The sequence below is a fragment of the Eptatretus burgeri genome, chromosome 2, assembly GCF_056783735.1.
Source record: "Eptatretus burgeri isolate ZD-2024b chromosome 2, Ebu_testis_v1, whole genome shotgun sequence".
Taxonomy (NCBI): Eukaryota; Metazoa; Chordata; class Myxini; order Myxiniformes; family Myxinidae; genus Eptatretus; species Eptatretus burgeri.
In genome coordinates this window covers 65168415-65240503 of record NC_140962.1, presented here as the reverse complement: position 1 = coordinate 65240503, position 72089 = coordinate 65168415, and the positions used below count along the sequence as shown (strand labels likewise).

At 44.1% G+C, this 72089-nt stretch overlaps 1 protein-coding gene across 4 annotated transcripts; it reads left to right on the top strand.

Annotated features, from left to right (window-relative positions):
- The first annotated feature begins 44710 nt into the window (after positions 1 to 44710).
- Positions 44711 to 59025, top strand: SIVA1 (SIVA1 apoptosis inducing factor). 4 transcript variants are annotated; one of them, XR_015055073.1, is made up of 4 exons: positions 44711 to 45068; positions 47066 to 47278; positions 58311 to 58528; positions 58664 to 59025. XR_015055073.1 is itself a non-coding variant. In XM_085869584.1 (4 exons), the coding sequence occupies exons 2-4, from the start codon at positions 47017 to 47019 to the stop codon at positions 58713 to 58715; spliced, it is 462 nt and encodes a 153-aa protein (XP_085725710.1). In that variant the 5' UTR covers positions 44711 to 45068; positions 46447 to 47016; the 3' UTR covers positions 58716 to 59025. The 4 variants fall into 4 exon arrangements, 3 of the variants coding, with proteins under 3 accessions (XP_085725710.1, XP_085725709.1, XP_085725711.1); XM_085869584.1 differs by having other exon boundaries at positions 46447 to 47278; positions 58381 to 58528; XM_085869583.1 differs by having other exon boundaries at positions 44714 to 45068; positions 58381 to 58528.
- Positions 59026 to 72089: the final 13064 nt, after the last annotated feature.

Here is a 72089-nt window from a genome sequence, read left to right as displayed (position 1 = left end):
AAATCGAATTAATTCGTCATTGTCATATATCCAACATCTCCACCAAGATTTGTCATAATCCGTCCATAACGTTTTGAGATATCCTGCTGTACAGTACATCATTTTGGTCCAGCTTCTAAAAGGTAAAGAATCACTTTAAAAATTCTCATATCCAGATCCAGATCTTCACCAAAATCTAACCTATCCATCCATGTCACATATCCAACGTCTCCACCTAATTTCGTCTGAATCAATCCGTCCATAACTTTATGAGATACCCTGCTCACAAACAAACAGACAGACGGGGGTGAAAACACAACCACCGTCCTCTTTAGGTGGTGGAGCTAATTATAATGGCCATTCAAATATCAAACATTATATCATTCTTCCAGAAAATGTTTTTTTTTTTTGTATACCTTGGTCGAGGCTCGTATGAGAGCTAACACACAACTCACAGCAAGGAGGCATGAGACAAGAGGGGTGGGAGTGGAAGGGACAAAACAGTGGGGAACAGACACATTAGGTGAACTGTGGAAGTGAGAGGGATGGGGATGGGACGTGGAACATGGCGAAGAGAAGATGGACATTACAGGGACTTTCAGGAAGGAAAGCAGGGGAATTGAAGGAAGTGGGCTTGGGTGGATTATCGGGGGTAGAAAAGATCGAGGATTTGGATGGGGGAAGATAAGAGGTGGTGGTGAACAGCTGTTTTGAAAGCCTGGAGGGAAGAATGGGAAAGAATAGAGTGAGGAAGTTTATTCCAAAGGCGGGAAAAAAGAGGAATGAAAGAGTGAAGGTGAGCAGTGATTCGTGATTTTGGTAGTTTTACCAGAAGGGGGTTGTTGGCGGACCTTGAGCGCCCTGTGGAAATGTGGTGGGGACAAATCGCAGAGAGAGCAGGGGGGCAAGGCTGGAGAGGAGTCGGTAGAAGACAGAAAGACCACCGACCAACCTGCAGTGATTGAGTGAGAGGCCCAAAGACTCAGCTTCATTGCGGGAGATGCCGATGATCTTAAATGCCCTGGTTTCGACAGCATGAAGCCGAGAAAGGTGGGAGGCAGGAGCACCAGCCCAGAGGGGAGAGCAGTCCTCCATCAGGCTACGGACAAAAGCTTTGTAAGTGGTCAGGAGCTCAAGAGGGCCGAGGAAGGACTTAGCACGACGGAGGATTCCCAGTCGGCGACTGGCTTTTGAGGCGAGGTTGGAAATGTGACTTTCCCAGGAAAGGTCATGGCAGATAGTGAGACCTAGAAGCTTGAAAGAAAAGACTTCTTCCAGAGGATTGTTGAGAAAGTGGATGGGGGGTTTTGTAAACGGTCCTTTCGAAGAGACATAGTGAGAGTGTGAGATTTGTCTGGATTGAAAGACATGTTCCACGTGTTGGACCAGTTTGTGATTTTATCCAGATCTGCAGTGAGCGAAGAAGCTGCTGCTTGCCGGTCTGAGGGATGACAGATGGTACGGCAGAGGGTGGAGTCGTCGGCAAAGAGAAATAGAGGATTTTCCAGAGAGTCCGAGAGATCATTGATGAAAACCAGAAAAAGAACAGGGCCCAGAATGCTACCTTGAGGAACTCCAGCCTGCACAGGAAGAGGGGATGAAAGAACTCCATTTAGGGCCACACGTTGACTGCGACAGGAGAGGAAGTCTGCGAGCCATGAGTGGAGATGGCCTTGGATACCATAGGAAGAGAGTTTGGTGAGTAGGGCAGGGTGCCAGACTGTGTCAAAATCACGTGATATGTCCAGGGATACGGCTCGGATTTCCTGTCTGGCATTGAGGACCTCCATCCATTGATGGGAGAGCAGAAGCAGCATATGCAGGGTAGAGTGACCTGGTCTGAAACCAAATTGATGATTGGAAATCAAGCCATTGGAGAAGAGGAAGGATTTCATGTCTGAAGCGATGATGGATTCCATCACCTTGCTGATGATTGGGAGAAGGCTGATTGGTCTGTAGTTACAGGGATCTGTTTTTGCACCTTTTTTATGCAGGGCAGTGATGTTAGCAGATTTCCAAGCAGATGGCAGATGACCTTGGGCAAATGAGAGGGTGAATAGAACAGAGAGAGGGTGAGCAAGAGCAGAAGAGCAGGCTTTGAGGACACGTGGGCTGATGCCGTCTGGACCGGTTGCAGAATCTGACTCGAGGTTTGAAAGCAAGCTCTCCACCTTGTCAGGAGAAAAGGATACAGAGTCCAGGGACAGTTGGGTGCGACTGGGTAAAGTGGGTAGAGATAGTGATGGGTTTAGGACACAAGATTTAGCTGCAAACACCGAGTTTAGACATTCAGCTTTATCACGTGTGGAATCAGCAGTGCGGCCATTTGAGGTAAGGGAGGGGATGGAGGGGAACATACACCAGAAACAGATTTGATTAAACGCCACCAGGATTTTGAGGAGGGAGAGAGGTTTGAGAGTTCAGACTTGAGATGAGAAAGATGTTGTTTTCTGGCTCTCCTGAGGGTAGATACACACTTGTTCCGAGCTTTGTGGAAAGAACTGAGATTGCCCTCAGTTGGGTTTGCTTTCCATGAGGCAAAGGCAAGTTGTTTCAGGACAACTGCCTCACCACAAGCTTCAGTAAACCAAGGGTGGGAGGAAGGGTAAGACAACTGAACACGAGAGGGGATAAATCTGTGCATGAGGGAGAGCAAGTTTCTTTGAAAGAATTGCCAGGATGAGTTGATGTTTGAGAGAGTAGTGATAGGAGACCAGTCTGTAAGTTGATGGCTGCTCGGAGACCCTGCCAGTCGGCTTGAGTGAAATGCCAGACTCGACGGCGGTGAGGTGGTTCTCTGATAACAGCCAGAGAGATGTCCACTTTGACAAGGACGTGGTCAGAAGAACCAATTGGAGCGAAGGAAGAGCAGCAGATATGTAATCCTTTGTGTCTGCACACTAACTTTATGTATTGTATTTTAACTTCTATGTTTTAATCCTATTCCTATAAAGTTGATCTATCTTAACTTCTTGATTGACAGACAGACGCTCCTGCTTTATAATATCGACACACACACACACACACACACACACACACACACACACACACACACACACACACACACACACACACACACACACACACACACACACACACACACACACACACACACACACACACACACACACACACACACACACACACACACACACACACACTTCTTAATTTAAAGGTTTTGATAATAAATGAAGCTGTTGAACAATATCTGACTGTTGTAGAAAAAAAAAAAATGTGAAATGTAAATCCTTAAAGAAGCAGTACAGTCCTCCCGAAATGTATAGTGAAGTATGGTCCGCCTTTTTACACCCCCCCCCCCCCGATGAGTATTCGTATAAAAAATGTGAAATGTTCATTTATATTTTTAACCAGCAGGTTCCTATGGAGGAAAATAGGAGAGTTGGAGGGCTGGTATGGTGGGAGAATTGCCGGGGTGGGTGTTGGAGAGTTTGAGGGCTGGGAGGGGAGGGGTTGGGGAGTTTGAGGGCCCGGGGAGCCAGGAGAGCCAGTGGGCCGAGGGCTGGAGGGGCACGAGAACCCCCGGGGTGGGGGGTAGCAGGAAAATCGCAGGTGAGAGATGGGGGCAGTCCTGGGGGAGGTAGGGAGGGTGGTGTGGTTGGACCGGATCAACATCCGTTAAACTCCACAATCCCGAGTGGTTAGTAAACAGGGCTAAAACTCCAGCCACAGCGCCTTTTCCACCCAAACACAAACACCCTGGTAGTTTCCAGTCAAAATTAATTGCTCATACAATTGCTCAATACGTAAAGGAAACTCTTGAAAATAATATAACAACAAATGAACATACACTGCCTTCAAAAGTATTCACACCCCTCAACTTTTGTCACATTTTGTTGTGTTACAGCCTCAATTTAAAATGGATTAAATTAAAAAAAAAATTTGTTGGTGACCTACACAAAATACCCCATCATGACAATGTGAAAACATGTTTTTAGAATTTTTTACAAATTAATTGAAAATGAAAAGCTGAAATGTCTTGCATCAATAACTATTCAACACCTTTGCTATGACACTCCAAATTGAGCTCAGGTGCATCCAATTTCCTTTGATCATCCTTGAGATGTCTCCACAACTTGATTGGAATCTACCTGTGACCAATTAAATTGATTGGACATTATTTAGAAAGAAATACACCTTTCTATATAAGGTCCCATAGTTGACAGGATATGTCAGAGCAGAAACTCCACAATGAACTCCAAGAAACAGTCCGTAAAACTCCGAGACATAATTATGAGGAGGCATGGATCTGGGGAAGGGTATAAAACAATTTCTAGAGTGTTGAAAGTTCCCAAGAGCACAGTGAGCTCCATCATTAGGAAATGGAAAGAACATGGAACTACCCAGACTCTTCCTCAAGCTGGCCGTCGGACCAAACTGAGCAACTGGGCTCAGCAAACTGAGCAACAAAGAAGACCAAACTGAGCAAATCAGGACCTTGGTCAGGGAGGTTGACAAGAACCCAATGACCACTCTGACCAAGAACCCAATGACCACTCTGACAGAACTACAGAGTTCCTTGGCTGAGATGAGAGAACCTGTCAGAAGGACAACAATCCCTGCAACACTTCACAAATCGAGGCTTTAAGGGAGAGTGGCCAGATGGAAACCACTCCTGAGAAAAAGACACATGACAGCATGCCTGGAGTTTGCAAAATGGCATGTGAAGAGACTCAGAGCATGAGGGAAAATATTCTGTGGTCTGATGAGGCGAAAATTGAACTCTTTGGCCTGAATGCAAAGTGCTATGTCTGGTGGAAACCGAGCACAGCTCATCACCCATCGAACACCATCCCTATTGTGAAACAGGTGGTGGCAGCATCATGCTATGGGGATGCTTTTCAGTGGCAGGGACTAGGAGACTTGTAAGGATAGAGGGATCAATGAATAGAGCTAAATACAGACAAATCCTTGAGTAGAACCTGCTTCAGAATGTAAAAGACCTTAGACTGCAGCGAAGATTTACTTTCCAAGAGGATAATGACCCAAAAACGTACAGCCAAAGCAACACTGGAAAGGATTCAGAATAAGAACGTGAAAGTTCTTGAGTGGTCCAGCCAAAGCCCAGTCTTGAATCCCATTGAGAATCTGTTGAAAGACTTGAAGATTGCTGCTCACTGATGCTCTCTGTTCAACTTGACAGAGCATGAGCAAATCTGCAAGGAAGAATGGGAGAAAATCCCCAAATCCAGATGTGCAAAGCTGGTACAGATATACACAAGAAGAGTCGAACCTGTAATCGCTGCCAAAGGCACTTCCACAAAGTATCGATTCAGGGGGTTGAAAAGTTATTGACACAAGACATTTTAGCTTTTCATTTTTAATTAATTTGGAAAAATTTCGAAAAACATTTTTTCACTTTGTCAATCGTGAGTATTTTGTGCAGATCTGTGACAAGAAAATTGAATTTAATCCATTTTGAATTGAGGCTGTAACACAACATAATGTGACGAAAGTCGATGGGTGTGAATACTTTCTGAAGGCGCTGTAACTCACCAGAACTTTCGATAAGTCCAGCCATTCTTACTGTAATTCCCCTAACATAATTTATGCATCATAACCTCGAGTCGTTTGCGCTATGAACACATACAAACTTTCATAACTGTGTTGTGCAGTTTCACTTGTGCAAGACTGTACGCGTATTCGCCAAAGCCACTCGTTAAAAGGTTCCCTCATATTTACTTTCTGGAAGTTAAGTTTGGGGAAATTATGTATCAAAATAACGAATTATGATGCATAAATTATATGAAGGGAATTACAATAACAACCGGCCGTTCTGGAGAAGAAGATGTTTGAAGGTTTTAGGGTAAATTCAATATGGCCACCAAACCATGTGACCTATCAATTAGAAAATATCAAAAGGCACTAGTTCACCACTTACTTGATATGTGTACCAAATTTCGTAAATATATCTTGCGGGGATGTGTAGTTAAGCTCTGGAAACGAAATGTGACGGACGGACGGAACCCATTTCTATATCCCCCGCCAACTTCGTTGGTTGGCGGGGGATAAATAACTAAATTTACTGGAAGCTAGGATTCGGGTTCGGCAAGACGTAATGCGTGATGTAATATGCGAGTTTAAACAAATGAGAGCCAAAGATGTCACGGCCACGCCCACAAACTGGCACAATATAATTTACAATTTAATTTGGAAATATCATCATTGTCAATGGTCATAAAAAAGAACCAAGTAGCCCATGTTCAACAAGAGATGTAATTTGGTCTCTGTGTCAAGTTTGGTGGCAATTGGTCCAGGAGTTTTGGCGTGATTGGTGTTACACATAGACAGACAGACAGAAAATGGCATTTGTTGATGAGAAGATTAGATGCTATATATCAACACTATATTTCTTTCCAAGTTTTGCTCTCATGTGCTTTTACAGCATTAAAACAACATTTCAGCAGCTCTTTTATCCTTCATACATTTTGATGGTGGAAGGGATTGCAATAACTGAGCAGATACGTATACCTGACTCGAAGCTGTCCTCCTGGTACATCGGAGACCGGATATTGAAACAACAGGTGCGTGTCAGTCCAATAAGACTTTAAACATTGTTTTCTAGCAGATATTAAAGATTTGAGGTCAATATCTTGTGGTGGTGCCCAAGGCACTCTTATTGTGCCAAAGCACCGCACAACCTATTGTACGCAGTATTGCGCCACATATTGTCAGGTAAGGCCAGATCAGATCGGTGACTTCCTACAGGTACCAAGTAAACCTGTGCTAACCTGTTTAATGGTTGGGTTGTCGGTGACTAAACCGTCTCCCCCACAAGGTTTCCTGGTGACGAGGCTGTATGTATATGGACACCCAGCAGGATTAAAAACAAAACCTGTCAAAAGGTGGAGGAGCTCCTTGTGAGCCAACGCCCACCCATATCTGGTGCCCAACTGGGTCTGCAGACATCCTCCTGCAGTTGAGTTACCTTTTTCTAGGACATTGGTGGTAGGATTTGCACTTCGGCCACCGTAAAACACTTAATTCTGCAAAACATTAAGAAAACGAAAATAAAATTGAAAAGCCACTCAGTGGGAGTACCTCCTGTGAAGCAGCCCTTTGCAGGGCAGCTCACCAGATGCCAGGATTAGGGCAAAGCCTTCGGGATCCCAATCCTTTGAAGATAGGAGGAAAAGAATGGGGTAACCATCCTGGTTGTGATGGTGTGTGTCAGGGTGGTGCTGAGGTGTTGTCCACCAAATGGTAGTCTCCTCAGGTTAGCCTGAGGCGGTCTCTTTGAGTGGGTGCCTGGAATCTTATCCCTAAGAGAGGATGATCACCTGGCTCTGCTATCATCTGAGCTCCAGTGTTTGAGCATCAGTATAGCAGCATTCTCTGAGATCTGGAGATCGGATAGTGGTGAGTTCACGGTGGGTGGTTACACCTATGACTTTTCTGGTCACTCTGATGGTTATCATGCCGAAGGAGTTGCTGTAGCAGTGTCCAATAAGCTGACTCCCATGATAATTGAGGTAACACCGGTCAACGAGCGTATTATGACACTGAGGATTTGTTACTCCTTGGGTGTCATTTTCCTGGTTTCTGTATATGATACGACTGAGGCGAGTGATCTCATTGCGAAGAAGGGATTGTATGCCACGCTCGAGTCTCTGGTTGATCAGTGCCCCAGGCAAGATACTCTTCTAGTCTTGGGGGATTTCAATATATCAACTGGTACTGACAGGGATAGCTATGAAATGTGTATTGTTCCCCATGGGTTTGGAACTGTGAACCAGAATCACACTAAGTTACTTGACTTTGCAAGAAGTCATGGACTTAGGGTGGCTGGTTCATGGTTTCAGCAGCCAAAGGCTCATCGCTGGACTTGGTATTCCAAAGTTGGTGGTGTGGCAAAGGACATTGACCATGTGCTCATTGATTGTCACTGGAGGATGATTCAGAGCTGCAGGGTCTACCAGAGTGCTCAATTCCTCAATACCTACCATAAGCTTGTTGTATCAACTCTGAAATTTCAGCTTAAATTCAGGAGAATGGTACCATCCTCGCCTTGGATGGATGGTGGTAAGCTCAAGGATGAGAGAGTAGCTGAGGAGTTTGCAACAGGCTGAGTGGGGATTTAGGGGGGGCTGGGTGCTTTGAGAGATCCTGAAGTGTTGTGGAGTGCCTTCAAGACTAGCAGCTTCCATCCTTGATGTTGCCTGTGGATGTGGTGGAACCCACGAAAATGTTAAGAAGAACTTTCTCTTTCAAGGGACACTGGATACCATTGACCAGAGTTGCAAGGCCAGGCTTAATGGCATAGCTGAGCTGTTCAGGGAATTGAGGCATAAAACTGTACGTGCACTGAGGTTGGATAAGGAGGCTTATGTGTAAGGCATCTGTGAGGGGGTAGAGTATCACCTGTGGTCAAGTGATTATTTTCATGCTTACAGAGGAATTTATGCATTGCATTCCTCCAAGCCCACCCCTCAGTATACTGCAGTTAGATTGGAGAGTGGTGGGCTATTGACAGAGCTTTGAGCAGGTGAACCAGGCTGACCCACCAGTTGTCAAGTTGGATGTCAGGGGGTGTTACTATCCCTACTGCTGACCCTCTAATGAACTGTGAACCACCTTTGTTTGTGGAAGCACAGGCTGCGGTGAACCAGTTGAAAGGGGGTAAAGCTCTTCGGATCTGCGACATTCATGCTGGACTTCTCAAGGCCGGTGGAAATGCTGTACTCATGACATTGCTTGCAGTTCTGTGTTCTGTTTGGAACACAGGCATTGTCTCAAATGATGGGAAGAGGGGCCTTGTTGTCCCTCTCTGGAAAGGGAAGGGTGATCGCCAGGACTGCTGCAACTACCGAGGGGTGACGCCGGTCTCAGTGCCGGGCAAGGTCTTTGCTCGGATAATTCTTGATAGGGTTCACCACCATCTGGTTGAGCACCAGCACCCAGAGCAGTCAGCCTTTACACAAAAGAGGTCAACAGTTGACCATATCCTTGCTCTTCGGGTGCTCACCAAACGCAGATGAGAGTTTTGGCAGGGGCTGTTTGCAGCCTATGTTGATCTCCACAAAGCATTTGATTCACTGAATTGGGATGCCCTCTGGAGGATTATTGGTCTTTGTGGGGTGACACAAAGACCTGATCAATCTGATTTCTGAACTATACTCTGGTACTGAGAGTGCTGAAAGCTGTGCTGGTTCCATCCCTGAATTATTTCCAGTTGTTACTGCAGTTCATCAGGGGTGTGTACTGGCTCCCACACTTTTCAGCACTTGTATGGACTGGATTCTCGGGAGGATGTGCTGGTTCCATCTCAAGCTGCGGTGCATCAAGCTTAAGTGTATCTTTTTGGAATGTAAAGATCTCTGACCTTTATTTTGCAGATGATACAGTCATCTTTGTGGAGATTCTGGATATCCTTATGGGGGCACTTGAGGCATTAACTGAGGAGTCGGGGGCCGCTGGGTTTATGGGCTTCCTGGCTCAAAATGCAGATCCAGGCTTTCAATGACATTTTGGATGCTGCCATCTTCTCTGTACCTCTTTCTGGTGAGGATGTTGAGGTCACAGCGAGATTAACTTACCTTTGCAGTGAGAGTCACATCTCCACTTGTTTTTAGCCAGAAGTCATTAGACGTCTGGGTCGGGCCTGGGGAGTCGTGGATTTACTGGATCATGGGGTGTGGCTCTGTTGGTATCGATGCAGGAGGATGAAAGTCCATGTCTTTAAGTCCTTGTTGCTTCCAGTCTTGCTCTACAGATATGAGACTTGGACTCTAACCAAGGATATGAGAAAGAGACCGAACTCCATCTGTACCAGATATCTTCGGAGAATCCTAGGTATGGCTGGTCATACTTTTTGTCCAACAAGCGTTTGCTGGGAGAGACTCAGCTGATATTTGTTACCTGGACATTCTGTTAACATCAGGTGCAGCTGTCGGGACATGTGGCTCATTTTCTTGACGCTGATCCTGCTCACGAGATTCTTTCAGCGAGGGAGCCTCGTGATTGGAGGAGGCCAATGGGCTGACTACATGCCTTGTAGTTGCAGCAGGTTGATCGGCATCTCAAGGAGATGGGGATGGGCCATGTATCTCCCTGGGGGGATGGCCAGACGGAGGTCCCTGAAGTACTGACGGAAAGTGGACACAACGACGTACTGCACCGGCCGCATGCTCCCACACCTGACCTGACCTGAAGGTTATGCCGTTGTCCCTCCATGGACTTAACCAGTCTGGCTGGCCTTATGAAAAAGCCACACATGCTGTTGATGTGTTTGGCATGTGATTGAAATGCAGTTTCACTGCAGTGTATCAAAACTCATGTTCACAGCAATTGCTTGCAATCTAAGACCATCATCAGTCTTATCCTTCCCTCACATCCATGCCTGATACTACATTACGAGCATGGTCCTGTTGGCAGATGGGCGAGGAGCAAAAGCATGTACTATTGTGACTGCCATAAGCCAGCCAGTAGCTTTCTGCGACAACATTTGTCCCCTTAGTCAGATCTAGAATATGAAGAGCAAGGAGGAACTTGTACTCAGAATAAAAATTAAATGAATTCAGGCTCCAAAAGATGGTCCACACGGTCAAATACATTGCACACACACCAGCGAGATCCTGATACTGCTCCTGAGAACAAGGATTGCTCATCTATAAGTGTGTTTCTGTCTGTCACTTCATGCCCCAGCTCGACTGATCCAACTCTCAGAACCCTTGTCCAAAAGTTATGAATCTAGATTGATGACTTTCCATACTTCCCCAAATTGTGATTTGAAGGTAATAAGCAAGAGTGTGTAACCGACAACTCTATGTTCCCTGCCAAAAAAATGATTTTGTTAATTCCAAATCATTACGACAATATTATCCCCATTCAACCTCAAAATCCCAAACCTTTCACCTTTTGGACTACCCATACTTCTTAATATTATGAAAGCAGAGGAATGAGTTGATACAATTATTTTGCTTTTAAAATGTATTTAAGATATGAAGTAGCTACAACATATTCTGAGAAGTTTGCCTGTTGTAAGATTTTTTTTCGAATCTACCAGTCCCTTTGCTTGCTTTTCTCAGACTCCTTTGTTTGATTAATCTGATTTCTAATCCACTACTTCTTTAATGGCCCCAATTATTCCCCCACATACTTGTGGGTTCACCACCATAATGTTTTGTCCCAAGTCATTCACAAATCAGTTGGCCAAGCCCAACGTTGGATTGATGGTGGCAGGAATATGTAATTTGTTCAAGGTGCCACCAATAACTGACCTAATCTTCTTGAAAAGCATGAGCGAATTATCGGTGGATGTTAGATGGTCGACGTCACAGTGCACGTGAGAAAGATGGTCATTAAATGGTGGACCATTAAATGCAATGAGTTAAAGGTGGGATGTTTAACCTCCACCATATAATGCTAGCAGATGGGACACCAATAATGAACACAGGAGACCTTTCGGAAGCATTTTTACACAAAATGTTCTCAATGTACAAACAATTTCGTGCTTGAAGTCTGCCATCCATTTGCCTGTTGATTTTCACCAGCTGGGCCATCTGCCTGTGGAAGGATATAAAAAGCCCTAAACAGTGCAATTTCCAGACCAAGCCACTGTGGAGCTGTCCGGACTAATTCATCTTCCACAATTATCATCGCCCATAATAACAATAACCATCGATACCTGTTAGGGCCAGGTACTACGCTCCTGGGAAATTGAAAATTGCAACACAAGATCACAATATTTTCAACATTTTGACATCAAAAGCAACATTTCTTGATTGCTTTGCCAGATTGGAAATGTCTCCAAAATTACTGCGAAATTGTCTACTTATAAACGGTCATTGCCCTTTTTCTTTTTTTTTTTGTAAAATCTCGTTCACTTCAGTGCACACTATCATTGAAAAGGCCTGACACATTTTAAACCTCTTGGACTGTTCAACTTTCCAATGTGGAATGCTTCTGTCCCTGTCACGATGCCAAAATGATAATAAAATACTATGTCTAATCGTGTGTCTCTTTAAAGACCGACAAAAAACATTAAATTATATTCGTCACCAACAAAATTGATTACATAATGGGAATTCCAATTGAAAATCCCTTTTTTTTTAGCGATAACTCACCATACAAGCTTAAAAGGGACATAAAGGTTGATGCAATCCACTAATAAGTATCTGTGACAAGCCAGATCAGGTCAATGACGAACTTTGGAGACCCCCATTAACCAGACGTTCAATCAAATTTTTTTTACAAGAACAGTCACGTTTGGCAGACTTGTGCTCTGTTAATGGAATGTCACAGACCACTTGTGTGCTCTGTTAATTGATTTTGCAGCTAAAAATCACATTTTTAAAAATATATGCGGCTGATAAAAAATATTGTCATCCAATAAAAGGCTATTAGGTCTTCCTAAGAAGATGACTTAAATTTTATGATGCAAAAGCAGTAAAATATGAGGCGTAATATTTTTAAAGACTATTTCAAGTTTCTAATTCTGTACGTGTTTTCAATGTCCTTTTTAAATGACCACATACGTCACTCAGATGAAGTTGGCACCGAGGCAAGCACGCATTTATTTTATGAATCTTTGTTACCGGGATTTACAGCAGAGAATACCCGCTGTTTTCTGGCCGAGGAGGTAATGCTGAATAGTGTGTTCTCAAGACTACTAAACAGGTCTGTGGCTTCACAAACTTCATGGAATTTCTGATCTGCTGATGGAAAGAGAAAACAAACACAAGTCAGCAGCAATAAAACAAGGTTTTTCTCTCTCAATATTGGATGAAAGATAGCCTGCAGTCCATCACCAATATCAAAACAGAGGACAAGTCATGAATCACACCAGCTGATTTATACACTGATTGTTATTAAGGGCTTGAGAGCAGTCTAAAAAAGCAAACTTGGCTGCCCTTTGGATTTCATCGTGGTCGATTGCAGCCATTTTTGCCCTTTTTTTCCATTGCACGATTCCGTTTTACCCGATCGCATAATTTAAAAAACACGCTGTGGATATTGAATTTTCAATTAGTGTGTGTGTGTGTGTGTGTGTGTGTGTGTGTGTGTGTGTGTGTGTGTGTGTGTGTGTGTGTGTGTGTGTGTGTGTGTGTGTATATATGGAAATAAAACTTAAGAGATAGAGTCTTCACAAACTACTCCAAAGTGATAAAGCTTAAAAATTCAGATGAAATGTGAATAAGTTATCTTAACAGAGAAAATCAGATGATTCTAAGTTGCATAAGTATTCAAACCCTTTGCCTAATTAATCCTAAATCACTTCAGGAGAAAATTATTTGTTTGAAAGGTTACGAAATAAGTGCAATTCTAATAGGTTTCACGTGTATGAAATTAGTAGTTTAACTTAAAAGTTAATCTCCTCCACTTATCTAAGGAGTTCAAGGTGAAACTCACGTGGTCAAAAGAACAAGGCAAAAAAATGAAGACCGAGGAGCTTTCCAAAGAAGTCACACATAAAGTGGTGAAGAAGCACCGTTCTGGAGATGGTTATAAGAAGATTTCAAAGTCACTCATTATCCCTTTAGTCTTGCAGCGTAGTCTGATATTTCAGATCAATTGTTCAAATTTGCATAAAAGCACCAAAATTGGTACACATGTAGAATAATGTATTCTGAACAATTCTAGATATGGAGCCACCCGTGATTGTGCCTTGGTCAGCTTCGGCAACCATTTTCCAAAATAGCCACCATTCTACTTTAGCGAACTTGGCTATATGCTCTTATTTTCTTATTGTATTGGTGGTAGATATAAGGAAAGTGTAAAATTCAGTAAATTGACCATGAAAAGGCGTATTCAAATATTATAAGCCAGTATTTTCGGTAAAAAAAAGCCATTATTTGATTTGTAAATTGCTGCTCTCCTGAAACTTTTCGCTGAAACGTACCCATTATTGCCTGGAGAACAAGAGTCAAATGATATTCATCACATTCAATGGGTTTGGAATCAACAAAAATTGCAGTATATATTACATACTTTACTCTATTTTGAAAAGGGAACTGATAATCGTGATAATGACAAACTCAGAAAATGTAGTCAAATTATTGCACACTTCACTTGAAGCAGCTACAGTTTACTGTCTACTACCATTCTACCAGGACACATGGTACAAGCATACATCAGTCTAGTACAATATGAGTTTCTGAGCTCAAGTGTACTGGCTCTGGATCAAGAAGTCAACACTTTTACAAGCAATGCGACTTTGCATTTGCACATTCTAAGCTAGGCCGATATCTCAGTCTGTGTCTACTGCGTCTGTCTACTGGCATTCTCCTTCACAAGCACACAGTCCAGTGCATTGCAGATTAGCCTTCTTGCATTTGCAGTGGTTTCTACAGCCTTTTTTGCAGCCGCACGACACCAGCTCGAAGCAGCTTTTTGAAGCCTCAGGGAGTGTGGTCCAGAGCATTTCGTAGGACCCATCCTCTGTTTGCCGCTAGCCTCAGCTTGTTGGTGATGGAAGCACGGGTTGAGGGACCAAGACCAGCCCCCAGACATAGCCACCCTGGAAGACTGATCTCTTCACATGCTGTTCCAAAGCATCGTAGGTAGGTGGGATGCGCTGGACGGAGTTCCTCTTGGCGAAGAGTTTCTTTCTGGCCTCGTTGACGTCCGTATAGGGACTGGTGCATCATAGAGGAGCACCACAAACCTTTCAATGCAGTGCATTGTGTCATCCTGGATGTTGACTGGCGTGGTGGTCAGGATCACAAGAGAATCTATCATTTCTAGAAACGAGTTCCATGTGGCCCAGGCAGATTTCTTCCCATGCCCAACGAATGCTGATACCGTGTCACATCCGGTCATGGCATGGAAGACAGGGAGGGCACGTGCCTTCTGTGGACCGAGGGAGGCAGCTATTTCATGGGCAGGGATGTAGCGGTAGTTCTTGCCCGTCCCAAAGGCAATCCATAGTTCATCCACGCATGGTAGTGCCTGGGCTACCATCACTGCCAAGACGACGACGTCGGTGTCTACGGTTCGAACTTGAATCCGATGGTGGTCATGTTCTGCAGGATGGGCCACATGTAGCATGATGCGAGTGTCCGCTTCTTCTTGACCGCATGGAGCCAGAGAGCTTTCATCTTCCTGCCTTGGAAGGCAGTACAATGGAAATAGAATGGCCCAAGCTGACCAAGGCAAAATCTCGAGTGGCTCCATATCCAGATTACATTAGTCAACATATGTACCAATTTTGGTGCTTTTATGAAAAGTCGAACAATTGGTTTGCTATGCTGCAGTACTACTTTGAGTATGGTGGAATCGATCATGAAGAAGTGGAAGAAGTATCACACCACCTGGAATCCACTCAGATCAGGTCAGCCAACCAAACTCAGCAGCTGGGCAAACAGGAATAATCGTTTGGGAAGTCACTGTAAATCCAACAATGATTTTGAAAGATCTATATGGTTCAATGCCCGAGATGGGGGTCAGTCTTCATGAATCAAACTTTCCCCTCAAAAAGCTGGCCTCTAGGGACAGATGGCAAGAAAGAAGCGATTGCTGAAAAAGATGCCTGAAAGCTGTATAGAGTTCGCAAGAAAGCATCTTAACAATACTGCAGCCATGTGGAGAAGAATTTTGTGGTCAAACGAGACAAAAAATTGAACTTTTCAGTCGAAAAGCAAAATGTTATCTTTGGCGTAAACCCAACACAGCACATCACCAAAAGAACACCATCCCTACTGTGAAGTATAGTGGTAGCAGAATCATGTTATGAGGATGTTTCTCATCAGCAGGACTGGATCACTTGTCAGGAGGAGGAGATTAGGACCATACTCGGTGCAGAGCGTCGGTGCTGCTTTAGCAGTCTCCGTGGCTCGTGGGCACAATTCTGGATGGGTCGCCACTCCGACACAGTTTCTGTGTCAGGATAGAAGGGAAAATGTCGGGTGCTGCCTTAGCAGTCCCCTTGCCTGATGGGCACAATCCTGGACAGGTTACCACTCCGACACAGGATACCAGCAATCTGGCACTCAATTTGCCAACCTCAGAAGAATGACAGGCAGAGTCTACCCCACCTGGTATTAATTCAACAGATGAGTAGGATTTGAACTCAGGATCAAAGGATCGTAAGCCCACCACCCTAACTATTAAGCCAACACCAGGCATATAGAAGGGAAAATGGATGGAGCAAAATACAGAAAAATCCGATTGGAAAACCTGCTGCCCTCTGCAACAAAGCTGAACTTGGGATGGAAGATCACCTTTCAGCATGACAACGACCAGAAGCACACAGCCAAAGCTCCACTGGAGTGGTGAAGGAACAAAAAGATAAATGTCCTGGAGTGGCCCAGTCAGAGCCCCGACCTAAATCCAATCAAAAATCTGTGGCATGACTTGAAGAATGCAGTCGATCAATGCTCCACATGCAACCTGACTGAGCTTGAATAATTTTTTGCAGAAGAATGGGAAAATATTGCCAAATGAAGGTGTACAAAGTTGGTAGAGACCTCTCCCAACAGACTCACAGCTGTAATTGCTGCCAAAGGTGCTTCCACCAAGTATTAACTTAGTGGGATGGACACTTATCCAACCAGGATATTCCAGTTTTGTATTTTTAATTAATTTTCTGAAATTTGTAGAATTTGTTTTTGACTTGGAAGTTGTGGGTTATGATGTGTAAATAAAGTTGGAAAAAGTCTGATTTAACGCAATTTAATTCAAGGCTATGAGGCAACAAAGGGTGAAAATTTTGAAAGGTGTGTGTGTGTGTGTGTGTGTGTGTGTGTGTGTGTGTGTGTGTGTGTGTGTGTGTGTGTGTGTGTGTGTGTGTGTGTGTGTCCTTCATAACTCCACAAACCATGAAACCAAGCAGCCTGAAATTTTGCATGCATACTAAAGGAACTCCAAGGAAGTGCTTGAGTGAAAATTAGATGTTTGGGTTAATTAAAAAACCCCTTTTGAAAATAATTAACGGCCTTATTTAATTATATCCTTTATCAGGTGATCCACGACATCCTTGCTCTCTCGGGTCTTAAGGCGTAACCTGGATTACCTCACGGAGGTCTGAAGCCGCTATGTTTTTTGACGTACTCATCCATGCCTTGACTTGGAAAAGGTCGCGACGATTGCTTACCGATAAAGTTGTGTTTTTTTTCACTTTCTTCCCTCATATTATCGAATGCCGAGTCATCATACATTGCTACAAATCACTGTGTACATTGCAATGCTTATGAACGCCCGAAGATGCTAGCGCTCGTGGCGTTATTTCATTTTCGTACATGCGATAACCTCGAGAAACTCTTCAACTTAGAAGAATTACAAAATTTAAGCACGAGATTTGAACTTAGTAGCAGTTCTTACACGAAAAAGAAGTATTTATTTGTCCAATCTGGACATTGCTTCGGCATTGCCGGGTGCATAGTTTTATCGAAGGCAATTGGTGATCGCTTGCCAAGCCAGGTGTTCCAGTGGAGAGCTTGCTTCAGTGCTGAAGCCAATTACTGAGCATCGACAGTGGTACAGTTCATCTCTCTATCGGGATGTAAAGTCGACAGTTACTACAAGGTAGAGGTACATATACAGTGCACATAGACGTGGTACATATGGGTAGATTTGGATTTGTAGGGACTCTCTGCGGGTGTGTGGACATGCCATACCCGTTACGGCCGCCATTTTGGCAAAGTTTCATCCCGTATCTTATGGAGGTTTTATCAAGTTTTCACTTGTCCTCACAACTGTTTGTAAAGCATTTGGTTATCAAATTTGCTTTACAAAAATTAAATGGTTTCTCTTTGTGAGTGTCAAAGCAAAAAAAAAAAATTGATGACATCCAATTTCCGAGCCATTTTCCGCATTGACGTCTATTCCAAATTACCGAGCCAATTTTTTTTCCACCCATCACATGCAGCTATTTATAAAGATTAATGATTGTGCACCTCTCCCTGAAATGGCGATGTAAATGCAATGTTGTTTTTCGGTGAAAGGTACTCAAGGTTTTGGGGTTGTATACAGTACGCACTGCAGTCGGTTCCACAGTTCCAAGACATCCACCGGCAACATCAAGGAAGGTGGTCTTGAAAGCACTCTACAACTCTTCAGGATCCCCCAAAGCACCCAAATCCCCACTCAGCCTGTTCACAAACTCCACAGCTATCCTCTCATCCTGGAGCTTGCCAACATCCAGCCTTGGCTGGGATGGTACCATTCTCCTGGATTTAAGCTGCAACTTCAGAGTTGATACCACAAGCCTGTGGTCGGTATTGAGGAGCAGAGGACTCCGGTAGACCCTGCAGTTCTGGATTATCCTCCAGCGACCATCAATGAGCACATGGTCAATCTCCTTTGCCACACCACTAGTTTTGGAATACCAAGTCCAGTGATGAGCCTGTGGGTGCTGAAACCATGAAACAGCCACCCTCCGTCAATGGCGTCTTGCAATGTCAAGAAACTTAGTGCTATTCTGATTCACAGTTACAGACCCATGGCAACCAACACATGTCTCACAATGATACCTATCAGTTCAATTTGGTGCATTGAAATCCACCAAGACCAGAAGAATATCTCGCCTGGAGCACTGAACAACCACATACTCAAGCGTGGCATAGAATGCGTCCTTCACGGTGAGATCATTCGCCTCAGTTGGAGCATAAACAGAGACCAGGGAAATGACACCTAAGGAGTGACGAATCCTTAATCTCATAATACACTCATTGACTGGTGTGACCTCAATTATCATTGGAGTCAGCTTATTGGATACAGCTACAGCAACTCCTTGGGTATGGTAACCACCAAAGTGACCAGACCAAATAGTAGGTTGAACCACCTGCCAGGATCTCGCTGCAATCTGGTCTCCGAACCTCAGAGAGTGCTGCAATACCAATGTTCAAACACTTGAGCTCATATGATAACAGAGACAGGCGATCATCATCTTAGGGATAGGCCATTCCAGGCACCCACCCAAAGGGACCACCTCAGGTTAACCCAAGGAGATCGCCGTCTGGTGGATGACATCTCAGCACCACCCCGACACACACTACCACAATCTGACCCTGGAAGGATACCCCGTGGTTTCCTCCTATCAAGGATTGGGGGTCCCGAAGGCTTTGCCCCAATGTCATCGTCCAGTGAGCTGCCCTGCGAAGGGCAGCAGCACAGGAGGTACTCACACAGAGTGAGTTTTCAGTTTTCTTTGCGTTTGTGGGTTTTGCGGAATGTAGTGTTTTACGGTGGCCGTTGTGCAAATCCGACCACCAACCACCTTAAAAAAGTAATCTAAGTGCAGGAGGACGTCCACAGACACAGTTGCGACTAGATATGGATGGCAGTTTGCTCACAAGGAGCTCCTCTGCCCTAGGAGAGGTTTTGTTTTTAATCCTGCTTGGTGTCCATATCATGCACCCTCCTCACCAAGAAACTTGGTGGGCAAGACAGTTTAGTCACCGACAGACCGACCATGAAGCAGGTTAGTACAGGTTTATGTGGTACCTGTAACAAGTCACAGATCTAATCTGACTTGTAATGACAATCGACTTTTTATACAAAACACAAGTTCTCTCCTTTTATATGCAGAGAGAGAGAGAGAGAGAGATAGAAAATAACATATTAATTAGATTTGTAAAATCCTCAATTTTCATCCCATTGAATTAAAATTTGAAGAGGATTTGCAAAGCTGCTCATTGAATTCACCCACCAATGATTTGTGTGGTCAATTTTTTTTTTCCTCGGGATTTCACAAGTATCATGCTCCAGGTGATGTCTTTCTTGTTTAATTATTCACATGCAGCCTGTAGTTGCTTGGCTCCATCATTTTATGTGATCACAGCTGTGCCACTCATGTGATGTTCCCTGTTACCTTTAAGCTGGTACTCATTTTGCTGACCTCAGAAGGATGACAGGCTGAGTCAACCCACCTGTTGTTAATTGAATGGTTATGACAGGGGGCTTTAACTCAAGACTCTAAGATCTTAAGCCATAAAAGTACCAACATGGAATGAAGCACTCTTTGTAGAAATGGATCGTGATAATTTTCACGTCCACAATCAAATTCTATCAGAAAGCACAAAAGAGGTATCTGACAAGGAACATGCCTTGGCTCCGGCTTTCAGCTGCAGAGGCAAAAACATGTTGCTGAGATCAAAGTCTTTCATAGAGTTTTGACGCCCTCTGGCGGATCAATTCAAACAGCAATAAAAAACAATAATCTGAAATTTCACCATTGTAGGTCTGACATGATGGTATAGAGGTAACGCTCACCAATATTGGAGATATTGAATCTGTGTGTCATTGCTGTCTTGACAGTTTAATGGATATTTTGCTCACAGACACGATGTTACACAACATTAAGCAGGGATAGACATCAAGTAGGGTGTCCTATTTGCTGGCATTATTTGGTGGACGTTATGGATCCCACTTTGTCTTTCACGGAAAGTATGCAACTTGTCACTACAAATTCATGGCCAAATTTGCTCCAATAGAACGAAATGCCTGAGCAAAAGATTTGGTCGAATGACGTCCCTCGGCCAAAATAAGGTGGGAATAATTGGACACATCACAGTAAAATAAAAAGAAGAGGACAAAGAAGAAGAATAAAAGGAACAATAAAGTATCATTGTGTGATTAATGGAATATCCTGTTTATTATGAAAATAATGCACCGGGTGGTTTTCCCTTCTGTCTTCTCAACCAAAGAGTTGGACAGATGTATGGAAATTGGCCAGGTCATCAGGCACGTAATTACTGACTCCTTTCGAAAAGCAGTTTGAAAGACATTTGGACATGCACTAACGATTGTTATAAAGTGGGACAACTTGGCTTAATGCCTTTTTCATAAGGATAATCAAAGCAAAAAATCCAGAATCACTGCTGGTGAAACACCAAAAATCCAGAAGTCACTGGATTGGCCGAGACTGACCAATCTCCTGGACCCCACGATGACTAGACATAACCCCCCTTGATTTTTTTTTCCTGTGGGGGTTTGTCAAATATGTTGTCCACAACAACAAGGTGGCAAACCTGCAGGATCTTCGTTCTCGGATCACAGCTGCATGTGCACTAATTGACCCAAACATGGCAAGAACTCATGTACCGCCTTGATGTCCTGCGTGCAACATACGGAACTCACATTGATGGTGTGCACAAAACTTTATGATATCTGTAGAACATAAACCAACGGGTATCGTTGTGTCATTTGTGTTCGAAATATATTAACAACAAAAGTTGTCCAGGTCGTTTTGTAAAACCCTGTACTTCAATTATCTCCTTGGATAGATTACAATAACGTTGGTAAAACCGATGGTGATGTCTCTGCATAAACTTAAACACTGGATCTACAAAACAGATAATCTATTTTTGCAGCCGCCAGATTCATCCCAGTTGCCCTGGTTCGAATGCGGTGAGTTGCGTGAAAGCAACTACAATGGTCAACCATTTGGGTAACTCCCTCCCCCATGTCAGGTCAGGTCAGGGTGATGTCAGGTCAGGTCAGGGTGATGTCAGGTTAGGCTAGATCTGTGACCTGCTACAGGTACCACATAAACCTGTACTAACCTGCTTCATGGTCGGTCTGTCGGTGATTAAACTGTCTTGCCCACCAGGTTTTCTGGTGAGGAGGGTGTTTGGATATGGACACCCAGCAGGATTAAAAACAAAACCTGTCAAAGGGCGGAGGAGCTCCTTGTGATCCAACGGCCATCCATGTCTAGTGCCCAACTGTGTCTGCGGACGTCCTCCTGCAGTTGGGTTACTTTTTTATTAGGAGGTTGGTGGCAGGATTTGCACTCCGGCCACCGTAAAACCCTTCATTCCGCAAAACACAAAAACGCCAAAAAATCTTAAAACCCACTCCGTGGGAGTACCTCCTGTGCAGCTTCCCTTCGCAGGGCAGCTCACCGGATGACGGGATTGGGGCAAAGCCTTCGGGACCCCCAATCTTTGATGATAGGAGGGAAACCACGGGGTAACATCCCTGGGTCAGATTGTGGGAGAGTGTGTCGGAGTGGTGCTGAGGTGTCATCCACCAGACGGCGGTCTCCTTGGGTTAACCTGAGGCGGTCCCTTCGGGTGAGTGCCTGGAATGTCCTATCCCTAAGAGAGGATGATTACCTGTCTCTGTTATCATCTGAGCTCAAGCTTTTGGACATCGGGATTTCAGCTCTCTCTGAGGTTCGGAGACCGGATTGCAGCGAGATAATGGTGGGTGGTTACACCTACTATTGGTCTGGTCGCTCTGATGGTTACCATACCCAAGGAGTTGCTGTAGCTGTGTCCAATAAGCTGACCCCAATGATAATTGAGGTAACACCGGTCAACGAGCGTATTATGGGATTAAAGATTCGTCACTTCTGAGGTGGTGTACGTCAATACTTCTGTACGTCACTTCTGAGGTGTCATTTCCCTGGTCTCTGTTTATGCTCCGACTGAGGCGAGTGATCTCACCATGAAGGATGCATTCTACGCCACGCTCGAGTCTGTGGTTGATCAGTGCCCCAGACGAGATACACTTCTAGTCTTGGGGGATTTCAATGCATCGACTGGAACTGATAGGGATGGTTATGAGGTGTGTGTTGGTCCCCATGGGTCAGGAACTATGAAACAGAATAGCACTAAGTTCCTTGACTTTGCAAGAAGTCATGGACTTAGGGTGGCTGGTTCATGGTTTCAGCGCCCACAAGCTCATCGCTGGACTTTGTATTCCAACGCTGGCGGTGTGGTAAAGGAGATTGACCATGTCCTCATTGACGGTCGTTGGAGGATGATCTAGAACTGCAGGGTCTACAGGAGTGCTCAGTTCCTCAATACTGACCACAGGCTTGTTGTAGCAACTCTAAAGCTGCACCTTAAATCCTGGAGAATGGTACCATCCCAGCCTAGGCTGGATGTTGGCAAGCTCAGGGATGAGAGAGTAGCTGAGGAGTTTGCGAACAGGCTGAGTCGACACTTGGGGGGTCTGGGTGCTTTGGGGGGTCCTGAAGAGTTGTGGAGTGCCTTCAAGACCACTGTCCTTGATGTTGCCGGTGGATGTCTTGGAACTCACCACAGGGCAAAGAAGAATTTTGTCTCTCAAGGGACACTGGATACCATTGACCAGAGTCGCAGGGCCAGGCTGAATGGCAGAGCTGAGCTGTTCAGGGAGCTAAGGCGTAAAACTGTACGTGCGCTGAGGGTGGACAAGGAGGCCGATGTGCGAGGAATCTGTGAGGGCGTAGAGCATCACCTGTGGACAGGTGATTCTTGTCCCGCTTACAGGGGAATTCGCATATTGCGTTCATCCAAGCCCATCCCTCGGAGCACTGCAGTTAGAGCAGAGAGTGGTAAGCTCATGACAGAGGAGTCTGAAGTGAAGGCCCGTTGGGCTGGTTACTTTGAGCGGTTGTACCAGGATGATCCCCCAGCTGTCGAGTTGGACGTCAAGGGTGTAACAATCCCTGTTGCTGACCCTGGAATCAACTGTGATCCACCTTCGCTTGTGGAAACACGGTCTGAGGTGAAGCGGTTGAAACGGCGCAAAGCTCCAGGGATCTGTGGCATCCATGCTGAACTTCTCAAGGCTGGTGGAAATGCTGCACTCGTGTCGTTGCATGCAGTTTTGTGCTCTGCGTGGAACACAGGCATCATCCCAACTGACTGGAAGAGGGGCCTTGTTGTCCCTCTCTGGAAAGGGAAGGGTGATCGCCAAGACTGCAACAACTACCGAGAGGTGACGCTGCTCTCAGTGCTCGGCAAGGTCTTTGCTCGGATAATTATTGATAGGGTTCGCCACCATCTGCTTGAGCACCAGCGTCCAGAGCAGTCAGGCTTTACACCAGAGGTCAACGATTGACCATATCCTTGCTCTTCATGTCCTCACCGAACGCAGATGAGAGTTTTGGCAGGGGCTGCTTGCAGCCTATGTTGATCTCTGTAAAGCGTTCGATTCAGTGAATCGGGATGTCCTCTGGAGGATTCTTGGTCTTCGTGGGTTGCCACCAAAACTGATCGATCTGATGTCTGAACTCTACTCTGATACTGAGAGTGCTGTGAAGTGTGGTGGTACCATCTCTGACTTATTTCCAATTGTTACTGGAGTTCGTCAGGGGTGTATACTTGCCCCCACACTTTTCAGCACTTGTATGGACTGGATTTTAGGGAGGATGTCGGAGAGATCAAGCTGCGGTGCATCGTTTGGGAATGTCAAGATCTTGGACCTTGATTTTTCAGATGATGCAGTCATCTTTGCGGAGACTTTAGATATCCTTTTGGGGGCCCTCGACGTGCTGAATGAGGAGTCGGAGCCGCGGGATTACGGGTTTCTTGGGTCAAAACTAAGATCTAGGCTTTCGGTGACATCTTGGATGCTGCTGTCCTGTCTGTGCCTGTTTGTGGGGAGGATGTTGAGGTTGTGGAGAGATTCACTTACCTTGGCAGTGATATTCATGTCTCTGCTGGCCGTGAGTCAGAGGTCAATAGATGTCTGGGTCGGGCCTGGGGAGTCATGGATTCACTGGATCATGGGGTGTGGCACTGCCGGTACCTGTGCGGGAGGACGAAAGTCCGAGTCTTCAGGTCCTTGGTACTTCCACTCTTGCTCTATGGATGCGAGACTTGGACTCTGACCAAGGATCTGAGACGGAGACTTAATTCCTTTGGTACCAGGTCGCTTCGGAGAATCCTTGGCTATCGCGGGTCGGATTTTGTGTCCAACGAGCGGTTGCTGCAAGAGACTCGGATGAGATTTGTTACCTGTATTGTCCGTGAGCGTCAGTTGTGGCTGTATGGACATGTGGCTCGTTTTCCTGACGCTGATCCTGCTCACCAGATTCTCTCAGCGAGGGAGTCTCATGAGTGGAGGAGGCCTGTGGGCCACGTGGTTGCAGCAGGTTGACCATCATCTCAGGGAGATGGGGATGGGCCTGGCATCTGCCTGGGGGATGGCCAGACGGAGGCCCCTGGAGTACCGGCGGAAAGTGGACGCAGCGACGCGCTGTTCTGGCACATGCTCCCATACCTGACCTGACCTCCCCCACCCACCTGCCATATCTCGCATCTAAAAGCTGTGCTGCCTTACAGATTGCGGAGTCGGAATCGGGCAAGCATTACACCGATAGGCATAACGTCTGGATCTAATAATGCCGAGCAACCTAAGACACGTCTTATATGCGGTGTCGAGACTGCAAACAAATATCCCCTTAACGATATAACAACCCCCAAAAGAAGCAGCCACCACAGTCAGATTTCAACTGTGAGACCAGGTATCTCGCCAAATAAATGTCAGTGTGTGTCTCCTCCATAACACCAAAACCATGTAACCTATAAGCCTGAAACTTTGCAAGCATACAAAGGGAGCTCCAAGGGAGTGCATGAGTGAAAATTTGGTGTTTGGGTTGATTAAAACACCCCTTTTGAAGATAATTAACGGCCTTATTTAATTATATTCTTCATCAGGCACATCCCCGGAGACCTCGCTCTTGGTGGGGTCTTAAGGCGCATCCTGGGATACCTTGCTGGGGTATTTGCCATGTTTCTTGGCCTGCTCAACCACCCCTCGACTTGGAACAGGCCGCAATGATGTCTTAATGATAAAGTTTTATTTTTCACTTTCCACACTTACGGTGTATTATCGAGTGCCTGTTCATCATACCTACGAATCGCTGGATACATTGCAATGCCTATGAACTCCCGGAGACACCAGCGTCTGTGGCTTTATTTCATTTCCGCACATGCCATAACCTTGAAAATCTCTTTAACTAAGCTGAATTACAAAATATAAACTCCAGAATTGAACTTAACAGCAGTTCTGACTCCTAAAAAAAAAACGCCTTAATTTGTCCAATTCTGTCATATTTGACATTTTGGGCGTCTCCGGAAGGTGTGTGTTTAATATGACAGTTTGGTGATTGCAAATCAGTTTCCAAGTCGGCTGTTCCTTATCAAACATTTAATTGGAGTGATTGCTTGAGTTCTTTAGCCACTTGCCGAGTGCCCTTCAGTCGATAATGGTACAATTCGTATCCTGATCCGGATGTACAGTCTGCAGTTGCTACAAGGTAAAGGTACATGATTGATAAAGATTATATGGTTTCTCTTTGTGAGTTTCAAATCGAAATACATTTGATGATACCTGATTTCCGAGCCATTTTCCATACTAACGTGTTTTCCAAATTACAGAACCAAATCTTTACCACCCGTCACATGACGATTGTCAGCACAACTCTTTGAAACGTCTATAATGCAATGTTGTGTTTTTTAATTTTCCAAATGACATTCGTGTGTGTGTGTGTGTGCGTGTGTGCGTGTGTGTGTGTGAAAAGGAGAGAGTGACGGTGCCAGGCAGTGTTTGTCTCCGGCCATTTGTCTCCGCTGGTCGGCGTTTTTTTTTTTTCCGGACGTTGCCGGGCGATGTTTGTCTCTGGGCAGTATTTATAGCACGACCGGTAGAAAATGAATTTCAGACATTTCTTTGTTTCCATCTTCACTGTTATTCTATGCAGAAGCATTTTGATGAGACAGTATGAAATGAGTTGTAATTAATACTTCACTGCACATCACTGCCTTCCCTTCCTCTCACCTCATGCTGCCTTCCCTTTCCCCACCCATTCTCACTCCCTTTCCCTCCTCGATTACTTTTCCCTCCTCGCTCCCCCTATTTCTCCCTCCTATTACTATTCCCGTCAGCGAAGCGACGGGTGGGATTTGCTCGTGGTAAAATAAAGAGCTGGAAAAAAAAAAAAATCACTCCTTCACTTATGGCTCATCTTTATTATAATGCAGCCCTCATTAATTATTTATTTGTTCTTTAGAAAAAAAATTCTTTCCTATTGCGTTGGATTGCAAAGATAATTTTTCCCTTTCCATATCTTCTCAAGGGGCTGGCAGGGTGTCCTCGGCTCTAGACGTACACGTACTCATTCATTTAGCTGTCGAGCTGGGTTGGAATCCTGACCCAGCGATAAACTCATCCCCGATGTTTCACAGGCAGGCAAATTCATCAATGTGTGTGCCGTTCCTCGAATGAATGGTAAGCCGGGTGTCCTGCCTGCTATCATTAGCTGGGGGATATTAAATATTCCACGGTGTCCTTTGCCAAGAGAGAAGAGCTATCACCGGCATCCTGGTCAAATTACAAATTCCTGTCCGAACCGCTGGGAAGGAAATGGCAAACCACCTTGAATCACCCTTGTCAAGCAGCCAAGGACCTTCCTTCAGGCAAAGCAAACAACCAATCATTCAATTTTCTCAAGCTCTCTGTTTTTTTACTCACAATTGTTATCTTTTCTAATTCTCTACTCTCTTGATGGTGTGCCTCCATTTATGTCTTTCACTTTCCTTCTTTCAAATTTAGCATTCTGTCAGTACCTAATGTATTTCTTCTACCCACTCACTCTGTACACTTCAAATTGAGCACTCATCAGTGTCAACCTTTACCTGTGGAGTTGCACATTACACTTAATTTTGCTGCAGTTTCTGTGATATGTTTCAAAGTTAAATCAATCCTGTCTGGTTGTGTGCTTATTCTGACACTTTGTAAAAACGAAAACAAAGAATTAATCTCCTTTTGGCTGCAGAGAAAGACAGCTTGATTGGAAAATGGACACATTATGCTTCATGCATAACGGGCACAGGATTGGTCCATGCTCGATGGATACAAAATGGCTTCTAGTTGCAAGTTATCTCTACTCTTAGTATATAGGAACTCCAGTCATCAACCCCCCTGCAAACCCAAAGGCTTCATTACCTTCCCGACTCCAAGCCTTCAAACCCCCTCCCCACCACCTCCTTCCACACAACTCCTCAACCTCCCCCCCCAACAACCATAACTCTCCAACTCCCCACCGAAAATCTTCAACCCCTACTCCCCAAAGTCTCATCCTCCTCCTCCCAAATCTGTCCCATCTTTGCCCCCCCCCCCAAAATCACTGCCAAATGTTAACTCTCTGTCGTCGACTCCAACCACTCATAAACGTGAAAGGGCATTATTACCTCGATCATTACACATTTAATATTGTGTCACCACAATCACTGAGTTTAAAGTTGTCTTACTTGGAACCTTGTTATCATTACTCATCAATAAATGGCTATTTCAGTATTGTGATGTATTTTGTGTCACTGACAATCCCTCCAAAAGCATTGCCAGTTTTGATAAAAATAACTATAGTAATGAATGCCAGTGTGCGTCAGTCAGTCAGCTTCAAGTTCATAACTCCAAAAACATTGAATCTAATGGCTTGAAACGCTGCATGCATACTAAGGGAACTCCAAGGTAGTGCATGTGTGAAAATTGCATGTATGGGTTAATTTAAACATCCCATTTGAAGATAAATAACGGCCTTATTCAATTATATCCTTTATCAAGGCTTCATGCTTAGTCACCTCACTCGGGTTTTAATTCGCCATTTTTTTTTTGGCTTGCGCAACAATGCCTTAACTTAGAACAGGCCGCAACGTTTTTTTTTTCTTCAACTAAATGGTTGATAGAAACGGCTCGCTTGGAAAGCGATTAGCAATCACCGAACTGTCACATTAAACACACATCTCCTGGAGACACCTGAGATGTGAAATATATCCTATTTTGGACAAATGAACACTTTTTAGTAGTCAGAACAACTGCTAAGGTCAATTCTGGAGCTTAAATTTTGTAATTTGGCTTTGTTTAAGATATTCTTGAGGTTATGGCATGTGCAGAAATCAAATAAAGCCATGAACGCTGTCATCTCCGGGCGTTTATAACTATTGCAATGTATCCAGCGATTGGTATGTATGCTGATGAGGGATTGGATAATATGAGTGAGGAAAGTGAAAAAAAAAACTTTATCGTTAAGAAATCGGTGTGGCCTGTCCCAAGTGAAGGCATGGTTGAGCAGGCCAAAAAATATGCCGAATACCCCAGCAAAGTAACCCAGGATGCACCTTAAGGCCCCATTGAGAGCAGTGACCAAGGATGTGGCTGGTAAAGGATATAATTTAAATCATCATCACACCATTTTAAAGACTTTTTCCCTGGGCAGGGGTCAGGTTTTTGTAGGCTCCAATCATGGTACCCTTTCTTGTTGGCAATGTTTTTATGGCCGGATGCCCTTCCTGACGCCAACCCTTTAGTCGCCTTCGATACGCAGGGATAATTACCAGTATACTGGTGCTCATTTTGCCGACCTCGGAAGGGCAACAGGCTGAGTCAACCCCTCTGATGTTAATTCAGTGGACAGCAGGGCTTGAACTCAGGACCCCGAGGATCCCAAGCCACCACCCTAACTACTAAGTCAACAGCAGGTGATAAGGATATAATTAAATAAGGCTGTTAATTATCTTCAAAAGAGGTGTTTTAATTAACCCAATTTCCCAAAAACCCAATTTTCACTCATGCACTTCCCTGGAGTTCCTTTTGCATGCAAAGTTTCAGGCTGATAGGTTTCTTGGTTTTGGAGTAATGGAGGAGACACGCACGCACGCACGCACGCACACACACACACACACACACACACACACACACACACACACACACACACACACACACACACACACACACACACACACACACACACACACACACACACTCCGACATTTATTCGTGCAGATAATGTGCCACTGAAAACATGCATGTGCATGTAATCCTTCACATGAGCTGAAAACATGCGTGTGCAAGTAGTCCTTCACATGTGCTGAAAACATGCATGTTCAATTCGTCCTTTACATGTGCTGAAAACATGCATGTTCAATTAGTCCTTCACATGTGCTGAAAACATGCATGTTCAAGTACTCCTTCACATGTGCTGAAAACATGCATGTTCAACTACTCCTTCACATGTGCTGAAAACATGCATGTTTAATTAGTCCTTTACATGTGCTGAAAACACGCATGTTCAATTAGTCCTTTACATGTGCTGAAAACACGCATGTTCAATTAGTCCTTCACATGTGCTGAAAACATGCATGTTCAATTAGTGCTTCACATGTGCTGAAAACACGTATGTTCAATTATTCCTTTACATGTGCTGAAAACATGCATATTCAAGTAGTCCTTCACATGTGCTGAAAACATGCATATTCAAGTAGTCCTTCACATGTGCTGGAAACATGCATTTTATCATTCACATATGCTGAAAACATGTATGTTATACTTGACAGATGGTGAAAACATGCATGTTATACTTCACATATGCTGAAAACATGCAAGTTATACTTCACATAATCTGAAAACATGTATGTTATACATCACATATTCTGAAAACATGTATGTTATACATCACATATTCTGAAAACATGTATGTTTACATCACATATGCTGAAAACATGCATGTTATACTTCACATATGCTGAAAACGTGCATGTTATACTTCACATATGCTGAAAACGTGCATGTTATACTTCACATATGCTGAAAACGTGCATGTTATACTTCACATATGCTGAAAACGTGCATGGTATACTTCACATATGCTGAAAACGTGCATGTTATACTTCACATATGCTGAAAACATGCATGTTATACTTCACATATGCTGAAAACGTGCATGTTATACTTCACATATGCTGAAAACGTGCATGTTATACTTCACATATGCTGAAAACGTGCATGTTATACTTCACATATGCTGAAAACGTGCATGTTATACTTCACATATGCTGAAAACGTGCATGTTATACTTCACATATGCTGAAAACGTACATGTTATACTTCACATATGCTGAAAACGTGCATGTTATACTTCACATATGCTGAAAACTTGCATGTTATACTTCACATATGCTGAAAACGTGCATGTTATACTTCACATATGCTGAAAACGTGCATGTTATACTTCACATATGCTGAAAACGTGCATGTTATACTTCACATATGCTGAAAACGTGCATGTTATACTTCACATATGCTGAAAACGTGCATGTTATACTTCACATATGCTGAAAACGTGCATGTTATACTTCACATATGCTGAAAACGTGCATGTTATACTTCACATATGCTGAAAACGTGCATGTTATACTTCACATATGCTGAAAACTTGCATGTTATACTTCACATATGCTGAAAACGTGCATGTTATACTTCACATATGCTGAAAACGTGCATGTTATACTTCACATATGCTGAAAACGTGCATGTTATACTTCACATATGCTGAAAACGTGCATGTTATACTTCACATATGCTGAAAACGTGCATGTTATACTTCACATATGCTGAAAACGTGCATGTTATACTTCACATATGCTGAAAACGTGCATGTTATACTTCACATATGCTGAAAACGTGCACGTTATACTTCACATATGCTGAAAACGTGCACGTTATACTTCACATATGCTGAAAACGTGCACGTTATACTTCACATATGCTGAAAACGTGCACGTTATACTTCACATATGCTGAAAACGTGCATGTTATACTTCACATATGCTGAAAACGTGCATGTTATACTTCACATATGCTGAAAACGTGCATGTTATACTTCACATATGCTGAAAACGTGCATGTTATACTTCACATATGCTGAAAACGTGCATGTTATACTTCACATATGCTGAAAACGTGCATGTTATACTTCACATATGCTGAAAACGTGCATGTTATACTTCACATATGCTGAAAACGTGCATGTTATACTTCACATATGCTGAAAACGTGCATGTTATACTTCACATATGCTGAAAACGTGCATGTTATACTTCACATATGCTGAAAACGTGCATGTTATACTTCACATATGCTGAAAACGTGTAAGTTATACATCACATATGCTGAAAACGTGTATGTTATACTTCACAGATGCTGAAAACATGCATGTTATACTTCACATCTGCTGAAAACATGTATGATATACTTCACATATTCTGAAAAAATGTATGTTATACATAACATATTCTGAAAACATGTATGTTATACTTCACATATTCTGAAAACATGCATGTAATACTTCAAGATGCTGAAAACATGCATGTAATACTTCACAGATGCTGAAAACATGCATGTTATACTTCACATATGCTGAAAACATGCATGTTATACTTCACATATTCTGAAAACATGTATGTTATACATCACATATGCTGAAAACATGCACGTTATTCTTTAAATATGCTGAAAACATGCATGTTATACTTCACATATGCTGAAAACATGCATGTTATACTTCACATATTCTGAAAACATGTATGTTATACATCACATATGTTGAAAACATGCATGTGCAAGTAGTCTTTCAATTGTGCTGAAAACGTGCATGTCCATGTGTCGAGATCAAGTTCCAAGGCTGATTGAGATTGAGCAATGTCCACTCTGATCATGGCCGAGAAGAGCTTTTAATTCACATGAAAAGAGTACATGACAGAAAGTGAGACAGAGAATACCTACAGTATCCCAGCTCAATCTAACTCCCCCTCGCAAGCAGTTTTGTTTGATATATATATCTATATATATATATATATATATATATATATATATATATATATATATATATATATATATATATATATATATACTTTGTTCTGCCCCCCCCCCCCCTTGTGGGGCATCTGTTTTCATGATTGACCCAAATTCATTCAGGTTTCTATTTCCTTTCTCAGATATTGTATTCCTTTGAGTTAACAACACCCCAGCACTGTTTCTCTCCTGGACTGGCAAGGCATTGATCTTTCACTAGCAATAAGATCTGTTGTTGGTCAATGTGACAGGCAGATCTTTATCACAATATATATTATCTTTTCAGTCTGCGAGCCAGATGTTCCATTCTAAAGATGAATCAATAGAGTGAAAACAACACTTTTTATACTCCAAAAGGTTACTTTCGATTGTTGAAAGTATTTTCGCCAACAATGGCTGTTTTTCAGTGTTAGGAGATGTTCAACAACTCCACACATGCACTCAGTCACATGTGCTGGGAACATGCATGTTCAAGTAGTCCTGCACATTTGCTGGGAACATGCTTGTGCATACAGTAATTCATCATTCTTATATATTACATTTAAATATCTCATTAGCCACGTCATAGATAATGACGTGTTGTTAACCAATGTCAATGACAACACTTACACGAATTCTAATAAGTAAATATACAAACGTGTTATGGACACACGAGTGACATATTTACTTGTTTAAAATTTTGTCAGGATGTTCTTGATATGTCGTTATGATCGACAAATGTTTCCATAATGATTTATGTGCTTTTGCATGTTTTTGACACGGTCTGGCACCCTGCACTACTCACCAAACTCTCTTCCTATGCTCTCCAAGACCATCTCCACTTATGGCTCGCAGACTTCCTCTGCTGTCACAGCCAACATGTGACCCTAAATGGAGCTCTCTCATCCCCTCTTCCTGTCCAGGCTGGAGTTCTTCAAGGCAGCGTTCTGGGCCCTGTTCTTTTTCTAGTTTTTTTTTTATCAATAATCTCTCCGACTCTCTGGAAAATCCTCTTTTTCTCTTTGCTGATGACTCCACCCTCTGCCGTACCATCTGCCATCCCTCAGACCGGCAAGCAGCAGCTTCTTCGCTCACTGCAGATCTGGATAATATCACAAACTGGTCCAACACGTGGAACATGTCTTTCAATCCTGACAAATCTCACACTCTCACTATGTCTCTCGGAAAGGAAAGTTTAGAACCCCCCCTCCAAACTACTTTCTCAACAATCCTCTGGAAGAAGTCTTCATTCAAGCTTCTGGGTCTCACTTTTGGGTCTCAAGCCATGAACCATCAAGCCATGAACTCAAGCCATGAACTTTTCTGGGAAAGGCACATTTGCAACCTGGCCTCCAAAGCCAGTCGTCGAGTGGGAATCCTCCGTCGTGCAAAGTCCTTCCTCGGCCCACCTGAGCTCCTGAACACAAACAAAGTTTTTGTCTGCAGACTGATGGAGTACTGCTCTTCCCTCTGGGCTGGTGCTCCTGCCTCTCAACTTTCTCAGCTTCACGCTGTGGAAACCAAGGCATTTCAGATCATTGGTATCTCCGGCGGTTAGGCTGAGTCTTTGGGCTCTCACTCTCTTCTTCTAGTTCATCAGCCTCAACACTCCCAGTTATTCCAACACCTTGATCCCCATTACTCCAATACTCTGCACAAGATGCCGCCTGGGTCCCTCATCAAGAGAGCAATTCAGGAATAAATGATTCAGATCCTCGGGTTTCCTGCACATCTCACAAAACCCCGAAGGGTAGCACCCAATTTTATACAGGTATTAATTTAGGCCACAGTGCCCGAGTCTTAGCCCACCAAGAACTACCTGGTCTCGACAGGAAAGCATGGGAAGTTTAACTTGAGGTACCACATCCGGATGCACCATGTGACAGAATCTTCCCTTCATGCTGGAGTCCCACTGAAATTGCCATTTTTTTTCTCAATTTGGCTTTTGGCCAGACAAATAATTTCTGATGGTCCCAGGGGGATATTGGTGACATTTTCCAGTTTAAGGGCATGCTTTGCTGCTGGATCACAGGCCTCATTTCCACCAATGCCAACATCAGCAGGGATCCAGCATCGGTCAACCACTAGCACTTTGCAATATTAACCAAATGCCAAACTTCAAGCACAAAGTTATTCCTACAACCATCCTGTAAGGATTCCAATGTCTTTAACGTGGAAAGTGAATCAGAGAGGATAACCACACTGAGGTAATTAAACTCAATTATCCATTCCAGAGCCAGGATTATGGCAAATAGTTCAGTCGAGAAGACTGAGAGATGATGCATTATCCGAAATGCCCAAACCACCCTGAAATCAGCGATGCATATTGCAGCAGCTGTCCTTCCAAGAGAGGTTCTTTGGAGCCATTTGTATATACGTGCAATGATTGACTCCAATTTGAATTGATAAGCTCAATAGCCTGATTGCATGTGACCAAAGGATTAACCGTGTCCGATTCCCCCCCCCCTCCCGAGATCCACATGGAGGCGAGGGGATTCAAGGGTTGAGTGGGCCCAAATAGAAATTTTATGATGGGGGTTGACCGGAAGGGAATCCAACCCCATTTCCATAGCAGTCATTTTGTATGCAAGGGCGAAAGGTGGGGAAGTGGAGTTCCCGTCAAGCTTTAGATATTCCCAGCAGTTTGCAAATAAGGCTTTATCAGGAAGGTTATCCCCAGATGAGGTGGTTGTAGCCCAATATTTCATTTTCAAAAAATCCCAACGGAGAGACAAGGGCATCTCGCCCGCTTCCACCAGAAGGGCAGAAACAAGAGTGCTGGTAAAAGCCCCTAAACAGACATGGATGGCTTTGGACTGGACAATCTCCAGTTTTTTCCGATTGCTCATGGACATATCCCCAAGGACCAGGCCACCATAATCCAGATGAGGACAAATAATAGCTTGATATAACAGAAGAAGACAATCACGATGTGCTCCCCACTCAGTACCAGAAAGACAACGTAATAAATTGATGCCTTTAGCACATTTACCAGTCAGCATCTTAACATGGGAAGTCCAAGTTAATCCCTTATCAAGATGACTCCGAAGAATGATACTTCAGAAGATGGTTTGAGGGAAGTACCATCAACTACCATCACTTCGTCCTCAATCCTTTTCTTGCGGGTAAATATGATGAATCATAGCTTAAATCCCCAGTCTATGGCCCATTGCTACACAAGATGGATATCATTCTGGAATTTTTTTATCCAAAAGGGCTAAACTCTTACAACGGATCCACATGGCAATGTCATCACCGAACAGAAATAACTTGCTTTCGAGCTTGGAATGGGAAGCTACATCATTAATCATAATATTAAAGAGAGTTGGGCTTAGGCTGCTACCTTGGGGGATGCCCTTATCTGTATGAAAAATGGAGGAAGGTCGGTTTCTATCTCAGACGAATAACTTTATTTTCCCAATTTTTCCCCCCCTTTCGGCATCTGCAGAGAATCTATACATTTTCAAAGCCCTCTCTGATCGATCGGTGCATCCAATGGCACAGCACAATTCAAAAGAATGATGAGCTATCGTGAACTCATTCAGAGCTATCAGTAGACGCAAAATGCTACTTCTTGTGGATGTTGCTACTAGACCAGTGTTTCTCAAGGTGAGGCATGGCAATATTTTGGTGGGGCATGAGGATTCAGAATTAATGAATCAATATATGATCACTTTCATAGCTTTGCCTTTTGAATACATATGCAGTATATATATAGGCCGTGGGCAGTTCCTATGAAAAGTCCCTAAAAACACTTTTCGTTCCGAGGAAGGGGTGAGAGGTGAACTTTGGGCTGCTTGTAGACACGTGTATGGTGGACATTAGGACAAAAGTTCTCCACGAGATCTTAGCCCAATAAGGCAGAGTGAGCTGTCGAAGTTGGTCGCCAGGGTGTGAAAAGTGGCATTTTGGCGTTTTTTTTTCCCATTTTGCCGATCGCATATCTCGGCGAATATAAATCTCCCAAGCCTCAACTCTACGGGGGTGTCAGACATAACAACATAGCTCACGAATCAGAAGTATCGACCATGTAAACACTTTATTGTCAAGATAATGAAAACTGCAACAAGGTGCATCATTCAGAAAAAAAAGCGATTTTTGAGGAATTCCTTCATTTTACGAGCCTGTATCTACCTCCAATACCGACCGAGATGTCTGAAATGACTGAAGACCACAGAACGTACTACTATCTTACACTTTAGGAAATATCGTGGTCCTTGGGGTGGCCAATGTGGAAAATATAAACAATGCAAATCGTTACTTTAGCCCGAGCGTGATCAAATCTTTTTATTATCACTAATTATCTTGATATTGACAAGGCTTCATCTTCCACATCGACTGAGCTAGAGATTTTAAACTGCGCGTACGGATACAACCACCTGCTTACTTAACATTAATGGATTATCGCCATCATACTCTGACAGTAATTAGGCACTTCGACATTAAAATACGGATAACATTCTCATCTTATACACTTTCTGTGCAAACAGAAATGGAAATGTGAACAGCGAAGCTGTTAACTAACCTACACCACATTCTGCTAAGGGAAGACTACACAGAATCATCTTCACAAAATTACTAATTAATTCTTAATTATCTTCCTTTGCTGATTAAGCCATGTATCACAATCTGTCAATCTCACTGAAACACGAATGGAAATTCACACATCGGTGGGAAACCAAATCAAAAATTATCAATATCTCGCAATGGCAAGTTGGAACCTTATTGGTCCTCGGGATTTGTTTACTGAGCCTTAAGTGAATGGATAATGAACCTTATTTGTCATAGAGACAATAGCTGCTACATCAAGGCAATGCATTACTGAAAATGCCAGGCCACGACTAGATTATTACTGGAAGGACTAGGAAGATGGATGTCGACGAAAAGCTGTGGTATGTGACATTAGTTATACTGAATCCATGCATTACTTCTTTTCATCCAACAGTCATCATCATCATCATTGGCGTCGTCGTCCTGTTCATTCCCCCTTCGAATAATTCTTCGGTCGGTGTTTTCCAACTATTCTCACAATTCCAACACTTGCATATATATCTGTGCAGGACAAGGTAGAGGAGTGACACAAACACTGTCCTGTTTTGCAGTTTGACATTTTACAGGTGCAGTTGACCACCTGCAAGATCATTTCTGGGGCAGGGTCCCGTGTCATCCACATAACTGACAATTCGTCCCCTGTCATTCGCCAGCCATGGCCAACTGGAGTAGGAGCATTGATCAAGGGGGATAGCGCCCGTCTATGTATGGCGGCTTGATAGTTAGCACGCAGAATATGTTGGTGTGGGGCGTCATTTGTAGGTGGCATAGACTGTTCTCCTGGTGACGAAGCCAAACAAAATACTCTGTATCTTGCGTCATTCACATCCGCTGCCGACTCTTGACCGTAAATAGCACAAACGAACCTCTCCAATTAAGTCACGGTTTCTGCTGCTATATCGAAATCGGACCCCAGCCTCGCGCAGCCTCGCACGAAAGTCTCGTTTTTGGGCATGGCTGAAAAGGTCTTCTTTTTTTCTTTACCATAAAAACGACTTGTCGAGTCGCATCTGGTCAGGATGTGAAATCCAATGAGAGCCTGAGACAATTCCTCCCCCAAGTTACTTCTGATGCGTCCGATGTCGATCACACGGCTGCGATTTTTCACGCCAGTTGAAAAAAACAAATTTGCCTGTATTTGCGCACTGAGTGCAACAGCGATCACTGCGACGTCAGTATCGGGACTGTGAATGACAATATCACGGTAGCTGGAACTGGCGTGCTTTGCATGGAGCATGAGGCGGGTGTCCGCTTCCTCGTGATCACACTGCAACTCATCCACTAACTGTACACATACCTCACCTGATGTCGCTTTCAGCACGTGACACTGGTCAGAATGTGTCACATAAATGCTGTAATCGCGCCATAGGTTAGGCAGGCTGGTTCACCGCCAAGTGGTGAAGAGAAAATCCATCAGTGCTTCTTTATTCTTACCACTGGCGAGAAACTTCTTCCACTGACTTGGGACCGTACAACAATATAGTTACACAAGTACCTTGGGTACTTCGTTGAGAATGCTCAGCATTTTTGATCGAGATGTCAGGGTATCGATCACACACAAAATCTATCCTAAAGCTGCCAAACCTCACCATTATTTTAATGAGGGCAGCTTGGATATTTTGAGCCAGGTTGAGAAATGTCTCCGGTATACGGACAAGTCCCTGAATCACAGCCATGCCATCGACTATAACAGCAGGGTCGTGAGGCATTGAAAGAGCAAGGACATTGTCTACCCTACGCTCCATCAAATCCATCAACGTGGATTTATTGGTTTTTGCAAGACTACCATCCGCACTGGCAAGGGGAAGCGAGACAGGACTTAGCGAATATGAAAGTCCCTCTCGCATGTCGAGTAGCATGTCTGACCAATGATCAGCAGTCGTGCAAACAAATTACGATCAGCTTTCAGGGTAATTTCTTTCTTAGATGTTACCCTCGAAGTACTTTTCACTTGTGCAGTGAAAGTTTTGAGCTTCTGAGGCTTGAGGATGGAGTAGAAATCGACAGTGTTCGTCAACAAGCGGGATTCCATAAAAGCGCAGAGTAAATGCTCACCGGTTTCATAGGCATTGAGGAAATCATGCTTCACAGTGGGGCTTGCAATGATCCCAGAACTAATGCTTACCAAGTCAGCTTTCGGATCGAAAGGATCCATCATTGAGGTGGTGGTAGACATGAGGTTCTGTATGTGTCTCTCATCCCTTATTGTACGAGCTGTATCCAAATCCTTCCGACGACGACGTGATTCAGAATGACAACCTGCTAGGGTCTGACATTGTCAGGTTATAGCCGCGCGCTCATTCTGTGAAAGGATCCAGCGGTGAACGGCTGCTCTATCAAGGCTGAAGTTGGTGATTCCTGTTGATGTTTTCGAATCGCGGTTGACAGTCTGATCGATAGCCTGGTCGCAAGATCTTCTTCTTCTTCTTCTTCTTCTTTCGGCTGCTCCCATTCGGGGTCGCCACAGCCGATCATCCGTATGATCCGCATAGTGATTTGGCACATGTTTTACGCCGGATGCCCTTCCTGACACAACCCTGGTAGTCTCTTACAGCACAGGGATATTGTACACCTATTTTAACCGGGGTATACACCGGCCCAGTACACTGGTACTCACTTCGCCGACCTCGGAAGGATGACAGGCTGAGTCAACCCCCTGGTGTATTAATTCAGTGGCCCAACGGGGCTTGAACTCAGGACCTTTTGGATCCCAAGCCGCTGCCCTAACCACTGCGCCAACACCAGCCTGGTCGCAAGCTATAGAGGCAAAAACCATGTTGGTCTTGTCGTTGGACTGTCCACTGACCACGTTCACGAAGTTCGGCATAGCACTGAGGACGGGTCTCCGGAAGGCCAATCATTTCAACCCAATAAGCCGTCAAATATCGGGCATAATGTACTCGATCGTACGAAAAAAAAAAACCATGGCAACATAGATCTGGTTGCAGCGAGATGGAGCTCCCAGTTGGATTCCCGAGGGGCTCGAATGAAAAGGAGCAATAGAGTCACCATCTCCAAGTATGACGTCCAGAAATCGAAGGTGAGATGAAACTTCCTTTGCTCTTCAACAAACTTGTCGTACACAGACAGAATGGCAAATCAAAATGATCAAATTTGATTCAGCTCATAACAAATAGCTAGGTAACGTACCTGCTGTGGAGTGTTTCAGCTTTAACTAGTTTATCACGCTTTGGCCCGTGGACTCGGTTAAGATAACGTGACTCTTTCTTGCAAATGATGCAAATACGTGGGAGGATGTGGCCTTGTGAAGAGATTGGCAATGCCGATCTTGATCGCAGACTCTTCTTTGGTCATGTTGCCAAAGGTTGCCATGGCAACCAGGATGAAGTTACAGCACACCAGGCTTTTGAACACAAGCATCTCCTGCAGATACTTCAGTTGCTCCCTCAAAAACATGCAAGCATCGTTTCTTACTCGCAAGCCGTCTCTTTTTATCGGTGAACCGTCTGTAGCACGTCGGATGGTAACCAGCACTCGGTGGAATATCGGTGAAGTCAATGCCAACATGGTTGTGATAACGTGACCGGGCGATGTCACCCCATTCCCCGGGTAAATCTCGCCATTTTCCCAAGCACTCGCGATATTTACCCCATCTTACCTCAGTAAATGGACATACATTCTGTTCTTGTACTGATGACGGATGCAAAACACACCATGAAGGAGACTTCTCCTGGGATTTTGCTCGGGACGTCACTAAGTTAAGGCCGACGTGGAAGCGCTACCATTGTGGTGTACTGATAGAAGATGCTTAGCAGGCAGACACGATGCGGGGGAACAGTCGAGCTGGGCTGTGTTGCACAAGCGCGAGCGTACTCTGCCCGTGGCTCTCCTTTATTACGTATTCAGCACACTCACGAGCCGGGCGACTCCAGCATTACTACGACGCCTCAGGCGGCGCGCACACCTTATATTCCTTGCAGATACGATGACCACAACGACCCCTCCTCCCATCATCATGCCCCGCCCTGCATGCCCGCAGGCTACACCACACTCCTCCCTCCTAAAACTATGAGTATTAAATGATCACCATCATAATAAGCATAAACAGCACGAAGGACTACGGTATAATAGTAGACAAGGCACAAAAAATGAAAACAGCGAAGTATAACAGCACATCACATCATATAATGCGTGAAAGCGAGCTAATGGAGCTGCCACGGCCAGGTTCTGAAGACGGAGGTGCACACAGCATCTCCCAAACTCTGGCCGCGTTACCGATATGAAGCAGCAAGGCGAAAAGCACAGCAGCCCTACACAGCGGAAACGCCCCCAGGCGGCTCATGCTGACATGGCCCTCGGCGAGGCCGCGGTGATCTCCTGAGCAAACCTCCCCCGGCACCATCAAATGCCTCCGGCCCACTTCCCCCAGGCAGACCTGACGCAGATAAACATTCCGAGGCCAGAAGCCCGCTGTCTGGAAGCCGTGGAGCCAGCGCCAGCCTCGATTGACCTTGGATGGGGGCGCTGAACAGCGCCGCTGGCTGGACGCACTCAATGCTCCAAAACAACCCACGCACCACAATCAGTTGAGACGCCAACGCCCGTCTAAACGGCCTTGAGCGAACACAGAGAGCTGCGCCCGCAACCAGAGGTGGGGGTAACGCCGACCAGCGCACCAGTCTTGGCTCCGAGTCGATCTCCGAGACCCACACGGCAGTTAGACGGTAGCAAGTCCATTTAAACCACACTTCAACCATAGGCTCGTTATAAATCACTACGAACATCATTTGAACCATTGCAAACTCATTTTTCCATACAGCGCGTTCTTTTGATAAAATCCCAGCACATGACAAAGCAACTACCCGCGGCCCGGGACAATGGAAGGCCAACCCAACCTTTTTATTCGCCACCACCGCTCCCAAAGCCACCACATCACATTGATCATAATACAAATCCCATTGATTGATCTCCGCCAAACCCACTCTCACACGGGAACTGCTGGCATTTATTTCAACAACGTTAAACTGCATCACTAGAGCAAGGAAAAACACATATGCAATGAACAGCAACCCACAACCCACATCACGAGTCCGTCTCTTGGTTGTCGACTCGATGTTGTGACTCGCGACCTCCTTTAACGCCACGGGCTCACCGCCACCTGTTGAAGCTGCGTGAACAACACCGGCGCGCATTGCCTCACGAACGCTGCCGAAGCGCGGGAACTCATCGCGAGAGCTGATACGGCTCTCGCCGCTCCCGAACCGTACATCACCGCCGCAGGCAGCAACGAACGGCCGCTCCCGTTGCATCGACGCGGCTCCCGCCGCCAGAACCTCGCCCTCGGTACTCGACGAAGGCATCGAAGAGAGCACTGGCACACCTGGAGGTACGAACCGGAGATCCAGCCCGAGGTGCGCCAGCCAGTCCCGACCCAAAAGGGCGGGCCCCTCCCCTCACACCACGAACACCGAGAGCCGGGCGCGTCGACCTCGGTAGCGCACTGAGATGTCGGCCCTCGCAAGCGGTGCAATCGCTTCACCAGTGTACGTGTACAGCGACAAGGCCGTCTTGACCAGGCGAACACCGCGAAGACCACGAGCCGCCCGCTCACCCATGACCGACACCGCAGCCCCGGTGTCCACACAAAACACGGTCGGCTCACCATTCACTTCGACCTCCACCGTGAACGGTGTCGTCATCTCCAAACCAACGGAAAACAGACTCAACCGTGGTTGCATCTCCTGCTCCGGCCCGCCGGCATCGCCATGCCCCGGTTGCAGGCCGATCTCCAGGTCACTGGGGTCCTCCCGCACCTCGTCATCCAAGACCCCAACGGAGGCCCCCGCCATCCGACACACACGCTTCAAATGTCCCACCTTGTGACAATGCAAACACACGGTGTTCTTATACGGGCACATTCGTCGCAGGTGCGGACCCCCACACCCCCAGCACCCCTGGAAAGCCACTTCGCTCCCGGTGCGACCGTGCTGCGGTGCGCGCCCTCGTCCCGCACCGCCAGGCGCGCGTGCGACCTGCGGCACTTGAGTCATCGCGCGGACTCTGGGTTGCGCGACCTGCGGCACCTGCGCGGTCACCGCGAGGAGCTCGGGATCAGCCGACATGCCCCAGCTGGAGTTACTCATTACGCCCCGGCCAGCGATGGTGCGGACATCCATGAGTGTCTGCTCGACAGACGAAGCAGTCCCGACCGCCGAGTCGAATGTGATGTCGGTCAACCGCAGGATGGCTGCTACCATCTTTGCGTCTCGCAGACCAGAAATAAAACGATCTCTGAGCCGTGCCGGACGCTCCTCTGTCGTGAACTTGCAAGGCACAGCCGAATGCTTCACCCGTGCTACGAAGTCTGCAACGCGCTCCTCGCCACCCTTAGCGAGGTGATCGAACTGCAACCGCGTGAGATGCAACGACTTCTCTGGCGCCAAGTGGGTCTTCATTTTCGCCACGATGTCCTGAAACGATAGCCCGTCATCACTGGGCTTATTTGGAGCCACCAAATCACTCAGCAGCCGGTAGTGCTCCGTTGATAGCGAGGCGAGCAAGATCGCCTTGCGTTTCTCTTCATCATCTACATCATTCGCGCGAAAGTAGCAACCCAACTGTTCAGAAAACAACTCGAATTCATCTCCCCCGAAAACGGGTACGCGCCCGTGCGCCGTGCCCCGACCTTCTGCCATGCTCGTGCTGGCGAGACCCTTGGCTCCGTAGCCTGGAACCGCACGGGTTATTTGCCGCCCTGCACACGCCGATCCGAAGATCCTCGTCAGCCAACTGTGGTGTACTGATAGAAGATGCTTAGCAGGCAGACACGATGCGGGGGAACAGTCGAGCCGGGCTGTGTTGCACAAGCGCGAGCGCGGGCGTACTTTGCCCGCGGCTCTCCTTTATTACGTATTCAGCACACTCACGAGCTGGGCGACTCCAGCATTACTACGACGCCTCAGGCGGCGCGCACACCTTATATTCCTTGCAGATACGATGACCACGACGACCCCTCCTCCCATCATCATGCCCCGCCCTGCATGCCCGCAGGCTACACCACAGCCATGACAGTACAAGTAGTACCCGTGTTTACAAAAATACGCCTGCTGATTGGATGCAGCTGATATTGCTACGCCAGCTGGCCGACTTCTCGGCCAACGTACGCAGTTAATCGCTGATTACACTTTGAAAAATAGTGCGTATAACTTCTAATTAATGCTCAGACTTGGGCTTTGTTCACATGGAGAACTTTCTACACGTTACAGCGAATATCATTTAGACCAAATTGTGAGTGAAAATAAGTCGCACCCTTTTCACGGAACGAAACGGAACGATAGCGGCCGACAGCCCACGGCCAAAAACTGGAGTGTCTCCAATCATGGTGGGGCGTACGATTTTTTTGAAAATCAAAGTGGGGCGTGGGACAAAAAAGGTTGAGAAACACTGTACTACATCTTGTAGATCCGGCATTACCGGGACTCTATGTCATTTTCCCTTCTGGGATTGTTTGATTATTAAAAGCCATTGCTTTGATCCTGTGTACTGGTCCGATCATGACTATTTACCCATGACCCAAGTGAGCAGGAATTTCCGGGACACGCCATGTCGCTATTCTTCGTGTATTAGGACTCGATTGATAACGGGGTTTGGAAGGGTTGTGACTCGGGGGTTGTGAAGGGGGGGAGGGGGGAGTTGAGGACTTGGTCATGTTGAAGTCAATCAAGTGATGTCCATATATTTCATACGATGTAGCTGGCGGTAGACTCTGCGGTGGTGTAGCAATGGAATGCACAGTTAAAAAAAATCTTTTGCTGTTTTGGTATTTTCATGACGTGTTTTTTTTTTAATAAGGTTGAAATTTTTTATATAACGACAGGATACGTGAACATTTAGAGTTAAATAGGAGAAAATCATTGAGGCGTCCCAGGAACCGGAAATACAATCAGAGACCGGAACCGGAAATACAATCCGAGACCGAGACCCGGCTTTTTCTCTCGTGGAAATTTCTTCTTGCCGTTGATTGGCTTTCCTGAGCCGGCGATCCTCCGTGTGGAGTAAAACCGCAGTTCGGTACCGGTGCCCATCATAGGCCGAGGAGCCGAACGGTTCTTGTTCTAACCACGGCCTGCGCTCTTCACCACATTGTGGTTCGTACAAACTCTCAGTTGCTGAGATGCCCAAAAGGTGTAATCCGTTTGGCGAGTGCTCACCGCTCCAGAGGAAAACTCACGTTGCCGATCAACAAGTTAACGAAGGTGTTTGCAGTCAGATCAAGATGAGAGCTGTTTACGGTAACGGCGGGACACGGAGGGGAGGGATGTTCGTGTCGTTGTTCGTGTCACGTGGTGGAATGTTACATTGGGAGTGATGCTTGTGTTGTTGTTCGTGTCACGTGGTGGAATGTTACATTGGGAGTGATGCTTGTGTTGTTGTTCGTGTCACGTGGTAGAATGTTACATTGGGAGTGATGCTTGTGTTGTTGTTCGTGTCACGTGGTAGAATGTTACATTGGGAGTGATGCTTGTGTTGTTGTTCGTGTCACGTGGTGGAATGTTACATTGGGAGTGATGCTTGTGTTGTTGTTCGTGTCACGTGGTGGAATGTTACATTGCGAGTGATGCTTGTGTTGTTGTTCGTGTCACGTGGTAGAATGTTACATTGGGAGTGATGCTTGTGTTGTTGTTCGTGTCACGTGGTAGAATGTTACATTGGGAGTGATGCTTGTGTTGTTGTTCGTGTCACGTGGTGGAATGTTACATTGGGAGTGATGCTTGTGTTGTTGTTCGTGTCACGTGGTAGAATGTTACATTGGGAGTGATGCTTGTGTTGTTGTTCGTGTCACGTGGTAGAATGTTACATTGCGAGTGATGCTTGTGTTGTTCGTGTCACGTGGTAGAATGTTACATTTGGAGTCATGCTTGTGTTGTTGGTGTCACGTGGTGGAATGTTACATTTGGAGTGATGCTTGTGTTGTTGTTCGTGTCACGTGGTAGAATGTTACATTGCGAGTGATGCTTGTGTTGTTGTTCGTGTCACGTGGTAGAATGTTACATTGGGAGTGATGCTTGTGTTGTTGTTCGTGTCACGTGGTGGAATGTTACATTGGGAGTGATGCTTGTGTTGTTGTTCGTGTCACGTGGTGGAATGTTACATTGGGAGTGATGCTTGTGTTGTTGTTCGTGTCACGTGGTGGAATGTTACATTGGGAGTGATGCTTGTGTTGTTCATGTCACGTGGTAGAATGTTACATTTGGAGTGATGCTTGTGTTGTTGTTCGTGTCACGTGGTGGAATGTTACATTGGGAGTGATGCTTGTGTTGTTGTTCGTGTCACGTGGTGGAATGTTACATTGGGAGTGATGCTTGTGTTGTTGTTCGTGTCACGTGGTGGAATGTTACATTGGGAGTGATGCTTGTGTTGTTGTTCGTGTCACGTGGTGGAATGTTACATTTGGAGTGATGCTTGTGTTGTTGTTCGTGTCACGTGGTGGAATGTGAATTGTTACATTGAATGTTACATAATTTTTCCAGGACACAACAAACCCAAGCTGTTGATGCAGTGATGAAGTTTTCGGTGTATTATATATTTATTTATGTTTTATAAATATATATATATATATATATATTTTTTTTTCATATAAACTTTGGGTATCGTTCTTGGGTTGCACAGGATGACCGAGGCCCTAGAGGTACACACACTCGCTTATGAGCTATCTCGGACCAGCGAAAACTGCCATCCTGGTGTTTCGCAGGTGGGCTGTTTCATCAATTTGTGTGCACCATCCATCGGAAGGACGTTAAGCTGGGAGACCAGTCTGCCAGCAGCGATCGTTGATGGGCGTTACATTCCCACGGTGTCCTTCGCGAAGAGTAGGCGAGTTGTCGCCGGCATCATGAATAAGTTCCTAATGATTGTGCTGATTGGGAAGGCAATGGCCAACCTCCCAACACGATTTCCTGCTCAGAACCTGCTTTGGAATCGCCGACATTCTGTGCAGAGCGTTGGTGCTGCCTCAGCAGTCTGCTTGGCGAGTGGGTACGATCCTGGATGGGTCGCCACTTCAATACAGGATTACCAGCAAGCTGGCACTCATTGTGCCGACCTCGGAAGGATGACTGGCAGAGTCAACCCCAACTGGTATTAATTAAACAGCCGATTGGGATTTGAATTCGAGATCCTCGGATCCCAAGCCCACCACTCGGACCATTAAGCCAACTTCAGGCATACATTGATGATGACATGAAGTTACATGGGTTGATTTATCCTGGGTTCTGTGGTTCACCTGCAGAGCGAACTCGCAATCTTCTTTTTGCTGGGGCTCAAGCCTACATGGTGTCTTCAACGAAACAACAGGTCCTTGAGCACAAACTCATCCCAGAGATTAATGGGAAAGCTGGAGAGGAAGTACTTCATGGTTTTCAGGCTGCAAGTTCAGGTGGTCGACAGCGCTGCCTTGATGGGTCTGGCCGTCTGCTGAATACCTCTCTGCCTGAATATCCTTGTAAGTTGCAAAAACTTGTTGTAACTAATTTTTAGCTCGCCTGTTCGAAGAACAGAGAGCTATAGCGATACCCCCGGCGTGAGCGTCGGCGTGAGCGTGAAAATGTTAATTTTTGGTGCAAGTTATTTTTTCGTTTCTCATGTTTTTATCGACCACACTATTTTTTTATATATCCGATATATATATATATATATATATATATATATATATATATATATATATATATATATATATATATATATATATATATATATATATATATATATATATATATATATATATATATATATATATATATATATATATCTCGGGGCGTATTATGTGTCGTCCGTCTGTCTGTCTGTCTGTCCGTCCATCCGTCCATTCCTGTCCGCACTCTAACTCCCAAAGTTTTAAACTTTCATGTTTCATATTTGGTACATAGGTACAGACTGTGAGACGGTGTGTTGCGACATACGTTAATTATCTAAAGTGGTTGCCATGGCAACCAGGATGCTGTTTTCCATCCGTTCCTGTCCGCACTCTAACTCCCAAAGTTTTCAACTTTCACACTTCATACTTGGTACATAGGTACAGAGTGTGGAGACGGTGTATCGCACATATATTCGTCATCTAAAGTGGTTGTCATGGCAACCAGGATGCTGTTTTCCATGTTGCAGAAGTCTGTATATACCTTCTTGTTTGGGCGTATATTGTGCTCACTTGCGCTCTTGTTACTGATTACAATATACAAATACATATATTGCTTTAAAATTATTTGGATCAGACTTCACTGCAATGCTTTATAAAAGATATTAATTATTAGACGAGTCTTTTAAAAACGATAAATGTATAAACAGGCGAGCATTGGGTGGCTTTGACACCAACTCTGGTTATTTATATATTCATTTCCTTTCACGTCATCTCCTGACAGAAAGCAAATGGAATTTGTTTTGAAATTTTCATACCTGACTGCCAATGATTGGTTGTGTTGACATCTAAAAACAAATAATGATGCAATTTGTCTGCAGTAAGATCTTTTATTTTCTTCTGCTAAATTGAAAACTAGCTTTGTGCTATTGGGGTTCCCATCTGAACCCCATCCTCATGATGTAGTTTACCAAAGTTCAAATCCCATATCAAATAAAATATGGTAATGTTCTTGTCCATTGTCTACTCGTGTCCTCGGTATTCATCTAAAGTACCCCGATGACTATGCATGTGATTTGTATCCAAGCTCTTCCATGAAGCTTAGATCCTGATCGAAAAAGCTTTGTATGTGCAAAAGCCTACTTGTGTCTACAAAATATGTACTTTGATCTGTTGGTCACATGTTTTGATGTACCATAGTCTTTGCAGAGAGTTGGTTTGCTCGAAGCAGCTTCTTGGCAAGTGTTACACTGGGTGATTTGCCATTGCCTTTCCAGTATTGTACGTCTGTGCTCTATTCTAAATGCTGAGCGTCAAGCAAGGAAGCAGCACATACCATTTTAGTCTTTTGGTACGACTCGAAAGGGGTTTGAACAAACGACCTCCCAAATTCAGAGCAGATGCTCCAACCATTTCATCACTGAGTCTGATGTTGCTCACATACTCAACCTCTATTGGTGAAAAAAAAAATCAACTTTTCTGAAGTATTGAGCCAACATCTATGCAATTGAAACCTTTGCAGGTTTCCTTTATTACCGCCAACACCGCAGGTGAAGGAGGTTGTGTTTTTACCCCTTCTCTGTCTTTTTGTTACTTGCAAAATCGAAGATTTTTTTCCAAGTATATTGGTCAGTTGATTTTGTTATTCTGTTTGTCTGTCTGTGTTTGTTGCTTACTGGTCACAATTCTAAACCGATCGTCATGAAACTTTACCGAGTTGTAGAGGTTGTCTCAATTGAGAAGCCTGTTGATTTTGATGGCAGAGGTCAAAGGTCATCTTGAGGTCAAATTTCTGAAATCATTTTTGATCCGATTGACTTGAAATTTGAACAAGATTTGCATATTACGTCACTGAATTGGGAAAACAACTATTTGCGAGGTCAAAGGCCAACTCGAGGTCAAATTTCATCTGAAGAATCGTCAATTTTAATCTGATTAACCTGAAAGTTATGCACCAACTCCATAGTCTATCACTGAATTTGGAAACCAACTATTTTTGAGGTCAAAGGTCAACTCAAGGTCAAGCTTCTAACATCATTATTTTGCAATCTGAAAAATAATCAATTTTCATCCGATTGATGTGAGCTTTGATCAAGATTGTGAATTTTAATCTTGATGAAATGGACAATTTGATGTATCCATGGCAACCTTTTGAGAGGGGGGTGGATTTTGTAAGTATTGTGCACTGCACAACATCTTTTTCTTGTTGTTATCTTGCCAAAACAAAGTTTTGCAAGATATGTTAGTCAGCTTGAATGTTTTTTTTTTGTTGTTTGTCTGTAATCACGTATAAAAAATTCTGCAGAGCACAGTTATCATCGGAAATTTTTGTAACTTCGCATATCAGAGACCGATAGAGGTCCCTTTCAGTGCACAAAATTTTGAAGGTCAAGGTCAAAGGTCAAGGTCACTTTGGCGCAAATCAGGGGAGTCGAAGAAACCCTTATTTTTTGAGTAATTTTGATGGGATCGTCTTCAAACTTCATGGGAACATAGTTCATGGTCTGGCGCTCAGCTGATTAATTTTTGGTGGCGATTAGCCTTGACCTTCATATATATATATGTATATATTTTTTGTTTGTTTGTTTTTTTTTTTTGGTCTGTAATCACGTATAAATCATTCTGCAGAGCACAGTTGTCATTGGAAATTTTTGTAACTTCGCATATCAGAGGCCTATAGAGGTCCCTTTCAGTGCACAAAATTTTGAAGGTCAAGGTCAAAGGTCAAGGTCACTTTGTCGCAAATCAGGGGAGTCGACGAAACCCTTATTTTTTTTAGTAATTTTGATCGGATCGTCTTCAAACTTCATGGGAATATAGTTCATGGTCTGGCGCTCAGCTGATTAATTTTTGGTGTCGATTGGCCTTGACCTTCATGATTCGCGCCTCAGGTCAAACATATTTGACCCCAAGGTCAAATTTTCAAGTTTTAGGAACCATATCGTGTAGTACCTCAAATTGAACACATCGATGAGTGCTTTCTCGATATGTCAAGCTTGAGACATTATGACGTCATTTGGTGACGTTATGAGGCAAAAGCATATTTTTCATGGTTACTCTGTAGAACGATTCTCATCGGAATCTCTCGTCAGCAGATATTCCTCAAGGAGTCGCTCCTGGTGGATAGCAGCTCTGTTCACCTCAGTGTTACCTTAAAGAAGTCACACCTGGTCACCTTTTGGCAAGATACGAGGGTGACATTGGTTTATTTATTTTATTTGTTTGTCTGTGTGCAGGATATCTCAAAAAGTTGTGGACGGATCCAGATGAAATTTTATGGACAGGTTGGGTGGGTGATAAGGATGAACTGATTAGATCTGATCATGATCCGGATCCTAGAATTTTTAAAAGTGATTCATCACCAATGAGAGATAGGGCTAAACCGATTTATATAGCATGATATCTCAAAGTTGTGGACTGATTTAGATGAAACTTGGACAGGTTGGGTTTATGTTACCATGACAAATTGATTTGATTGACCCTCTTCCATTATCTATGTATTTGGACTGAGCATATGCAGCTAATAATAGCAGGTGCCATGTTGGATGTGGAATGAATGAGTGAAATGCGGTTCAATCTGCCTGTATGTAAATTGTTAACGTTGCTTAAAAATCGAGGTGTCACATATCTGAGAATGCAGTGAATACTGGTTATATAATCCTGCTTTGGGAGTTGATGTAATGGTGCAGGAGATTCAGCACTGACAGTAAGATGAATCAATTCTGGCTCTGCAACATTTGCATTTGGGGTATTTTATTTCTGTCTCTTCCTTGTTCATTGGTAGTAGTTTTCACGAAAGCATTTGGTGTCTGAAACCTCATGCTAACATGTTTAAGAGCAATTTTTGAATGAATAAACATTAAAAGGTATTCAGAAAACATGTTTGGCTTTTCGGAGAGTAACTCGTGATGTTGTACCGTGTTGGCCATCGAACACGGCCCAACTCAGTTCAGATCAGCTTTGTCGACGACCGCCTTTGAACAAACTGCTCTAAAAACCCAATAAAATGTCAAATTTTCACTGGATTTTCTGCATACCATTCTAAAGGGGCACAAGCGACTGATACAAATGCCACAAACAACCTCCAAGAACATAAAATTAGTGCAAATAGGAAGGAGGGGCGGAATCCATAATTCCCCCCCCCTTTTTTTTTGTTCCCCACAATTTTTTTTCCTGGGTAATGGAGCTTCCTACTATTTGGATGTCTGGATAAAAGAAGTTCTACTGTACATGGAATGGTCTCCCTGAAAAGGTAGTGGCAGCAGAAACAGGAGATCAATTTAAACAGGAATTGGATCGAAGAGTGCATTGTCAGAATGGTAGGTCACTGAGGAATCTTGATCCTGATCATCATTAAGTGGAGTGGAGGTAAAAGGGTGATCATATACCTTTGTCAGATTTTGATGTCTGAGAAGGTTTCATTAAAAGGTGTTTGATTATTACCTCTGTTCTCTGTAAAGAATGTAGGTAATACTTTCACCCCTGTCCGTTTGTTTGTTGTTTGTTTGCCTGCAGGATATCTCAAGAAATGGTGGACATGTTGGGTGTGTGACTTGGACGAATTTATTTCATTTGGGTGAAGATCTGGATACCATAGTATTTTCTTTAAAGTGATTCTTCACCAATGAGTGATAGGGCCAAAAACTATATTTAATAAGTAAGATTCATCGGATGTCTGTCTCTTTATGTTTGCGTTTTTTGTGAGGACTGCTGGACCGACAAACAGCCCAAGCCAATCCAGGGATTGTCCTAAGGGTATTTTCATTCACAACCCCTGAACGAATGTCACGGTATTTTCATTATTTTCATGAAGATATGTCACGGTATTTTCATTAATCCTGCTGGGTGATATGGACACCCAGCAGGATTAAAAACAAAATCTGTCAAAGGGCGGAGGAACTCCTTGTGAGCCAATGGCCATCCATATCTCGTGCCCAACTGGTAACCTTCCTTGGGGTAACCTTCCAGGGTCAGATTGCGGTCGTGTGTGTCGGGGTGGTGCTGAGGTGTCATCCACCAGATAGCTGTCTCCTTGGGTTAACCCGAGGCGGGCCCTTCTGGTGAGTGCCTAGAATGTCCTCGCCCTAAGAGAATGATCACCTGTCTCTGTTATCATCTGAGCTCGAGCGTTTGGACATCGCTATTGCAGCACTTGTCTGAGGTTCGGAGACCGGATTGTGGCGAGATCATGGCAGGTGGTGACACCTACCATTAGTCTGGTCGCTCTGATGATTACCATGCCCAAGGAGTTGCTGTGGCTGTGTCCAATAAACTGACTCAAATGATAATTGAGGTAACACCGGTCAACGAGTGCATCATGAGACAAAGGATTCGTCACTCCTTGGGTGTCATTTCTCTGGTCTTTGGATATGCTCCGACTGAGGCGAGTGATCTCCACGTGAAGGACGCATTCTATGCCACGCTCGAGTCTGGTTGATCAGTGCCCCAGGCGAGATACTCTTCTGGTCTTGGGGGATTCAATGCATTAACTGGAACTGATAGGGATGGTTATGAGATGTGTGTTGGTCCCCATGGGTCTGAAACTGTGAACCAGAATTGCATTAAGTTCCTTGACTTTGCAAGAAGTCATGGACTTCAGTTGGCTGCTTAATGGTTTCAGTGCCCACAGACTCATCACTGGACTTGGAATTCCAATGCTGGTGGTGTGGCAAAGGAGATTGACGATGTGCTCGTTGATGGTCGCTGGAGGATAATCCAAAACTGCAGGGTCTACCAGAGTGCTCAGTTCCTCAATATTGACCACAGGCTTGTTGAAGCAACTCTGAAGTTGCAGCTTAAATCCAGGAGAATGGTACCATCCCAGCCTAGGCTGGATGTTGGCAAGCTCGAGGATGAGAGGGTTGCTGAGGAGTTTGTGAACAGGCTGAGTGGAGATTTGGGGGGTCTGGGTGCTTTGGGGTATCCTGAAGAGTTGTGGAGTGCCTTCAAGACTACTGTCCTTGATGTTGCCGGCAGATGTCTTGAAACTCACCGGAGGGCGAAGAAGAATTTCGTCTCTCAAGGAACAATGGATACCATTGCCCAGAGTCGCAGGGCCAGGCTGAATGGCAGAGCTGAGCTGTTCAGGGATGTGAGAAGTAATACTACGTGCACCAAGAGTGGACAAGGGGACCTACGTGTAAGGAATCTATGAGGGGGTAGAACATCACCTGTGGTTAATTTATTCTCGGCCTGCTTGCAGGGGAATTCACGCATTGCGTTCCTCCAAGCCCATCCCTCAGTGTACTGGGGTTGGAGCAGAGGGTGGTGGACTCTTGACAGAGGAGTCCAACGTGAAGGCCTGCTGGGCCGTTTAATTTGAGCAGCTGTACCAGGCTGATCTACCAGCTGTTGAGTTGAATGTTAGGGGTCTTCCTAGCCCTGTTGCTGACGCTCCAATCAACTATGTTCCAACTTCGTTTGTGGAAACACAGACTGAGGTGAACCGGTTGAAATGGGGTCCAGCTCCTGGGATTTGTAGCATCCATGCTGAACTTCTCAAGTCTGGTGGAAATGCTGTACTCATGTTGTTGCATGCAGTTCTGTGCTCTGCCTGGAACACAGGCATCATCCCAACTGACTGGAAGAGGGGCCTTATTGTCCGTCTCTGGAAAGGGAAGGGTGATCGCCAAGACTGTGACAACTACCGAGGGGTGACGCTGCTCTCAGTGCCGGGAAAGGTCTTTGCTCGGATAATTCTTGATAGGGTTCGCCACCATCTGCTTGAGCACCAGCGTCCAGAGCAGTCAGGTGACACACGAAAGAGGTCATTGATTGATCGTATCCTTGCTCTTCGGGTCCTTACCGAACGCAGACGAGAGTTTCGGCAGGGGTTGCTCGCAGCCAATATTGATCTCTGTAAAGCGTTTGATTCAGTGAATTGGGATGCCCTCTGGAAGATTCTTGTTCTTGGTGGGATGCCACCGAAACTGATCAATCTGATGTCTGAACTATACTCTGGTCCTGAAAGTGCTGTGAGATGTGGTGATACCATCTCTGACTTCCAGTTGTTACTGGAGTTCGTCAGGGGAGTATCCTGCCCCCCACATTTTTCAGCACTTGAATGGTCTGGATTCTGGGGAGGCTGTCTGAGAGATCAAGCTGCGGTGCATCGTTTGGGAATACCAAGATTTCTGACCTTGATTTTGCAGATGATGCAGTCAGTCATCTTTGTGGAGACTGGATATCCCTTTGGGAAAGCTTGAGGTGCTGAATGATGAGTCTGAGCCGCTGGGGTTACGGGTTTCCTGGGTCAAAACTAAGATTCAGGCTTTCAATGACATCTTCGATGCTGCTATCCTGTTTGTACCTGTTTGTGGCGAGGATGTTGAGGTCACAGAGAGATTCACTTACCTTGGCAGTGATATTCATGTTTCTGCTGGCTGTGAGCCAAAGGTCAACAGACGTCTGTGTCGGGCCTGGGGAGTCGTGGATTCACTGGATCATGGGGTGTGGTGCTGCCCGGTACCTGTGTGGGAGGACGAAAGTCTGAATCTTCATGTCCTTGGTGCTTCCAGTCTTGCTCTATGGATGTGAGACTTGGACTCTGACCAAGGATCTGATGCAGAGACTTAATTCCTTTGGTACCAGGTCTCATCGGAGAATCCTTGGATATCATTGGTCGGACTTTGTGTCCAACGAGCAGTTGCTGAGAGAGACTCAGATGAGATTTGTTACCTGTCTAGTCCGTGAGCGTCAGCTGCGACTGTATGGACATGTGGCTCATTTTTCTGATGCTGATCCTGCTCACCAGATTCTCTCAGCGATGGTGCCTCGTCAGTGGAGGAGGCCAATGGGCTGACCACATGCCTCGTGGTTGCAACAGATTGATCAACATCTCAAGAAGATGGGGATGGGCCAGGCATCTGCCTGGAAGATGGCCAGACGGAGGTCCCGGCTGAAAGTGTACGGCTGAAAGTGGACTCAGCGACTCGCTGCTCCGGCGCATGCTCCCATACCTAACCTGATCTGACCCTAGACTTTATAGAACAATAAGACCCTTAAGACCATTGAATTCAACAACACAATTAGGACACTTAAAAACCCCGAATACCCCAAAGACCATTAAGATCCCTAAGACTCTTGAAGACCTGTAAGAACCTGAAGACGCTTAAGTGTTTTGAAGACCCTTTAGAGCCAGAAGACCTCGATGACCCTTAAGACTTCAAATATCCTTAATAACTGTAAGACCCTTACTTTTAAGACCCCTCTACCCACTGGTGTTCTCTTGAGACCCCTTTACCCACCGGTGTGCTCTTAAGACCCCTTTACCCTTTGATGTTCTGGATCTCTTGCCTCTTACACAGTCCCCACCCCGTCGGCTCTCCTGCCCCAGATCCGCCTGCCCCATTTTCAGCCCTGCTGGCTCTCCTTCTCCCACTTCTCAGTATCTCACCCCCCCTCCCCACACCCAGGTAATGCCAGGTAACCCGGCTCGTATAGCGTAATATCTCAAAGTTGTGCATGGATTATGACAAAACTTGGTGGACAGGTTGGGTGTGTGACCGGGACAAAATGATTAAATTTAAGTGAAGATCCGGACACTATAATATTTTAAGTAATTCTTCACCATTGAAAAATGGGGCCAAAAACTATATATGTATATGTGTGTATATATATATATATATATATATATATATATATATATATATATATATATATATATATATATATATATATATATATATATATATATCACAATATCTCAAAAATGTATGGACGGATTCAGACGAAACTTGGTGGGACAGGTTGGGTGTGTGACAAGGAGCAATTGATTTGATTTTGGTGAAGATCCGGATCCTGGAGGAGGTATCCGCTCTACTGAGTGCCCTTTCTGTAGGTTTCTATCTGTAGTTGTTCATTCTCACTCTCCAATCATTCTCACCCACACTTTTCCCCCTCCCCCTGCCCCATTAAATATAAAAATTAAACAAAAAATGTACCATAATTATTTTGGAATTTTAAAGAATATTAATACATTTTGTCACATTATATATTGTGCATTAAACACCCTCGTGAAGTTTGTGCTTGCCCCACCACTTTCATCCCTAATCCTCCATCACTACACCCTTTCCCCCAGTGAATTTAACTTGATAATCTGTTCAATTAAAGTGATATGATGGCGATGTATGGTGACAGAGATGAGTGCTTCGGTTGATTCTCAGAGTATCACGAAGGGAGTGGTTGAGGAATGAGGAGATATGCAAGAGAGCTGGAGTTGCAAGGATTAGATCGACTAGGTTGTGTTGGTTTGGGCATCTGATGAGAAAGGATGAGGAATCGATCGAGGAAGTATGGAATAATCTATTTAGAGGGAGAAGATCAAGAAGAAGATAGAGTATGGTTGAGGGATGTAGTGGAAAGACATGAAGAATAAGGGATTGAGAAGAGGTAGAGAAGGTGGATCTGAGTACCCAACCCCTAACTGTTTGGATTGAGGTGTAAAAGAGGAGAAGGGGGTGCAGTGCAGTCTTGGTGGCCCAAATGGCCCCCTGCATCCAAGTTGCATATGTATCGTATCTCTCACAGTGGTGAAAGCTCATTGCCTGTTCCTCTCACATCACAGACAGGTCGGTGGCCTGTGTTTTACCGCCTTTTATCTGGGCAAGATCACCAGGTGTTGTTTAGCCCTCAGACCATCTGCTTTTCTGGTATTACCTTCCTGGTTAAACTCCCAAAGTCCAAGATTCCCACCCTTTGCACTCTTCTTTTCTCCCATTTGTGGAACTGCCTTCCAGAGACTCTTCGAGTCCACACTTCCCTTGGGGCTTCAAATAAGTGGTACATCACTATCTTGTCACCCCACCCCTCCCCCATCCATATCTGCAATTTCTTAAAATTCTATCCTCTTTAACCTTGTCTTACCCAACCCTCTTACTTGCAGCTGACTGCTTTTGCTCCTCTTATTCTCTCCTCATTTGCAGTTCTTTTGTTGTTCACCCACTGCTCCACGATCAGTTCCATGTCTCCTCATTTTTCTATGAGCTGAAATGTCTTGTGCAAAAATACAATTATGATGGGGGTCTGAGGCTGCCGTCTTTATCGCTTTGCTAACCCCTCCCACCTTGGGAGGTATTGTACAGCTTTCAAGTGCTCCACCGATTGAGTCGTCTGCTGCTGAAATGTCGGGTTAAGCCTGTGTCCATGTGACAAATTGAATTGCCCTCACCAGAGGAGAGGGTATTGCATTTGGTTTTGTCTTGTTTGTCTGTTTGTCCACACAGAGCACGAGTATGTGTATAATTACATTAGACCCCTATTCAACTTGCGATCCTTTAAGGCTCCTTCGACCCTTTAAACCCTGAGACCCTCCAAGCCCTTTAGAACCTGTACACCCCTGAAGATACCTTAGACAAACCACATTTCACCTTTTAGGACCCTTAGATCCTCTTTGACCCTTTAGAACCTCAAAGACCCGAAGACTCCTTTCTCCCCTTTTATACTTTTAGACCTTTACACCTATCAGATCTTTTAATACCATGTCGACCCATTTGACCACTAGAACCTTTTTAGATGCTTTAGACCTTGAATTACACCCTTAAGATCCCCCCCCCCAAAATGGCCTGAAGCCGCTTTAGGCCATTGCGACCCTTCGCCCCATTTTGGTCTTTTCAGACTTTCATACCATTTGACCTTTACAACTTTTCAGACCTTTGACTTTTACACACTTACAATGAGACCATTTAAACCTTTCATTTGCAATCAATGACCATTTATTTAGTACATCATTCCATTTATTTGCCACACAAAATACACCACACAAAACAAGTCCTGGCGAGGGTCTGCAATCTCTGCTCTTTCTAATTTTTTTTGTTTTTTATTCATGCGTTTGGATTAACATGGACTCGTAGTTGCATCTTGGCCATCACTTTGACATTTGTGTTTTCTTTGAAAAACATTCCAGCAGCGGCTTTGGGATTTGATATGCTGGAGGGATGGCACACCAACTTTCTCACCCTTTTGTACCGTCGCAGCCAGGATCAGTTTGTCATGCGAAACCTGTGCACGCCTGGAGCCCTCACAGTCACACTGTTCTCGGTGTGAGCGGCGCCTGTGTATGGAGTGCTGCCGTACATGCGGTCACTGCTCCGGCTCTGTATGCTCCTACTGTTCAATGTACAAGTTAGTACAACCTGCTTGTATTTTATCAGTCCATAAAAAATATATATATATATTGCTTGCACATGCTTTTATTGAATGCTATATCCATTGTACTTTGCAAATGCTGCTTTATGGTTTATTTGTCTGCTTTTTCAGTTATGAAGGGAGGTATGAAGAGAGCTTCTGCTATGAATGCCTTCAAGATTAGACTGTACTTGTGTATTACGACGCAGCTGTCTTGGGTAGACTCTCGTGTTGCATTCCAGAGCCTTTGCCTACAATTTGAGCTGAAAAGCATGTGTCTTGGAACCTCTGGCGTAGAGTCGTTATCTTGCTGCTTAAACTGTTAGTTTTACCGACGTGTATTCTAATGATGATTGATAATGTGGGTCAGTTGTCTGTATTTATTTACCTATTTGTGTGATCCCTTTCATGTTCTTACCAGTAAAGTATTTTTATACTCTTGATGTATTGATATTGTTAATTTTGTTTAATAATAAAGTATTTTATTAAGATTTCGTTTTTGCTTTCAATAAAATGCCTAGAAAATAGTATGTTTGTATTTGTTGTGAATGTCGTTAAGCATGACCGAGTCAAAATATAGCATATGCACGGTGGGGTCTTTGGAATACCTTGGGTATGTTGACAGGATAGCCAGTAGGTATGTGTACCCACCTCTTGCATGGTGATTCTGATTTTGGTCCAGCAATAAACTGTCATCCTGGAGTTGTACTCTCAAGATCCCATGGTGGCCTTTGTGAAAAGTAGGCGAGCTATCACTGGTACCCTGGCCAGATTCTAAATCGCTCCTCCAACCTACATCGGACATTCCATCATCAGTACAACTGTGCCCCTAACGCAGTAGCCACGTACTGCATACAACATAATGTTGGAATGTCTTGGGTGATAATTGGACAATACGAGTAAACGCAAGCCACATAGTTCAATATCAAACAAAGATGTTTGTCTTCAAACCAACTAAATACCCAAACTACAGATTAAATACAAAATTAAGGAATGGTGTACTTTCTGAAAACGTTGTCGTTCATATAAAATTCTGTTTGGGAAGATAAATTTTTATGCAACATACTTCAAAGAAATCGATTAGGCATATTGTATGATATCATGGACCAGGATGTAATGGAATGACAATAACAATAGGAAGATGTAGCCAGGGGAAACACCAACGGCAGGGTTTAGGGATAAAATGAGGGAAGACACTGAGGAGGAAGGAGAATACATGGATCCAGCTGCAAATTCTTATTAACAGAAGTGGAAGGGAAACCTGGAAAGAGGTGGGTTAATGGGGATGGTGGTGATCAAAGATGTCTTGAAGTCCTGGAGGGAGGGAGTAAATACAGAGGGAAGAATGAAATTGAAGAGATTGAGGAATTTGGTTCCACAGGCAGGAAAAAAAAAAGAGGAAAGAATGAGTGGAGGTAACCTTGAGTCAGGATTTTTGGAGTTTCACCAGAAGGGGGTTGCTGGTGGACTGTATGAGCCCTGCAGAAACATGGGTGGGGGAGACAAAACACGGAAAGAGCAGAGGATGCAAGACCAATAAGTTGGTGGTAGAAGACAAAGACCACCGATCTGTCTGTGATTGGAAAGTGAGATTCCCATAGACTCAGCTTCAGCATTCGAGATTACAATAATCACGAAGGCCTTGGTTTCCACAGCATCAAGCCGACCAATGTGTTGTGAGAGCAGTTTTCCATAAAACTGTGGATGAAGGCCTTGCAAGTAAATAAGTTACATGTGAGCGAACTCTAGCATGTCTGGAAAGGCTGAAGATTATATCCACCTTTTTTGTTGCCACGAGTAATACCTACTCCTGGGAGCGAGATAATTTATTTTCAGAATTGGCATTGTTTTCCCCAACCTCAATACCCTTACTTTCCAGCAGGGTTCAGTCAACCACTTTCATTATTCCACTTGCACCGGCAAAAACCGTAAGTCGTCACCCTACACTCGCAGGTTGGGGTGGAGGGGGCGTGGGGAGGTGAGCAACTTATTTAAAATGCCCTTGACCTTAGCCAGAGCATCTCCACAGCGTTTTGTGGAGATTGGCCCAACTTTTTTCAATTCTATAATTATCAGATGTACACATGTACATAGAATTGCCTTGTCTATTTGTATAATATTCTGCTTGTTTGTCCGTCCCGTTACTTTTACTGCCCTCACTTCACCCGCAATTTCAATATGAAAAATCACAAGGCTACCATATTGTTGCTATGCAAAGCCAAAGACATCCGGAGATCTCGTATTCACAATCGCCATTCCCTCGCTATAAGTTTTCCCTTCTGTGTAAAAACGACCAAAGCAACTGTTAAAAGGAGCATCAAATATCGAAAGGTTGGAGCTGATATGTCATGGACCTTGTGAAGATCACAATACATTTAGGCTATGGCGATCAAAACAGCAGTATGTTGCCTATACACCCACCCAAAGAAAGGGAGGGTATTTGTACATCATTGTTCACTCAAGAGGACTTCTGAGTTTATGTATATTTGAAGACTGAACAACATGCTGTCTATCATGAAAGAAAGGTATGTTTTGATTACAACCCATGCAGAGGAAAGAAAATAGTCATGGAGGTAATGCATCTTGATACTATAAAATATAAAAATGATATTTGAAGTCTTCAATAAAACGACTCCGTATCATGTTTGACGGTCTTTTATGTCATACCCCTGCAAAATAAATAGATGTTTGTGCGTAATGTTGGATTTAGGATGAGTTTTCAAGGTTGAATTGTATGAAAATATAGAAGGATGTATGTATTGCCTATACACCAGTGTGACCACTCCTTATTTTCATGAATGCCAAGGTGAGCCAATGAAAAAAGCCAAGAATTCACAAGGTTTTGGAAAAGCGATGATAATAGAAAACCAAGATGCCAAGGTGAACAACGAATAGCCAAGATCTTGTGAAAAAAGCCAAGGAGTGGTCACACTGCTCCACACCCCCCATCAGACTTCTTTCCAGGGACTTTTCTATTTTAGCTATATTCTTTAGACAGTAGTCAAAATAAAAAAATGCATTTCTTCATCAAATCTATATTAACTCTTTGAACCCTGAGCTCCTTGGACTTTCAGCTCCCCTGCTCTGAATTCCCTGGAGAAAAATCTGACCACTAGAGTATTTGGAGGTTTGAATGGCAGCTGGTAAAACAGCTGCGAGGGTTGAAAGGGTTAAAATAAGACAACCGTACTCTGGCCAATCAGTTGAGAGACGGACAGAACTTGGCTTATGCATTGGGCACTTGCTTCAGTGGTGGCACTCATGCAGATCGTTCAAAACTGCCATTTCCAAAATAGACAAGAAAAAGAGCAATCAGAGATTGCAGACCCTCATCAGGACTTATTTTGTGTGGTGTATTTTGTGTGGCGTTTGTGTACTGGTGTGTTATGAAATAAATAAGAGACGTAATTTGAACTGCCACTTTGGAACTGCTGGCAGTTTTTATTATTATTATTATTATTATTATTATTATTCAATTAAATTTAGAACAGGATTAAAATAAATTCAAATCAAATGGAAGACCAAATAGTAACAGTCCTGCATTGGACTCATCAGAAGGAACCTGAACAAGCAAAATGCAAAAATGAAGTCATCAAGAGGAACCTGGATTGGATTTGCATTTCAGCTGCTACTCCTCTACCCTCAAACCCATCCAGGCATAGCCAAGTGAACCTGATTCAAAAAAATAAATCAAAACAAAAATAACCCATATCAAAAAAAATAAATAATTCTGGCTACCAGACCATGCATCTGATCAAGTTGAAATTTAAAACATGTTTTCTGCAACACGGATAGATCATAAATGTGAAGTTTCACGCCGATTGATTAAGAGGTTCCAGAGAAAACATTATTTAATATTTTTCTTCACTTCAATTTGCCTGCCAAGCCATGTGACCTGTCACTTATTCCTGAACAAATTTGTACACCCATGGATTTGGGAACATTTGTGTGACGTTTCCCCTTGATTTATCTAGCTGTTCTGGAGAAGAAGATTCTTATGGGTTTTAGGGTAAATCCAGTATGGCTACGAAACCTTGTGACCTATGACATCATATGTGTGAGCCTTTTGGTCCGCATGGATAGGCGGTCATACGTGCAAAGTTTCGCCTCAATCTGTTGAGCCACTTCAGAGAAGAAGGTTTTTGAAGGCATTTTAAAAAAAAACTATGGCTGCCGAATCGCGTAACCGATGATGTCATCATCTTTTTTTAATGTAGACCAGTTTATCCAGAGATGACCCTCAAAAATTTTCACAGATCAGATGTCGCGTTCTACATATGCAATTATGACATCATAATGAAGGCACCTACGATATCATCAAAAAAGTACTTATTCCCCATGAGGAGTACTTGCCGTGTGCCAAGTTTCAATTTTTTCCTTGCGGTTTCAGACGTACAGAGGTCCAAAGATTTTCAGTGTTTTCAACACAGAAACAAGCCACCACACCACGTGACCTATGATGGCATAATTATGATTGAAACCTTCTACAGGAGTTGTAGCACCTACGGTGAAAATTTCGTCGCCATCCGACAAGCAGTTGCGGAGTAAAACACGAAAGTTCTGTGCGGACAAACAAACAAGCAGACAGACAGCCAAATGAAAAATCACTCCTCTCGTGACAACTTGGCGAAACGGAACGACACTGTAGAGAACATACCTCCACCAGGCTGAATAGTTTGCATTTTGTATGCCACTGATAGGTCGGATCTTATTCCGGACCTTAACCAAAATCAAATCGGCTTGTTCTCGTCACCTAACCAACTCTTCCACCTCGTTTTGTCACAAGTCGTCCACAACTTTTCGAGATAACATGCGAAACATAGTGTTTGGCTCCATCTCTCTCTATGGTGAAGAATCACCTGAAAAATTCTCGAATCCAGATCCGGATTCAGATCTTCACCAAAATCGAATCAATTCATCCTTGTCACACACCCAACCTGTCCAAGTTTCATCCGAATCCGGCCTCAACTTTTTTGGATATCATGCAATATAATTTTTAGTTCCATCTCCAATGGTGAAGAATCAGTTAAAAATTAAATAATTATTGTATCCAGATCTAGATTCAGATCTTCACCAAAACTGGATCATTTCTTCCTCGTGGCACTCCCAACCTGTCCACCAGGTTTCCTGTGAATGTATCCATAACTTTTTGAGATATTGTGCTATATATCGTTTTTGGCCCAATCAATGGTGAAGAATCACTTAAAAAATTCTCAGATCCGGATCTGGATTCAGATATTCACCAAAATTTAGCGTTAGCGTCCTTGGCCAGTCACCTACACACACACAAATTTTCAAAACGTTTTCTTGAAAACGGTGGCCAAAAATCGTGCAACACATAAACGCTACAGACCAACATACTTGGCAAAAAATTTTTTCACCAAGTAACAAACAAACGGACCCAAAAGCAATACCCTCTCCTTCGGCGAGGGTAATGAAAGTGAAAAAAATGAAAGAATAAGCGAATAGAATGAAACCACGAATGAACCCCAATATACCCTCTCACATGATGCAGCAAGAAACATAATGAGGCTGGATAATGATAGGTTGATGAATGCCAACACAGACTTGCACAGGATACTGAGCAATCTCGACTTCAGCAGGAGAATGAGATGACTGTGGAAAGTCAGTGCAGCCTTGCACAGGATGCTGCGCAAAATAGATAGGCGAGACAACGAGACAGCTGATGAACATCAAAGTAGACTTGCACAGGATGCTGTGCAAGACTTCGCAGGGTCTCTATCGAGTGCAGCCTGTGGCTGCTGGTTGCATCATTGGTTGGGACGTGGCTATGTCGCTGATGCAGTGACCCCTTACCAGTACACTGGTGCTCATTTCGCTGACCTCAGAAGGATGACAGGCTAAGTCAACCTCCTGGTGTATTTTAATTCAGCAGCCAACGGGGCTTGAACTCAGGACCCTAGGATCCCAATCCACCACCCTAACCACTAAGCCAACACCAGGCTTCACTTCACAGGGTAATGCTTGTTAAGCAAACAAATACAACAGCAGCCGTAATGAATCCTGACAAAGTATCTGATAATATTGTTCAAGAACATCATTTCGTTCCTTTGAACACACCATGTGTGTACCGTTCTCAAAAACATTTGAGAATGGAATTGACAGGAAAAGGGGTTGGATTTACAGTGTTACTCCAAGGTGAAAGTTCAATTACCTTCACTATTCACCTTACCTGCTGGCCTGTAACAACTTTATCAAAGTAATGATGGAAAATTTTGCAACTTCCAAGATAATATCCAAAGTTACAATTGGGCTTTCGCTTGTGCATAAATGGGCGCTCAGATCTCATCTCCAAGAAATGGACCATACTGTTTCAAAATCGACGGCCAAATTTATCATCAATGTGATTCATTGCATCCATAACATGTGGATGAGCAACCTCAATTTGTCCAGTTATTTATTTTGGAGACATCTGAAGTTCCAAAAGAATGCATGACTCGACCTGAAAAAAGTGATGTTTGCAAGAATATGTGATGTTTGAAATTACGTAATCCAGCCCAGAATGCTTAGTGTGCATGTGCAGAAACCCCCAGCACTGGGGTTCATCGGGGAAGCCAAACATATATTGTGTGTGCCAGACAAGGAGTGTTACCTAAAATGGCTCACAAAGCTTCGAAAAGAAACTGAAAATACTTGGAAATTTATGTGCGAGAAAGGGGTGTGCCTCTGCACAACAAAAGAGTTGGAGAACTTTCTGAGCTCACCCAAAAAGGTAATAACTTGTAACTCTCCATACCGCAAACTCCAGAGGACGTGGACCGATGCAAGGCCGAAGGTTCATTGGTGGGTACATTCTTCCCAAACCTTCAACCATCACTGCAAGTGAGCGGACTTTGAAACTTGCGGGATTACCTCTTGTGAATATGGCAGGCTTGGTGATTGATTTAATGGACGTCTGCTATTGGAAAGCCGGTGCCGTTATTACCAATATTCAGGCAGACCTCCCAGAGGGAGATGCCGTATCTGGTTTGGGCGCTTCATAACATCGATGGGAGAGCCATATCTGGGTGCTCGATAATTGTGGGCCTATTCACAGGAAAAGTAGGAGTAGTTCCTATTATCAGTAGGAACTCGACACCTCTCATCCCCAGATGTTTCTAATGTTCCTATATTTCTGTGAGTCCCCTTTTCATACAGGAACAGAATAATTATGGGTAACCATTTTGAACTTGCCACTCTTTCTTCAAAATGCCGAAAATTATGTTAAAAAGACGATTTGAATCACACATTTTGTGCTCGCAATGGCAAGTTAAAAGTGCCTGATGAGTGCACGACATATTATCTGATGTTAATCCTTACGTCGCATGTTTCAAGATTATGTTTGAGCATTAATCCTCACTATAGTTCACGGACCTGTGTTTGTGTGTTTGTCGTGCTACTCCTACAGTTGTGGGCCGATTACATCCAGACTTGCTCCAGAGGATCAGCATCACCCCAAGTAATGAAAATAATAGGGGTGTTTTTTTTTTTATCCTTCCAGGTGGTCTTGGGTGGGGGGAATGGGGGGTGGATGCAAATTCTCTCTGTAAATGTGTATCATGAAGCATCGCCTTCAAGTTTTCCCTGGTATTACAAGTCTCTGCCATTTACACTTTTACAGTGTGGTTTTTTTTTTTTTTACGTTTGGAGTATTTACATTTGCATTTTGCTGTCATTTTGCAATTGCCTATTCCTGTCCCCGTGTTCTCCAGTGCAGTGAGGTGTTTTAAATTACATGCAGTAGGTGCAGAACGCACCACGACTTCCGGGTGTCGTTCGCGCATGCGCAGAACGCACCACGAGGTCCGGAGGTCGTTCGCCCATGTGCAGAACGCACCACGAAGTCCGGGGGTCGTTCGCGCTTTCGCAGAATGCACCACAAGTTCCGGGGGTCGTTCGCGTCTGCGCAGAAAGCACGACGAGTTTCGGGGGTCGTTCGCGCATGCGCAGAACGCAATTCGTGGTGCGTTCTGTGCATGCGAGAACGACCCGCGAAACTCGTGGTGCGTTCTGCGCATGCGAGAACGGCCCATGTTTTTGCTTCATGCATGTAATCCGGGTTTGTTTATTTTGTTGCCTATACAGAACTTTCAGTTGCCTATACACCACCAAAATAAAGGTATGCGTTGGAGGAATGCGATGCATTCTTGGAACAAGATCGCCCATAGGGTGGGTACTCTGCTGGTAGGAAGAAATCAGGAGAGCTGTCCTTGATGATCAACTATGTACCCTGGAAATTAATTTTTAACCTCCGCCATCTGTTTTCACCCGTCTGTTTGTTTGTTTGTTTGTTTGTGAACAGTATTACGGAAAAACTCCTGGACTGATTTCGACGAAACTTGGTGGGGGGATTAGGTATGGTCCAAGGATCATGCCATTAGATTTTGGACCTGGTCCAAAGTTCAATATGGCCGCTATGGCGGCCAATTTGAAAAAAATATTTGAATTTTTGTTTTTGCATTTCTACATGTTTTAAGTGATTTCCAACCAAAAAAAAACAAATAAATTTGTTCGAGAAAAAAAAAACAGAAAATTTTGCAACTTTTTTTCCCAAAAAATTCGATTTTATTTGAAAAATATTTGAATTTTTTTTTGCATTTCTACATGTTTTAAGTGATTTCCAACCCCCAAAAAAAATTTGTTAGAGAAAAAAAATTTGCAACTTTTTTTTCAAAAAAATTTCGATTTTATTTTTTTGGCATTTCTCCATGCGCGTCGATCTAGTTTAGTTTATTCAATCGTGGTTCAGAAGAGTCTGATCCGATTTGATCTACAATGAATAGGATATCAGGTTCACTTGAGTGACCCAGCAGTATTGTCGGCGGAGGTTTTGCACTCTACCGAGTGTTCCCCCTCTAGTTGTAGACTATGCACATGACCAAAGACGGGAAAACATGCCAACTGCTGATTAATTTTTTTCTTTTTGGAACCATACTCTGTGCAGAGCGTTGGTGCTGCCGAATCAGTCTCCTTGGCTATTGAACACAATCCTGGACAGATCAACACCCCAACACAGTATACCAGCATGCTGGCACTCATTTTGCCAACCTCGGAAGGATGACAGGCCGAGTTAACCCCACCTGGTATTAATTCAAAAGGTGAGCAGGATTTGAACTCAGGACCCGAGGATCCCAAGCCCACCACCCTAATCATTAAGCCAACACCAGGCATGCCGATTAAATTGCTGCTGTCTTCGTGAGCAAACAGAGATTTCCAGGTTAATTTGCACAAACAGGACATGCAGAATCTCTCTCCATTTTGCCCTTACAACAATCCCATGACGTACACCATTCTCTTTCCACACGGTGAGCCTGGATGGATTATAAACATGGCTCACCAGCGACAAACAACAGTCAAAACAAAGTAACTCATTGCAAATTCTATACCAACTGACTGACTATTCCAAATTATTTCAGCACTTTCTATTCATTCTTCAGGGAAATTATTTCAGCAGCATGTTGTTGATTGATATTGTACAGCAGAAGGAAATCGACTGGAATAATACTTCAAACAAAATCAGGAAACCCTTAAAGCCATGGACTACAGAGGACTATGGTAATGGACCACGTATAGAAAGTTGCTGCTGATAGCCGACTTCCTGTCGTCATTTTGCTGTCATGTCTTGCAGGGAGCACAATAGCTGTGCAGCAGAACAATCAAGATGCGAAGGCCATTGTTCGAAATTTCGGGAAACCAGATTTCTTCATCACCTTCACATATAATCCAAAATTGACAGAGATACAAGAAAACATCAGACAACATCGATGAGCTGAAGGCAGACCAGGGGTGTGTTACATGAGCAAGAACCTACCATGGGAAGGGGGACACTCCACTCCCAGTCCCTCTCCCCCTTGATCTCTTCACTCCCTCACACCAGGGGTCCTTTCCCTCCTACCACTTTTTATCTCTCAATGTTGGCAACTATGGAAAGGTGTTCTATGAACTCTTCTATTGCTAAAGAAGTACAGAGCAAACATTAATAGCTCAGTTTACACAAGCATAAAAAAGTATCAAGCACTGATTTAAATATGTATACAAGGAACATGACTGTGCTGGCATCAGAATTCGGGATAGTGGAAGCTGAATTGCCAACTATGTTGAGGGATAATGAGGAAGAAGCCATTGCACAATACAGGGGGTACAACACTTACAGCTTGGTTTGAGTTAAACCATAAAGACCCTGGCCACAAAATTATCTGTATCATGACATTCAAAAATGTTATGTATTATAAGATGGACAAAAGACATGGAAACTTAGATGCAGAGGAAACAAAGTTATCGGCCGCATACTTTGGGCAAGCTCTATGGATATCGAGCGCTTTCATCTTCGTCTACTCCTGCTACTCTGCCCTGGTAAAACATCATTTGAAGATCTCAGAACTATAGATGGAGCAGATTGTGAAACATAGAAGGATGCAGCTAGGAAATTGAATATCACAGAAGACAATACACAATGGGACAGGTCCTTAACTGATGCAGTTATCTTTACCATGGCACAAAAATTGAGATCTAGTTTTGCAACATTGCGTGCCAGCAGACACGTCATTACTATTGGAAAAATATAAAAACGATCTTTGCGAATATTTTTTGTGCACAACGGTCATCTCTTGGAACATAGTATTTATGTACATGGCATTGCGAGGAATACAGTCCTTCCTACTGACACATGGACAGACCTTTGAAGCATTTCAGATACCAGTACCACCAACCACTGTTGAAGATCATCCGAGCGATGGTTTTCAGTATGTCCGAGGAAATTAACATGTACAAGGTGAAAAAAAATATGCAAAAAAAAAATATGGCAAAAAAAAAAAAAAAAATATGCTAACATCACTGCCCTGCATAAAAAAGGTGCAAAAACAGATCCCTGTAACTACAGACCAATCAGCCTTCTCCCAATCATCAGCAAGGTTATGGAATCCATCATTGCTTCAGACATGAAATCCTTCCTCTTCTCCAATGGCTTGATTTCCAATCATCAATTTGGTTTCAGACCAGGTCACTCTACCCTGCATATGCTGCTACTGCTCTCCCATCAATGGATGGAGGTACTCAATGCCAGACAGGAAATCCGAGCCGTATCCCTGGACATATCACGTGCTTTTGACACAGTCTGGCACCCTGCCCTACTCACCAAACTCTCTTCCCATGGTATTCAAGGCCATCTCCACTCATGGCTCGCAGACTTCCTCTCCTGTCGCAGTCAACGTGTGGCCCTAAATGGAGTTCTTTCATCCCCTCTTCCTGTGCAGGCTGGAGTTCCTCAAGGTAGCGTTCTGGGCCCTGTTCTTTTTCTGGTTTTCATCAATGATCTCTCGGACTCTCTGGAAAATCCTCTATTTCTCTTTGCCGACGACTCCACCCTCTGCCGTACCATCTGTCATCCCTCAGACCGGCAAGCAGCAGCTTCTTCGCTCACTGCAGATCTGGATAAAATCACAAACTGGTCCAACACGTGGAACATGTCTTTCAATCCACACAAATCTCACACTCTCACTATGTCTCTTCGAAAGGACCGTTTACAAAACCCCCCATCCACTTTCTCAACAATCCTCTGGAAGAAGTCTTTTCTTTCAAGCTTCTGGGTCTCACTATCTGCCATGACCTTTCCTGGGAAAGTCACATTTCCAACCTCGCCTCAAAAGCCAGTCGCTGACTGGGAATCCTCCGTCGTGCAAAGTCCTTCCTCGGCCCTCTTGAGCTCCTGACTACTTACAAAGCTTTTGTCCGTAGCCTGATGGAGTACTGCTCTCCCCTCTGGGCTGGTGCTCCTGCCTCCCACCTTTCTCGACTTCACGCTGTCGAAACCAGGGCTTTTAAGATCATTGGCATCTCCCGCAATGAAGCTGAGTCTTTGGGCCTCTCACTCAATCACCGCAGGTTGGTCGGTGGTCTTTCTGTCTTCTACCGACTCCTCTCCAGCCTTGCCCCCCTGCTCTCTCTGTGATTTGTCCCCACCACATTTCCACAGGGCGCTCAAGGTCCGCCAACAACCCCCTTCTGGTAAAACTACCAAAATCACGAATCACTGCTCATCTTCACTCTTTCATTCCTCTTTTTTCCCGCCTTTGGAATAAACTTCCTCACTCTATTCTTTCCCATTCTTCCCTCCAGGCTTTCAAAACAGCTGTTCACCACCACCTCTTATCTTCCCCCATCCAAATCCTCGATCTTTTCTACCCCCGATAATCCACCCAAGCCCACTTCCTTCAATTCTCCTGCTTTCCTTCCTGAAAGTCCCTGTAATGTCCATCTTCTCCTCGCCATGTTCCCCGTCCCATCCCCATCCCTCTCCCTTCCACAGTTCACCTGTGTCTGTTCCCCAATGTTTTGTCCCTTCCACTCCCACCCCTCTTGTCTCAAGCCTCCTTGCTGTGAGTTGTGTGTTAGCTCTCATACGAGCCTCGACCAAGGTATACAAAAAAAAAAAAAAAAAAAAAAAAATAACTACTAAATGATGACCAAAACCAAATCGTGGATGATGTCCAAAGAGGTCGTTCAGCGCAGGAACGAGTAGACAGGCAACTGGTTGTTTTCTGTCGATGGACAAGAGTGGAAGTGGCAAGGCCTTTGTCTACAACACACTTCTTCACAAATTGCAAAGTCAGTATCTGACAGCCTACAAGTAAAATTTAAGATGTTTTAAAGAAGGCCAATCTATTCATTTGAGATGAAGCACCTACGGCCCCAGCATATGCTTTAGTTTAGTGGCTGTTGATCGATGTCTCAGGAATGTACACCTTTTGGTGGAAAGGTCTTGGTCTTTGTGGGTATTTCAAGCAAGTTGTGTGTGTGTGTAACTAATATATAAAACTCATTTTAACCACTCACTGACTGACTGACTGACAGATACTAATGTTCTGTACCTTCCAGCTGACGTAGAAAGCTAATCTTTTGTGTGCAGATGGACATCAAAGCCGATACACCTGAAAAATCACAGAACTGTCGGAAAACGTCTGAAAATGAAAATATCCGAAAATAAGTGCAGCCTTGTTATGCTCACTGCAGGTGAGTGACTCAAGACAATGGGGACTATGGGAGGTCATACTGCAACTGCTGCTAAGTATTATGTACCTACGTACGAAGCACGGTTCATTTTATTCCTTACAATGTGTAAGCAAACCCAACTAATGTATATGTATGTGTGTGTGTATGTTTATATATATATATATATATATATATATATATATATATATATATATATATATATATATATTTAAACATATATATATATATATATATATTTTTTTTTTTTTACACACACACACGTACATATACACCAATCTGGGTATGTTAAGAGTGCCCTCTTGGAACTTGATCCTGGTGGATTTCGTTTTTAAAATTTTGTCCTGTATTGGTGGCCATCTTGGATTTTGTCCCAAACAAAAAACAATCTTTTTCTCCAGAACTTCTAAACCGATCACTGTGAAATTTGGCAGACAGCTTAAGCACCATTGAAGTGTGAGCTTTAAACTTCTGCTCGAAAGACACTGGAAGCTCGATATTGGTTGAATGTGGTACCAAATGAGAAAACATTGAAATTTGACAAAATAAATAG

Coding starts and splice junctions, on each gene's coding strand:
- SIVA1 (XM_085869583.1), top strand. CDS start 44,951: ATGCCCAAAAGGTGTAATCCGTTTGGCGAGTGCTCACCGCTCCAGAGG. Junction 45,069..47,065: donor CAAGATGAGAGCTGTTTACG/GTAACGGCGGGA, acceptor GTTCACCTGCAG/AGCGAACTCGCAATCTTCTT. Junction 47,279..58,380: donor CTCTCTGCCTGAATATCCTT/GTAAGTTGCAAA, acceptor GTACCGTCGCAG/CCAGGATCAGTTTGTCATGC.